Raw genomic sequence first — 61,117 nt, 5'->3', positions numbered from 1 at the left:
TTTCTGCCTTCAGGGACCCATCTCCTAAGGAGGGAAATGCTCCACAAGCAATGAATGGATAAACAAGACATTTCAGGCTGTGTGGTAAAGGCCCAGATCAGCAGGCCTGGGTTATTCAGACCCTACCCCACACCCAGAAAAGCCCTGTCTTCAGGGAGTCTGACCCTTGACCGGCTCCTGGGAGATAGTCCTTGGAATATCCTGCCTGATAACTGTTTTTATTTGGGCCATGCTGTGCCAATTTGATCTCTGTGGGGCTGGAAGAGTGAGTAATAAGGTCAGTCACATGGCTACTACAAACCCACATCACTGATCTGTAGTAAAAACCCTGGACCCCAGGACTCAGGGCACTTCCCTGGTGGGCCATGCTCACATGCGTTGTCATACATGTTTGCCGGGAGAATTAAGGGCATCTCCATGTGTCTCCACTGGGAGGCGCACCTGCAAGCACGCACCTGGTTTCTCCTTGACTTTGCCCATCCACCTTCTCCCTTTGCTGATTTTGATGTGTATCCTTTCACTGTAATAAAAAAAACCTTGAATAAAACAATTCCCTGAGGCCCACGATTCCTTTTAGCAATCGTTGAGTTTGATGCTGCCCATATTAAATGAACTAAACAGGGTGATGTGTGAGACCAACAGACGGAAGGTGCCTAATTAAGATGGGGAATGAATTGGAGCCTGAGGGATGAGAGCATGCAAAGCAGGTGAAGAGCATAGGGAGGTGTGTTCCAGATGGAGGGAATAATACCTGTGAAGGCTTTGGGACAACAAAGTGGTCAGTGGGTTGGAGAGACAGGAGGCCAGGACAGAGCCTAGGAGGAGAAGCAATGTGGCGCCAGATGGGATTGGCAGGATTAACAAAGGCCAATCAGGAGAGACTTTCAGGACTCAGAGAAGAGTTTAGATTTTATTGTAAATAAAAGAGTCTTGTCTGATGAGGTCACAACCAGTTCTGTTTCTGTTACATTTTGCTACACATAAACTTAGGGCATGTGAAGTCATTTTACCAATGCGCTCCCAGTCGTGTTGCAGAGGCATGTAAATCTTAAAAGAAATAATCATCAAATAAAGTGAGTCCTTGGACACTGAATATGGATTCAGAGTAGCAGTTACCCTAAGTTCAGTGCTGGGAAGAATCTTAATTTTAAATTATTAAGAAATACAAATGCCCAATACCTACATTCCACCTTACTCAAAGTGAGCTGACAATCAAATCAAGGAGACGCCCTAATTTTTTACTTACCGGATTTGCAAAAATGATTAACATTTCTAAAATGCGGTGTTGGCAAGCACTTGTCAGAACTCTCATACACTTTCAGTGGAAATGAAAATGGGTGCCACCTTTTTGAAGGGCAATTTGTTAATATCAATCAGTTGGCATATCATCTTTAATCCATTATTCCCACTGCTAGAGATTCATCAAAGGGGATACTTGCAGAATTACACAAGATAAGGTTTGTTGTGGCATTGCCTATAATAAGCAAGAAGATGCTAACAACCTAAATATCCATCAATGGAAGAATGGTTGCCTTAATTATGGCTATTTTACATGATGGAATTCTGGTGCACGATGAAAAGAGGATTGCTCAGATATCAGTCTTTAAGATAGATGTGTCAGATCTGAGGTCCCTGCCCTGGCCTGGCTTTCAAGGGCCATACAATAGCCATCCCTTGACAATAGCCATCCCCTGACTTCCACTTGGGATAAAGAATCCACAAGGCCAAGGGCACATGACCACCATTGCCCTCATTGGCCCTCTAGACCACGTTCTGGTTACCCATGTCCCATAAATTCCCCGTTCAGCCTGAGCTTGAGTACATCCTCCCAAGGTCTCAATCTGTACCTTTAGGCCTATGTGGCAGCCAGGGGCAACTGTTTGCAGGGGCTTTGGCCAGAGCTTGGCATGTGAGGTGGGGTGTGCACACTGGGTTGCACAAAGTATTAGCAATACAGGAAGGAGTCAGAGGTGGGAAAAGAATGGGGGTGGGCTGGGAATCAACATTCCATGGTTTCTAAATTCAAACCTGTCTTTCCAGATTGTTAGGAAGGTATACTTATCAAGATAGGAGGATAAGAAAAATTTTATTGTACTTTATTGCCTTGATCTATAGATTTTACATATTTATAATGTGTTATTTGGCCTCCATTCCTAGTCTTTTCACAGGCTCCCCAAATATTCAGGTATAGATCCGTTGGGTGTCACATTTATTTTTTCCATCAACAAAAATTTTGCTGTATATTGACTGTATATAAACATGTAAGGTAAACTTACATAATTATCTAGAGGATTCTTGGATATAATCTCCAACATGTTTGCCCTAATTTTCTTGACATCTCAGGGGAAAACTATTTCAGTCTAAGATTATCTGAATAATTGATTTCAAACTTACATTCTGTTTTTATAACTCCATGTTAATAGACTATTTTAGAGATGAGGAAAATGAATTGGAGAGAGACTTAGTGTGTTTTCCAAAGACACAGAATTGGTTGCAAAATCAAGACTGAAATTCCAGCTACTTCCTAGCCAAGTCTCTCTCCATAATGTTGGCTCAGAGATCAATAGAGAAGGGTGAAATCCGTACTACTGCTCTGAGACTTTGGGACAGAGCTAAATATGGTGCAGAATCTGCATTTAAGGGGATGGTACCATCTGGGCCCTTAGAAGGGGACTTTTTAAAAAAGATTTATTTATTTGAGAGAGAGAAAGCACATGAGAGAGGCTTTGTGCTCACAGGCAGCAGTGGATAGGGCGCTGGAGGGTGGGAAGGGATCAGGGGGAGGAGCAGAAGGAGACGGAGAGAGAAACCCAAGTGGACCCCAAACTGAGTGTAGAGCCCAATACCGGGCTCAATCTCACCACGCTGAGCTGAAATCAAGAATTGGGCACTTAACCGAGCCCCACCCAAGTGCCCTAGAAAGGGACTTGTAATCCATCTGACCACTAATTACTAGGCACACTGAGAAAGCGTCTCCTGCCCACCTTCTCCTCTTGGTTTATCTTCAGTCTCTGATCTCTTCCCTTTGGAAGTGCAGGGCAGGTTTCTCAGAAGACTGCAAGCCTGGACCCATTCTAGTCTTCATCTCTAACATGGGATAGCTGCTCTTCAGGTCCCAGAACTTCCCAAATATTCGGGTCCAGAAAGCCGACAGCCAGCACACCAGAACCTCAACTGGGCTATATCCTAGATTACCTAAGTAGTCCAATGCTTTGGTCCTTGTGTTTGCAATACACAGTGATTGGCAAAGCCCCAGAATTTCTTTAGTGACATCTCCATGGCATTCTTGACAGTGGAACTGTCTTTTTCACCACATATTATTTATATTATGCTCTGATCAGTAAATTCATCTCTGACATTGCCATTAAGGCAACTAATAACACAGGTTATATGCTGTTTCATGAGATTTTAGATAGCTGAAAAATTAGAAATCATAAGCACATTTCATCCTTTTGAAAACATGATTTCAAGAGGAAGCAAGGCTTCAGTTAAAAGACCACAGGCTTTACTTAGACCTAGCAGAGTCCTGTCTACCAATTCTTCTCTGTGAGACCTTGTACATATTGCTTACCCTCTCTGACCCTCAGTGTCCTTATCTGCAATAGGAGAGTTCTGGTATCTGTGTGTCAGGGTTTGGAGAAGGAAGGAGTGCAGAGCACACATGGGAATTGCTTCTGCCTCCCTGTGGACACTCATTAAATGGTGCTTCTTATTAGGTCATCGCCTCCTTCCTTATACTTTGAGGTGCCCCAGGGAAAATTTGAAACATATGCTAAGTGTATTTGGCTAAACCTGTATTCCTTTGAAGCAAGAGAAGTTTCATTATTTGCCAGAAAAAGTTGCTGGGCCTTGACAGCTTAAGGACATTCTCCACAGGCAACTACCACAGCTGGGTTGGAAGCTTTTATTGGGACCTCCTCCATCCACTTCTGCAGACCTCCATCCTTGTCACGGAGGTTGGTCAAGGACCATTTCCCCCCTTGATACCAAACTCAGCCACATATGCTCCACACCAGATTGAACTAGACTCCCACACTCCCAGCTCACATCACTTTGTACCCAGGTACCTGTTTACCAGCCAGGAGGCTGGGATGGGATGTGAGTAGGGTGCCATCATCACATGTACCCTGACTCACTGTCCTCTCTCCGACCATGCAATTCAGCCCACTGGGCCATCTTTTTTGTCTTCACAGTGTTTTCAAATTCAAGGTTTTGCTGATTATCCCTGCCAGTGGACTGGGGTAGGGCCATCCAGCTTACCTGGGCAGCTTTTAACAGCTTTAGGTCTCTAGAAGAAAGGGTAGGTGTCTCTATTTCTTCCTTTCAAAAGCCACTGGGCTGCTTACATAAAATCCCCTGCCTTGTCCTAAAAGCCATCAAGTGTCTGTATCTACACCTTGTCTTACAAACATACCTAATGTGACTTTAAACTCTATCTCTTTCAAGGAATTATTTTTGGCCTCAAAACTGTGGACGCTGTCCCTGAACATGGCTCATGCAAATCTGTCTGTGGTTACTGTTCTGTCAAATTCATCAAACCAGGAAGCATGTCTCCTTTGTTCATCATTTTAATCCCGATAATCATATATCAATGTATTGCATAAATATCTATTGAATGAGTCAATAGTTCCTCCGTCTGGAATAAACCTTTTAGTACTCTTATTTAACTAGAAGCTATCTTTCCTTTAAGGTGCATTCTGGTCCCACCTTTCATGTGAACTATTCCTTAAATTTGAAGAGTGGGTCCCAATGACCCTCACCTTTGGATAATCCTCCTCTTGAAGTGTGGGTGGAACGTGGATGAAAAAGCAGAATTTTTTTCCAGCTGGCAGCAGAAGAGGAAGTCAGAGAGAGTCTGAGTGTGAGAACGTTTCAGTGCACTGTTGCTTTGAAGATGGCTTTGAAGATGGAGGGGCCCCAGGAATAGGAGGGCCTGACTGACAGCCAGCAAGAAAGTGGGGACCTCAGAAGTACAGTCACAAAGAACCAATTTTGCCAACAAGGTGAAGGAGCTTGGCAGCCCGCTCTTCCCCCAAGTTCCATGTCAAGCCTAGTCTGACCGGGGTGACTCCCTGGTTTCACCTTGGGAGACCCTAAGTAGAGAACAGTCTGAATAGTAGTGTGAGCCCTCCAGGACTTCAGAGCTACAGATCTGTGAGCTAACAACTGGGTGTTGTTTGAAGTCGTTAAGTTTGTGGTAATTTATTATATAGCAACAGAAAACCACCTGCCTCCTTATAACTCTCTTTCCAGCTCTCCGAATGCCTATTCAATAGATCTTCACTGAGCACTTAGTCATAAATGCCTTTTAATGCTACTTGTTTTCATGTATATTCCAGTATGAGCTGTCCTCCAAATTAAGTTGTAAACTCAAAGGAAACAGAGGTGAGGATTTATATTTCTTTCTAGTTGCCACAAATCCAACTGCTAAAGTACTTGATTAACTCATAGCTATTTTTAAAGAAACGTTGCAGTACATCTTTGGAAAAGTAAAAAAACAACCCTCTTGAGAGAAAATAAACATAATTAAACTGTAAATTGCTGCATCAATTGTACACTATTTTGTATCTCATAAAGTGGCTGGGAAACAGCCACTTTAAAAAAAATCTGTAAAACCCCATAATTAATGTTTACCATTAAAAATCTCAACGATTTTTGTTAAGCCTACTAGGATTCTCCACCCCTGTGGAGACAGGAGACAAGGCCAATGGGCTCGGAGAAGCCATCAGGGGCTGGGCTGAGGTGGCCTCACACAGTGAATCAGTCATAAACAAGAAAGAACTCTTAGCTCCAAATGAAACAAAATGTCTGTATGAGAAGCAGACTGAAAATATGTGAAGTTTAAATACAAAAAAATCTCCCAAATATTAATGACTTTTTTCAATTCATTAAGGAAACAGGTCTGTGTAATTTTTAATACAACTGTGTAGCCGGGGCTCAGGCTTTTCATCTCTTTGCCCATCTTGTGAGTATATTTTTAAAAAGTGTATTTTAAGAGCATGTGTGACACACTGAGGTCTTAGCTAAATATTTATTGGAAATTTTCCAGGCTGAAATAACCCTAGAATATACAACGTGCATTTTAGGGATCGTGCCAGGGGCACAACAATCATCTTTGTACTTGAGCGTGGGTGGGCAGAGGGAGAGACCGAGCCCACTCTGGAATTGGTTTGGAAAGATAAGTAGTCTTCAAATACACACCAATGACTGACTGGATATGCTCTACAAATTTCAAATGTACCCCAATAGATTGAAGAATTTGCATATGAAAATTGAGTATTAGGGATCCCTGGGTGGTGCAGCGGTTTAGCGCCTGCCTTTGGCCCAGGGCGCGATCCTGGAGACCCGGGATCGAATCCCACGTCGGGCTCCCGGTGCATGGAGCCTGCTTCTCCCTCTGCCTATGTCTCTGCCTCTCTCTCTCTCTCTCTCTCTGTGTGACTATCATAAATAAAAATTAAAAAAAAAAAAAGAAAATTGAGTGTTAGGTGTTAACTGGGCAGACTGCAGCCCAATGTCTGGGTTCGAAGGACAGCCCTGCTACTCCCCAGCTGAGTTATCCAGGAAAAGTCACTTAGCTTCTCTCTGCCTCAGTTTCCTCATCTGTGGTATAGCAGCAATAATTGTACATTGCTTGTGATACTGTGAAAGTAAGAGAGATTCCTGTGCGCCTGAAGCAGGCGCTGGCACATAGTAAGTGACAGATAAGGGTTAATTGCTATTATTATTATTAACATGGTGGTCAGGCGCCTGAGACTTTAAGTCAAGAAGGTTGACCTGGGCTTTCATCCTAGCTAACCCCAACTTTCTGGCTGATCTTAAACAAGTAGTTCAAGCTGTTTCAGTATCTGTATCTGCCACATAGATGTAATCATTATACCTACCTCATAGGATTTTCCGAGGATAAAGTAATTAATACACAGCATGTCCAAAGAATAGTGTCACCTATCTTGAAGCACTCAATAAATGTTAACATTTATTATCTCTGATTAAATTTTGGGTCCCAGATGACATGATTTGAGCTCAGTATTTTATTTTTTATTTATTCAGTGATGTTCCAAACTTGGAAATGATGTTGAAATGTAACTACTTTTTCTGCAGAGTATACATCTATGCTAACCCTTCATTAACTCTATTTACTTGTTTGTTCCAAAAGCTGTCTTACCTACAAAATTGCTTATGCTGGAAGGAACATATAGCATGGACATGGTGCAAGTAGATTGGGGCTTAAATCCCCTTATTTACTAAAGAAGTCTGGACCAGAAATAAATCTGGAAGTTTCTATGGCATAGTATCTAAGCCATCAGAATTGTGGCTAAAATGGTTTAACCTAATAGCTCAATTTCAGGGTTTTTTTTTTTTTTTCCCTATCTCTGTAATGGGCATAACAGCATTTAACTTGCAGATAGTCGGGCAGCCCCCGTGGCACAGCGGTTTAGCGCCGCCTGCAGCCTAGGGCGTGATCCTGGAGACACGGGATCCCGCGTCGGGCTCTCTGCATGGTGCCTGCTTCTCCCTCGGCCTCTCTCTCTCTCTCTGCGTCTCTATGAATAAATAAAAAATCTTAAAAAAAAAAAAACTTGCAGTCATGAGAATTCAAAGAGATATTGCTTGTAACTTAGCAAAGTCCTCAGAACATAGCAATTTAAAACAGAAATTGCAATTTTAAACAAATGTTGGTTATCAGTGAGTCCCCGGTGGAGTTGGGATAGAATTAGGTAATAGAGTACATCTGGGCCTGAAACCAGCCCTGTCTCCCACTCTTCATAGATGTGCCATTTGCTCCAGGGCCAGGAGTGCCTCCACCTCCTCTCTGTTGCCACAGCCCCACAGCCCTAACATTAGCACAGCAGCCTGCAACTGGCATCACTTGGTGGCAGCATCTTCCCTGAGCCCTGAGCCCTGCTATGGGACCTGTCCTCTGTCCTCCTACACTATTTCCCAGCATAGCACTATGTGCATGAGAGGGTCTCAATAAATGCATCCTGGGGAAAGGAATGTTATACCCAGTATAACGCAGGAATATAAAGATCTGAACAGGAGAAATAATCAAAGGTCACAAAGGTAGGGCAGGTTATGTATTAAGTGCTTGTGGGTGACAAGTGTAAATAGTAGTGCGTATTAACAAAATACTCATATTTTACCTGTCAAGTGAAAAAAAAACCAGGATACAGAAATATAGAGTGGAATCCTAATCTTCTAAAAATGAAATGTGGAAATAAAGAGTAGAAGAAATGTATAAAATTATTACCTGTTTCTCTCTGAGTAGGTGACAGTGCTATGAGGACTTAACATTTTCTTTCTTATGTTTCAATAATTAAAAATTGTGTCAGAGTTCTCTAGGAGACAAAGGCATGCCAATTCTTTGAACAGGGGTGAGCAGGGGCTGGCCGGCGGCTGAAGGGCTCAGCCAGCAGGGCAAGTTTCAGGGCAGGAGCCATGGACATTGCTGTTTTGTCAAACCTTACATAGGCAAGTCATCTGTATCTTTTCAACATCTCTCTGGCTGCTCTGAGAGGATAAGAATGGATATTTGAAAATCAATCTGGAAGCTATTACAATGATCCAGGTGAGAAAGGATGGTGGCTTGGAGTAGGGCAGTGATAAAACTTGCAAAAGCCACATAGATTTGAGAGATATTTCTGCAGGTAGCCCCTAAAGATTTTCTGATGGGTTGGATGTGGAGCAAGTGGGTTGAGGATGGCTTCTAAGAAGATAGAAGATGCTGGTATCACCTATGAATATGGAAAAAACAAAGAAGGATATAGAAGACACTTCGGGGATGAAAGACAGTTTGGGCTGTTTTATGTTTAATATTACCTGTGAGACATTTAACTTGAAGCTTAGAAGAGAAGTCTGGCCCAGAAATAAACTTGGAAGTTTCCAGGATATTATCTAAGCCACAGGAATAGTTGAAGTCGTCTAAGAAGAGAATGCAGAGGTAGGAGATGGTGCCAGGACCAAACCCTGATGAACCCCAGTGGTTTCGACTACAGGTGCTAGGAAAGAAGACTGCAAAGGAGGGGAAGAAACCAGAAGAATGTGTGCCACTAAGAGCCAAGGGAGTGCTCAACTATTAGAGCACACAGGGAAAAAGCCTTAAAAAAAAGGTCAAAATCAGCAGCAATTGACTGATTGAAAAGAAAGGAGCAATTTTCTATGAATGATGTATTCTTTATACTTTCTGTCTTCTTCAGATTTTCAAAATAATATATTTATAATCACAACAGAATAAAATTTTAAATAAATAAATGGCCTTTATTTCTGAAATCAAAAACTTATTTTTAACTTGGAAGATTAATGATTAACTAGGGGATTTTGTATTTAATTTTATATAAGGAAATGACTGATATTGGGGTTTTTATATTTATTTTTATAGGAGAAAAATGATCTACTAAGCAATATAGAAGTATTTAAAAATTAATTTTTAGAATAGTTTCAGACTTACAGAAACTTGTGATAGTAAGGAGTTCCCCCTAAACCCCTGTACCTGGTGTTCCTTATTATTAACATCTTACACTAGTATAGTATATTTGCTGTAGTTAAGAAACCAATATGAGCACATCGTTATTAACTAAAGTATAAAGACATTAAAAATTCATACTATATGGCTACTAGTTTATCTATGGAGATTTGATCAATTTGAAGGCTTGCAAATGCTATGCTGAAAAACAGTATTCTACTGCCATCTACTGTTCCAAATAAATATATATATTTTTCAACTTGGAGTCTCAGAATGTTTTTATCTATCTATACTTTCAAAGCATTTTAGAGCTAAGGTTTCCTTGCAGTTTGTTTCTTAGCCACTTCAACAAATAAATGAATGTACTGAAGTTCAGAGAAGCCAAGTCTCATAGCTACTGACAAAACCATCCATTCATCCATCCATCCATCCATCCATCCATCCATTTGTTCATGCATGTACTTGTCATTTACCTTACACTTGCATTAGAACAGATGCTGGGGATACAAAGACAAATAAGACAGGCTCACTTTCTTCAAGGATCTCACAATCTAATGGAAACAAACACAAAAAGATTACTAAAAAACAAAGATATTACTACCTATGGTTCACGTGTTCTGGGAGCACAGAGAAAGAGCATATAGTTACCTTAGATTGGAGGTGGGGATAGAGGGGATATACCAAGATTCAGGAAGTTTTCTGGAGACCATGAGGCATGAGGGAGATCTTTAAAAATCAGTAGGAAGTAACTAAGGGGATGGATAGGGGACTGGGAAGAAAGGTATTCCAGAAATAATATCAGGAATAAAGGCAAATATAGTTATCATGAACATGAGGAAGAAAAAGACTGGACTAAATCATCCAGGGAGAGTGTGAAAAGCACTATGGAATGAGAAGGACAGTACAAAAAAGTAAAAGAAGGGGTGCCTGAGTGGCTCCGTGGTTGAGCATCTGCCTTTGGCTTAGATCATGATGCCAGGGTCCTGGGATCAAGTCCCACATCAGGCTCATTGCAGGGAGCCTGCTTCTCTCTCTGCCTATGTCTCTGTGTCACTACATTAAAACAGCTCTTAATAAGAATATCAAGCTCTTAATCACGAGAGCATGAATAAATAAACAAAATATTTAAGAAAAAAAGAAAGAAAGGTAAGAGAAGTGAGAGTGCCATGACAGAGAGAGGTGTGGGTTTCCAGGAGGAAGCCATCAGTAAAGTTGAATACTCTTGATATTCTTACTAAGAGCTGTTTTAATGTAGTGGCACAAGCAGAATCAGATTGTGATAGGTTGGGGGGAACCTGAAAGATGAGAAGGCAGGCAGAGGGGACAGATGAGGCTGGAGAGGCAAATGGACCAGACGACAGAAGAATTTGTGTCACTTTTAAGAATTTCATTCTTGATAGCAGAGGTGATGAAAAATAAGTGAGGGGTACATCATGGAGAGTGTCGGAGTCAGATCTGCATTTAGCTGGATCACTTCCCTGGTCTTGTGGAAGACGGATGAGGGAGGAAGGAGTGTTTAGAACTAGAGGTGGGGATAGCTGTGAGGGCAGTTGTGGCAGCGAAGGCCAATGACTCAGGGCAGGTGGAGTAGGGACAGAACAGAGTCTGCCCTTCAGAAATACCTGGGAGCCATGGTAGCTGGCAAAACTTTAAATTGTTGGATGTTAATTGGATAAAAAAGTAAGACTCAAGGATGGTCTTGGAGTTTTAACTGTGGTGACCAAGATGATGGAAGCAGTACAAGGACTATAAGACGAAGATGATGGTTTAGTAGAGAGAGCAGTTTGAACTCTGTACAGATTGATGTTAAAGTGGTTGGGGAGGAATTCAGGTGGTGCCACTTGCTGGAAGTTGGATATAAAATTCTGAATGAAGCACAGAGGAAGAGTGTATATATTTGCAAGCCGTGAATATATAGATAGGGGTTGAAATCATTAAAATGCATGATGTAATATGAAAAAAAATGAATAGAAAAGTGATCCAGGAAAGAACCCCAGAGAATCCAGCACTGGTGAGGGTGGGGGTCAGAGCAGGACTGGCACATCAAGGGGAGAGAGAAGGGATGGATAGAGAGGTTCGTGGAGACATGAAGGAGAAAGAGCCAGTTCCTGGCACTTGGTTATTGTTCTGGCAATCCAATAGCTGGGCCAGGATGATCCAATGCTGGGCGAAAGTAGCTACACAGAATATTCACATCAGACAAGGTCAGGCTATCATTGCGATAGAACAAAACAAAAGCAAGACTCCATAATCATATCTGAACACAGAAAGAAAAAAACCAGTATGCAACTACAAAATAAAATATCACTCTCCTCGACATAGAACAAAACACTCATATCCTGGAATCCTTTCCAAAATCACCTGACATAAGCCTAAATCTTTTGACTAGGCTTTCCTAACATCCTCATGCTGGGACATTCCCAGAATTCCCCTTAGTGTGCAGTGTCCTTTGCTGCAGAGTAAATAAATCTAACTTTATTTGACTACAGGTGTGTTTTCAGATGATCCTTGGGCACTGGGCTTTAACGTTTTTTACAGAAAGTAGAAAGTTTTTATTTTATTTATTCATTCATGAGAGACATACAAAGAGACATAGGCAGAGGGAGAAGCAGGTTCCCTTTGGGGAGCCTGATGTGGGACTCGATCCCAGGACCCCGGGATCATGACCTGAGCCAAAGGCAGACACTCAACCACTGAGCCTCCCAGGCACCCCAAGAAAGTAGAAAGTTTTATGGAGGAAGACATCACAGTAGCTCGTGGAATGAAGAGATCAATGACATCTATTGAATTTGGCAAATATGAGCTTACTGGTGACCTTTGTGAGAACAGTTTTAGTAGGATATTGGGCACAGACCCAAGGGTGTGCTTTTAGTAGCTTGAGAGAGATAATTGTGTATGTTTCTTTCCAATTCTGTGTTCAGTGACATCAGATGGTATCTGGAAATCAGTCTTGGGAGAGTTTTACATGATAGAAATTGGCAAATGCTACAAATCAAGGACTTCGGGGGAGGGTCAGAGAGTTGGTTGTTAATCATTTACCATCACACCACTGGGTAGAATAGACAGGAAGGAATAGAAGGGGAGAGAGTGGAGACAATGAAAAGTTTGCAGGAACAGGGGAGGAGTGAGATGGGATAAAATTAGAGGTTAAACACAGGGTCAGTGAGAATTAGACTTCAGACTGCCTGATTTTCCTGTCCCGTGTTCATTCTACTACCACCTGCACAGCTCTTGCTTTGGTTTACTGGTGAGGACATGGCAGCTTAAATGGGACCATTTCATTACAGCTCAGGGGACAACTGGTAGTGGGTTGGATGTTTACAGAGGCAGAGAGCAGGGAAAGAAAGAAGGAAACTTTAGGAGAAATATTTTCCAAACTCTTCTAAACGGTTATGGTGGCAGATAGCACTGGCTTTGGTGACAAATGGCCTGGGGTGATGTGTGGGTTTGCCACTCAGGGACTGTGTGGTCTTGAACAAGTTGCTTAACTTCTTTGTGACCCAGTCTTCTCATCTATAGGAAGCTGATAGTAGTATACACCTGGAGGATCTGAGGGACTTGGAGCACTTACTAGCACATGGAAAACTCCCAACAAATGTTAGCTACTATGACCGTTAGACAAGGCAGTAAAACTACATACTGTTATTTTTTAAATTTACATATTTATATATTTTTTGTTTGTGATATTTATTGCCTTTATAACCATAAAAATCCAAATGTATAAAAGTAAAACCCTGTTTCAGATACACTTTACGTTGGCAGGTGCTCTGTGATCCCTGGACTATCCAGCAGAGGGAACTACTTAATGGTCTGTTCTCCAGAATCCACCATTTCACCAGGATGGCTGGGATGAATGGTGGCGTTGTCCGAGAAAAGTTAATAATTTACAGTTGGTATTCTCATAAGGAATGTGTTCCTTGTGAACATGCAAGGGCCCCTTTCCAATCTTAGTAAAGTGCGAAACCAATGTGAAAATCATCACCATCACCATTTTATTGTGGCTTACTATGTGCATACGCTATTCTGCATGCTTTAGGGTATTAACTCTTAAAACTCATTGCAACACTATGTGGTGAGCATGATCCATTTTATAGATGAGGAAACTGAGGCGCAGCGAAGCTAAGTGTTCCAGTGTCACACAGCTAGCATGAGGATCTGAACCTGAGCTGTCTGGTTCCACCACAGTCTGTGAGACATACATTAGGCTCCTTCTGGTTTGAACCCAGCCAGGGTGGGTTTAGTCTCTTCCAGAAATTCAGAAGAGCTACTTTCCTTGCTTTCACCTCGACACTAATGAGTTCTTTTCCTCAAATCTCTTGGAAGAAGAAAAAGAAGGCATTTCTAGTCCAAGATTATTTAGAGATATTAAGACCCATGAAACTCAGATTTTGTCTGAAACCACTTTGCTTATGATCAGTACTCTATTTATCTATAAGAATGTGACTTTTTCCCCTCACTAATATATTATAGGCACAGCTAATTAAACAAATATTTACATTACTTTTGAAAACCCTGAAAGCTTATTTTCTTTACACAATCTACACCATATGCAGTTAACTCTTGGCAGAAGCCCCCCTTATGCTATTCTTTCAAAGTGAAAATATTTGCCTTTAAGGAAAATATGTGAACTTGGCTTATGTAAAATTAAGGCTGGAGAAATTTTTTCATGTGGTTTCAAACACTTTCGCGCTTTTATTTTATTAGTCCTCAAAAATGGCGAGAGAACGCCTAAGACAAAATAGTATTCTTTTTCTTTTGAAAGTACCAAGCTGAAATACAGAGAACTAAAATTTTAAAGTTCTAAAAGTTGAAAGGGGGCTAAATACTCCCCCCCTTCTTTTATGTTAAATTGGTAGGAAAAGCAAGCGACTCAGAAGAAATCTGTGAAGGTACAAGGTAAGATATAACTCTCATTAAAAAAAAAAAAATGTGATGCTCATTAAAAACAAAAAACAAAACAGATGTGACCCTCGTTGGATGTTTTTCATGATTTGCCCAAGGCCACCATGGAGCGAGACACTGAGAATTGGTTTCTCTTCAATGGCACACCCAGTGGCACCCCCTCAGCCCTCCATCCTACCTCACCCCCTGCCCCACTCGAGTCAGGGTGGTGAGAGAAGGAGGGCCAGGCCCTGGAGGTGGCATTTAGGTGACATATTTTTTTTATTTGGAGAAACCTCAACAGAGTAAATAAGCGGAGTTTAAAGTGGGGTTTAAATATGGACAGATCTGCGGTTGGGGGTGGACAGCCGCAGAGGGGACCTGACGGTTCCTGGGAGGCCAGAGGAGGCGCTGCCAAGGCCGGAGGGAGTGTGTTCGCGCGTCAAGTGCCCGGTGAGCGCCTCCAAAGCCGCAGACCCCGGGCTCGACGCCGGGACACACGGGTACAGGAAACACGGCCCGGGCTGGCCCAGCGCGGCCGACCCGGCAGCCCAGATAAGGTACGAAGGGAGCCAGGGTGCAAGGTACAAAGGTGGCCCAGGAGGAAGCGGCCGCCCCGCCGCGGGGGGTCGGGGGCGGGCTCGGGGCGCAGCGCTGACCCACAGCCCCGCCGCGCGCACGCATCCCAGGCCGCTCGGAACCTGAGGCCGCGGCCGCGGAAGGTCAGCGCATTATCCGCCGTCGGGGACGGAATACTTAGCGGGCCCGCCTGGGTCGAGACGCGCTCCCGGCGAGGCACTGGGCCGCAGGCTCGCTTGGCGCGGGCGGCCGCGGGCGGCGGGGAGCGGGGAGCCGGGCGGTGGGGCGCGGAGGCGCGCGCCGCGGCAGCGAGGCCGGGCCCCGGGGCGGGCGGGTGGGGCTCCGCGGCGCCCGGGTCACCCGAGCCGGCCCCGCCTCCGCCCGCGCGCACCCGGCCGGCCGGGCAGGTCGGGGCGGCGCGCCGTGAGTCACCGGAATCTAGGTGGGGCCCGGGCGCCCCGAGCCGCGTCCTCCCGGGAGCCGCCTCCCCGCGGCCCCTTCCCTTTTGTCGCGCTGCCCGCGCTGGCGGGCCACTCTCCGCCGGCGTCCCAGCCCCGCGCGCTCCTCCGCCCCGCGCCCCGCGCCCCGCGCCCCGCCGTCGAGATGCTGCGCTGCGGCCTGGCCTGCGAGCGCTGCAGGTGGATCCTGCCCCTGCTGCTGCTCAGCGCCATCGCCTTCGACATCATCGCGCTGGCCGGCCGCGGCTGGCTGCAGTCGAGCGACCACGTCCAGACCTCCTCGCTGTGGTGGCGATGTTCCCAGGAGGGCGGCGGCAGCGGGTCCTACGAGGAAGGCTGCCAGAGCCTCATGGACTATGGTGAGTGCCGGCGCCTCCGGGAAGCCCTCCGGGCTGCGGCTGGGCGGGCGCAGCCTTCCGAAGCCGCCGTTCGCGAACGGTCTGAACTGGGGCAGAGGTAGTGAGTGACTGGGAGAAAAAAGAAAAAAAAAAAAAAAAAAAAGTTTAGAGCTTAGGTTTCGGCATCCGATCTGAACAAAACGGAGTAACAGCTTTGGGTGGCCCAAACCAGGCTCACCGCTGGACGGAAATGGCCCTAGTGTAAGCTCTGTTTTTTGTAGAGTTTGTCAGTTACATGCAAAAGGTGATTTTTTTCAGGCATTGAAAAGTTTTAGAAGAAGAAATGTAATGGACAACCTGTATTTTCTTGGAGACCTGCCAAAATCTCTTACCATTATACCTCCTCCTGTGTTTCTTTGTAAGATTAAAATGTAAATATTAAAATACGCGCCTTCCCGAGGTCGGTGTTTTCGTTTACTTGAACTAAGCGAAAGCAACTCTTCTTCCATTAAAAAAAAGGCTTTTCCATCAAAGTTTTTAGCAGTTATGATCTCAGCAGGTACTACAGTATTTTTAAGCGTCAGTCTAGTCCTGGTTAGCTTTTGTTTTAGGGAGTGTCTTTATGACTTAAGTAGGGCACTGTTTAAAAACCTCACTTATCTTAATCTGATTTGTAATCTGTGCAGCAAACACATCTTCTACACCAGCAGAATGAAACAGAGTTGACAAGTTTAATATATCTCAGAGGGAGTGTTTTATTTTTCCAGCATGAAGGCAGCCTGGGTGTTTCACTTAATAGGCCCCGACTGGAGAGGAGCACTTTCCTGTCTGCTGCCACCCTCTGCTTAGGGCTGTCCTGAGAACAGCTGGGATCTGTTGTGATTAGCAATGTGGGCCTGGGGTGCAGGAGACAAGAGTTTAAGTATGAGCATAGTCGGAAACTTAAAGCTAAATGCTACTGAATGAGGCCTTAGCAACTGAGTTTAATAGTTTTAAACTCAGAAAGAAGGCTACCCTGCCTTTTTTTCATTCCCTGCTAGGACCACTGACTTGATTCTTTACTCCAAAGTTGTCCACGGCTTCCAAGCACACGGTTTATTTGTGGTTCTGGTGCCCCGTATCCAGAGCTTGGTGCTGTATCTTATCTACTGTGGAATTGTGTGGAGGTTCCCACTTTGTGCTTTCCCGCAAAGGGAGTGCATGGTCCTCATTAGCAGGTAATAAAATGTAAAGACTGCATGGAATTCCTGCTTTCCTTAAAGTCTGTGTTTTTCCTCTCTTAAAACAAACAGACCGCCTGCCAGGGTTTCTATTATCTCAGATCTTTTGAAAGGAAATTAATTTCTTTGAAGTAAAGTATCTGTATCTTTTAGTTAAAATGCATTGGAGCCCAGGGTCTTGTAGGGGACTTAATAGGACTGCTTTAGACGAGTGTGTTTTTAAACAGCCTGGATAATCGTGCTTGAGAACAAAAACTAATACAGATCCAAAGAGCATGCCGCAACCCCCTCCTCCACCCCTTGCTTATGAAGTAAGAAGTTTAGCACACCACTGGAAGGGAGGTGCAGTAGAGCCACCAGCAGCACTATTGCTGGGACATGATCCAGCTTGCAAGGTTTTGGCTGTGACTGCAGTCCTCTTGTGAAACTCACACAATGAGGTTTTTATTTTTCTTGACTTGCAAGATGAGCTCACCTTCGGAGGGTGTGGCGCCTCCAGCTTCAGAATGATATGGTGCTTTGTATATGGAAGAGAATGAGCAGGTTTTGTTGGTTTGATATTTTTTAATTAGGAGTTTAAAGCATTCACTCTTCTAATTGTAAAGACAACACTGATCCAGTGATAAACTATATTTCAATTTGATATAGAAATTGGCCTTTGGTAAAGTTCAATTTTCCAAGTAGGTCTTGAAAAATCTATTACTACCTTTATGATGCAGCAAGACCGATTTTCATAAGTGGGTGGTGGCTTTAACCTCCCAGTTAAGTTATTCCTATGACCTTTGCAAAGATAAGTAAGTGCTAATAATGTGTTAGACGCAGCTTTTGCTCATGACCTAGAATCAAATCATGAATCCGGGATCCACTGTCATCAGGTGTCCATGGGAAGAACCATATAGATGTGAACTCCCCAAAGAGAGTTCCATCTCAGGCTACTGTGGTCAGAGATGAGTTGGGAGTGTTTACTATACTTTCACTTCATTTTCTGTCGTGGCAAATTTTGCTTCACAAGTATACAAATTGTGTATTTCTACACTGTAGGGAGATTTTCTGGACATCTTTAACTCTGGAGATTTTCAGATAACTTCAGTAAGGCTTTGTGGAAAACAATATGTTTACAGGAGGTTTATCTAAAATGTAGTAAAAGATTTATACACACTCCCACATAAGTATAAGCACAAGGAGTAAGGTAAATGGCTCTAGTTAATATGGTATTTCAGTGCAGAGAATTGTGTTTATCTACTCTTTAAAAACTTCTTGATTATGTACTAGAAAGTATACATTGTGATTTACCATTGTAACTATTAAGAAAATATATTTAATATTTAAATATATAATATATTTAAGAAAATATATCTTCTTATTACAAAGTGTTTGACCATTTCTTTCTATTAATTGATATTAATAACATTAATATGTTCATTTTATTATTAAAAACACAGATCATTCCTGGCAAATCTTTTATTTTTATTTTTATTTATTTATGATAGTCACACAGAGAGAGAGAGAGAGAGAGAGAGAGGCAGAGACACAGGCAGAGGGAGAAGCAGGCTCCATGCACCCGGAGCCCGACATTGGGTTGGAATTCAATCCCGGGTCTCCAGGATCGCGCCCTGGGCCAAAGGCAGGTGCCAAACTGCTGCGCCACCCAGGGATCCCATTCCTGGCAAATCTTGGCAATAATCCTAATAATATAGCTGTTTCTATAAAGGGAAATAGTTCCTAAGAACTATGTAAAATGCAGAATATTATATTCCCCATGGTTATTGACAGTTTTTTTAAGGAATTTCAGATTGCTACATCACCTCATTTTGCCTCATAAGTGAGCCACATTATACATGGAATATTTGCCTTTACATGATATTAACAACTGAGTAAATACCCAGCTTAACCAATACTTGCTTAATTTTTTTTTTTTAAAATTATGAGCATGTAGAGCATTGAAAGAATCTCACATTTATATTTGTCCAAATGGGGAAAGAACATCCAAATGATCATTCAAATTTCACATATAAATAAAATGCAAAATTGCATTTGAATGCATATTCATGCATACTGTTTTTGTTCTGCTGGCACCCATCCCTCCCCTACCCAGTTTTAAGAAAACAACACGTCAGGAGCATATTTTAAATATCAATGATACAGATTTCAAATCTCAAGCAGGCTCCTACTTGTCAGGGTGGAGACAAATGGTGATGAGTTTACCAAGAATGGCAGTGGGGAGTCAGTGCAGCTAAGTCAAAGGGTGCTTGCCTCAGCTCTGCACTCAGAAGTTCAGAGCTTCATCTTTACCAGATGCCTTTGAATACCACACAGTGCATTGCATGTGGCTTTGTTTTGTTTTGTTTTTAACATGAAATTGGTCTTGGATAAGTCCAGGAATCAGAGTATTATAAGAAGTATTTTTTTAGATCATTTCACCCTATGGTTCTTAAATATGTAGGAAATGAGAAAGATAAGTACCAACTTAATAGGTTTACATTAGGCTAAATTTGACTTAAAGAACCATGTTGAGATGATGCTCTTTTGCTGGGAGGCAGGGTGAGGTATTGAAATGTTATTATTTTATGAAATTAGGCATTAGTGGATAGATTATTCTGGGTGTGTGTGTGTGTTCATGGTTTTACCTAACAAAATAAAAAGTTGGCTAGTACTCAGTTGATTTTCATAATTAAAATATATATGTCTATTGACTTATAAAATCCAGACGTGTAGGAACCAGTGATCTAGTCCACTTGCTGCACTTAGCAGTAAATCAACAGAGAGCCCCATTCCCTTTTAAGTGACCTAACTTGTTTTCTTCCGTCTAGCGGGCACAGACTCCTAGGCTATAAAGAAGGGTGTAAGAGTGCACCTGTTCAAGCTTTCACCAAAGCCTGTGCTCATCAACACCACCCGTGACAAGCTAAGCCTCTCCCCTTTCTTCCACAACATAACTCAGTTCTCTGGACACTGCTGTTTGTCTAAAAGTACTTGTCTTACACTGATGGAGTTCCAATACGCTTCCATGCAAATTCTACTTCCCAGCTGCCTTCATCTAACAAACTTTCAAATCTGTGAGGATAGATCCCCAATTCCCTGCTAGTTATCTTTACTCAGTTCAGGGTAGAAATCCCTGTTTTCACATCTTCCTGTGTAGGGTGGTTTCCCCACTGAGACTTTCAAAGAAAACCATAAAGGGGGAAAGGACCACAGTTCTATAAAAACACAGTGGTAAGTAGTTATCTTCAGGTTCAGTTTCAGGAGAAAATGTGGGGCATGCAAAGAATCTCACACCAACTAGATGCCATCCCATGTGACCCTGACCTTGCTTTACTGCCTTCTAAAGCTTCTACAAAATCACTTCTTCTGATGTAGATTTTTTTGGAGTCCTGTTACGAGTTGTCCTCTAGATTTTTGCTACTCAAAGTATCCAGACCAGAAGCATCCACATTATCTGGTGGTTATAGGACACTCAGTGTCTCAGGCCCCACCTCCTGAATCATAATCTGCATTTTAACAAGATCCTTGGGTGATCTGTAAGCACTTTTCTGGTTTCAGAAGCACTGGCCTCTGTTCCTGCAGATTATCTCCTCATTGGACATGCACCAGTCTTTTTGAATATATGTTCCACCCATGTGTATATTCATTATATATTGTATATATCTTGTTTGTGTAGGTAGGATCTTTTTAATTTTTTTGTCATGAATCCAGTTTTCATTTCTGATATAAAGAATCTGTTTGACATAAAGAACCCTATACAAGCAGTATGAGATCTGACAAAAGCTCAGATTTACTAGGTAGGGCCTTTGTACTATTACTAGATGAATCGATTGTTCTAGAAAGGGACCCTACTGTAATTGGATGACAGGTTGGTATCTGCAGGGCACTGAGTAAGGGGCTAGGCCAGACTGTCTTGGTCAGTGTTGGGTGCCTACATGAGAAATTACTGAAGAATACAGCAAATCCCTTAAAAGAAACACTAACTTTGGAGGAAAAATTGGTGACAGCCTGCAGAGTATTACCCACAATACTAAAAATATTAGTAATGTTTTCATCTTACAAAGTTTTTTTTTCCCTTTTACAAGTTTCAGTTTATGGTTTCTAGATTGGCATTCAAGGTATTTATTTTATCTATCTATCTATCTATCTATCTATATTTATCTATCTATCCTACTTTCTTAGTAGTTGACGTTACTGGTCTTTTCCTAGCTGTATTTACCTTGTAATGTTGTATTTTTTTCTTTCTTTTTTTGGGTAACATTGTATTTTCATATGTCGTCACTGGAAAAAAGATACAGCATTTTTCTTATGCAAAAAACTTAAAAATGTTTCCTAGGAAAAACTTAGGATTTCATTAGTGACTGTTAGTTTTGATTTAGTGTTGAATCTTTGCAAGTGATAGCAAAATTAAGTAAGCTGTTCTTCATCCAAATGGATCTTTTTTTTTTTTTTAAGATTTTATTTATTTACTTATAGAGATGCAGAGAGAGAGAGGGGCAGAGACACAGGCAGAGGGAGAAGCAGGCTCCATGCAGAGAGCCTGACGCAGGACTCCATCCAGGGTCTCCAGGATCACGGCCCTTGGCTGCAGGTGGCGCAAAACCGCTGCGCCACCAGGGCTGCCCATCCAAATGGATCTTTAATGAATCTTATAAAGTGGATTTATAAGGCTGCTGGTTTCTTTGATAATAGGAACTTCTCCAAGTGATACTTAGAAAATAAATTTAGGACATAACAGATTATATGTAACACCAGATTGATTTTCCCTTAAGGAGAAAGAACAAACAAGAAACATTCCTGCACAGAAATACAGCATCTGTTTACCTGGAGTACTTGAGCACGACTTGTGGTCTCAATTCAAAGAGTGCCAATTGATGATGAGAATCTTCCCTGCTCTCTATCACAAACCGCAATTAGGAAAGGCAATAAAATTTTGCACATAAAGGGCAGACTTCTTCAGAATAAAGATGGACATACTGCCTTCCAAGAGCCAAGGACCATCTATCTGTTCAATCATGGAAGAAGTAGTAGGATAAGTTTTAAAAGCTGATATTTTTATATTGGGGTTGGTAAATATGGTATAATTTAGACCATGATATAATATAAAAATATAAATAGTTCCCAAAAGGGTTGGGTAAATTTGTAGGTATTAAGCTCATTCTGGGTATTTGAGACCAAAGGTATTTGGAGCACAGACTTAACTGTTTTTTGTTTTGTTTTGTTTCTATATTTTATTTATTTATTTGAGAGAAAGAGATAGTGAGATAGCAAGAGAGAGCACAAGGAGGGAGGAGGAGGCTCCCTACTGAGCAGGGAGCCAGCCCAAAGTAGGGCTTCAGCCCAGGATGCTGGGATCATGACCTGAGCCAAAGGCAGACACTTAACCAACTGAGCCACCCAGACACCCCTTAACTTTTCAAAATGTCTGTCATGGAGATATGCCATGTCATAAGTCTACATGGCTGTCGGCCTTCTTGGACAGAATATTGGGCTGGAATGACCCTGCTTAGACCAAGGTCCATCTCATCATTTTATAGCAAAATAGTCATTGATATGAGAAGGCAGGTTGTCTTACTTGTCTTCATCAGCCAGATCTTCAAAACCTTGCCTAGATTTTAGTCTTAAGTGGTAGTTAAATGATTCAGTGTGGGTGTTTCCATGCTGCAAGAGCAGGTTATACGTGTTCTACTTCTAGGGAAGCCTTTCTCAATACAAAATGCTACTTAATTTGCTGTTTTGATTTTCTGTAGACTCAGCATTTTGAGTAAACAAGTTACTACTGAATTATTTAACCTAGCATAGACCAAGTTCTTAAAATGGGCTGTGTTTCTGTTTGTGTTCACCTGTTGGCTTCAGGTTAGTGAGGTGAACTGGCTTTCTATTTTCTTAGTTCAAGTATTTGAAACTAAGTGTAAATCACACCTCAGCTATTATGTTAGAGGAAGTAGTAATAGCAAAATCTGTATTATCTTCCCCAAATAAATAGGAATAATTATTGATATTACTATTCATAGCTATATTTTTAAAACTCTAGTCTGTGACTATAAAGTTATCAATATATATTCCTTGTTAGGAAGTTTTATTGTTATTTTTGAAAATTCACATTCTGATATGCAATTTTTCATTACGTTTGCATTCCTGTGCATGTTTATACAGATATATAGCCTTTTATTGCACAGTTTCTAACCTGTGAACTCAACTTAAAAGGAAAAATCAGTATCTGCTTACTTGACTTTAATCATTGGATTTAATTGAATGTAGTGATTAGTAGTAGCCATAAAAATCCATAGAAATGTGACTGTTATTAACAGTGGGTCACATACTGAAAATAAAATGCTCTCCTTTTTGGCAGTACTGCATCTGTTTTTATGAGATTAATCATCTCTCTTAGTTCTTCTTAAACTTTAGTATGGCTATAAGAAATGTCAGTCAGGTGCAGATTCCTGGGTACTATCTCTTGAGTTCTAATTCAGTGGGTCAGAGGAAACTGCAGAAATTTATATTTTTAATAAGCACCACTGATGATTTTGACACAGTGGTCTATGGACTAGACTTTGAGATGGTCTGATGGTCCCCTTCTCTTGCATTTTCCCTTACTTGAAGGACAAGGCAAAAGTGAGATTGTTTCACATTCTGGCTTTGTTCATTTCTGTTTTAAAATAACACATTTCTATTTTACCTTGCCCCTAAGATCTCTTCTTGATCTCCAGAAAGAGAAAAAAGGTCTGGAGGAAAGTAAGGAAAATTATAAATATAAATTAGGCCCACTCATGCACTGTCTCAGCCTCATCCTGCAGCGATATTAAGGGATAATTTGTGGGGAAATGTGGTATTTCTGAGGCATATAAAAATGTTTCTTCTCCTTAATAACCTACTATGTCTCAGTCATTCATAAACCTAGAGGAAGATCTGGAAGGAGCGTGGGGATTAGAGAATCAACAGGGAAACTTTGTTCAGGCTTGTCTATAACAGATGGAGATGTAAATATGTGGTGGGTAACTGAGGAATAAGAATGTGATGATGCAGAACTTTCCAATATAGGGGAAAAAATGAAAAAACCTGAGATCCTGGAGAGAAGTCATAGGCATACTTGAGAAACTTCTTGAACGGTAAGGGGCAGAGAATTCCTAACTCCCTGACCTTTCACACAAGAGCTGTCATCCTCACAATAATCTTGAAAGAAGGCATTTTTCATCCTGGTTAGCAGATGTGCAGGCTGATGGTGGCTAATTGGTGGTGGAGGCAGGGTATAAATGAGGTCCAACTGGCTTCCAAGCCCCGGCTCCTTTCGGCTCTCTGACATCCTTTTCCTTTGGCCAGTCAAATGATCTATCATTAAGGGAGGAGACATTTGTCAGCCAAGCTGTGTTCCAGTAGGAGCAAAACCAGGGCAGATGTGCACATGACTGTCTTTTTCGAGTGCAATACAGAGTGATAGGTTAAGAGCACATGTTCTTCCATCAGCAAAAGGATAAATAAAATGTGGGCTCTACATACAACAGAATATTTTTTGACCATAAGAAGGAATGAAATGTTGGTACAGCCCTGAAGACCTTTCGGCTAGGTGAAAGGAGACAGTCACAAAAGGCCATGCAGTATGGACCCCATTTTTAGGAAATGTCCAGAATAGACAAGTTTGTAAAGCCAGAAACTAGATTAATGGTTGCCTGAAGCTGGAGAGACGAATGGCAAGTGACTGCCAATGGATATGTGGCTTCTTTTGGGGGTGATGAAAATTTTGGAATTGTAAGTGATGATTGGTTGCACCACCCTGTGAATATAGTAGAGACCACTGAATTGTTTGAAAGAGTGAATTTTCCAGGATGTAAATTATATATCTGAAAAGAATCATGTGTTGTATTTAGACCAAGCTTGAAATCAAACTCTGATTGAATCACTTAACAGCTCTGTGGCTGTGGGCAGGTCATTTGAACTTTCAAAGCCTTACTAGATCCTCATTTCTAAAGAAATGATGATAAAGATTTTTTTATCTTTAAGTAATCTCTATCCCCAACATGGGGCTTGAACTTAACAACCCTGAAATCAAGAGTCGCATGCACCACTGACTGAGCCAGCCAGACACTCCACTAAAGAAATAATGATAATATGAACCTTTAAAAGGTATTGTGGGAGTGTCTTGGTGATTCATTTGGCTAAGCGTGCGACCTTTGATTTAGGCTCAAGTCACAATCAAGACCTGTGTCAGGCTCTGCAGTGGGCATGGAACCTGCTTAACCTTTCTCTCCTTCTCCATCTGCTCCTCCCCTGCCTCCCTCTCTTAAGCAAAACAAAATAAAATAAAATAAATCAAAAGTTATTGTGAAGATTTAGTGAATGCATGCCAAGTTCTTAGCTCAGTGCCTGGCACAGAGCAATTATGTCATCAATGTTAGTTATGCCCTCCAGAAAGCAGGTTGTATTGGAAGAGATTTTTGAAATCAGTGCAGGTTGCACAATGGGAATTATTGACTGGAATTGTTAGCCTGGGTATCATGGCTCTCCCTGTTTCTACAGGTTCAAGTTAAAACAAGGAGGTACTCGTGAGGATTTTCAAACCCAGAACTCAATTTTCACTTCATCTTGGTTGCTTATAAGGCTCATATCCATAATTAAGAATCCTTGCACTATAAATTGCAAAGTTAAAATTTAGACAATTGGATATATGTGCACCTAAACTTGTTATAAAAATCACAGCTTCTTTATAATTAAATTGTTTTAGCTCACCTCTCTGCCTGGCCATAAGTAGATTTTCAATGATTATTTTGGCACAGAACCAGACATTAATATGAAACAAAGGTCTTTTTAAAGGTATTTGAACCATTTGCTAAAGGGATTCTAATTTAATTGTTCAACACTAAAAATGTTGTTTATTATGGTTGTGTTATGTTAGAACTTGTGTGAACTTTTTATTTTATTTATTTTTTAAAGGACTTTATTTATTTATTTGAGAAAGCACGAGAGAACAAAGTGGGGGGAGGAGCAGAGGGAGAGGGAGAAAACCTTTTAAATATACCTGTTTATATGGCTTCTTTATTACATGAGAAATAGTTGAATGAATTTTAACTTTCGTTTCAAAGATAGAAACATTTGCCCCAAATCTGGGGGTAGAAGACGTTACTGGAAGCAATTTATTAGTGCCCTCCATATGAATTGCTTACTTCTCCCTTTGAGATATGGAGATGTGTAAGTACTGTCAAAAAGACTCCTTTCACCCAACTATAGGTAGTAGAAAATAAAAAAAAAACGAAAATATTGATACTTTGATAAGGGATTTTTAAATTTGGCATGTGTATCTTATTAATCACGGTTTCTTTTCTCCCACAGCATGGGGAAGGGCAGCGGCCGCCATGCTCTTCTGTGGCTTTATCATCCTGGTGATCTGCTTCATCCTGTCTTTCTTTGCCCTCTGCGGACCCCAGATGCTCGTCTTCCTGAGAGTGATTGGAGGCCTCCTGGCCCTGGCAGGTAAGACTAAGTCAGCGGTTCTTCATTCATACCTTCCATAGACATCATCATAGTACTGCCCAACCCACCATTCTTGACAATTACACTTCCAGGTCTATTGTCAGAAAATGTGTCACCAGGGGCAGAAGTAACAGAGATGTGTTCTTTAGGGTCCAGGTGCCTTTCTTCCTGGAGGAGGTCTCAGATGATATCTTGTGTTCTCCATCCACGCTGCATGCTGCTGTCTCTTGTAGGTGACCCCACGTCCAGCAACACCCCTACTTGGAGGGACCAGGGCTGACACAGTGTGCTGTTTCCATGGGGTGTCCCAGTGCTGGCTTCCTGTGAGCCCCTTGCTATGGGGACTGGGATGTCCCTGAGCCATCTTACTTATTGAAGGTGTATTACAGTCTTATGTCCCAGGTCATGGAAAGGTTTTCTGCAGGGGGACGGGAGACCCTAGGAAAGACCAGATCTGGAACTGCCTTTTTGTATCATAGAGCTGATTCTGAGGGGTGGGAAATGGAGTGAGGCAGGTGGCTGTGGTCAGAGTGAACACTGATTAATGGACTACAAGAACTAGGAATCTAGGACCAAGAATTATTTGAAATTTCCGTTGGTCCCTGGCACTAGGGACCTCAGTCACAGAACTGAATTTAGATGGATCACTGGATTTTTCTGACAAAGAGAAAAGAGAAGGTGCTGATAAGGTTAAGGCCACAGGTCTGTTTGACATAGCAACTTAGGCCCTTGGGATCAAAGCAAAAATCCAGCCACAGACCTGGGGTGCAGGTATAGAGTGAGCACATGGTCAGAAGCCTTGGATTTAGGAGAGGTACATAAGGTAAAGCAGGAGCCCAGAGAGAGACCACCTTGTGCTGGATTCTCTGAGCTTAGGGAACGTGTTCCCAGAGCCCAGGGCAGGATGAGTTGGGAGTGCGGGGGGAGGGTGGAGAGTAGGGGAGAGGGAGGAGGACCCTGGCTCAGAGAAAGGGGGTGGCTCAGAGAACCAACCTGTGCAGGCCCAACCTTCACCTGTATATTTGAGCATTTCTCTTGATTGAACATAAGGTTTACTCTGGTTTTCTTTCTGTCTCAGAGTTTCCTTTTAGAATAATATTTTAAAATTAGGAGCAGTTTGGAACCACAAAACATGAAGAATCTTATTGAATCCCATCTCTACTTCTATTTGGCTTTCATAGTTAAATTTATAAGGCCTTATCAAGGAAACACACTTGATATCTTTTCTTCCACACATCTTAGAAGACTAGCTAGATGCCTGTTCCAATCACCATTAGAAACACACTAGGACATTAATGTTCATTACCATATGACCCAGGAATTCCACTTTTAGGTATATATCCCAAAGAACTGGAAGCAGGGATTTGAACAAATACTTGTACACACATGTTCATAGTGGTATTTGCCATAGCCAAAGGTGGAAACAACTCAAGTGTTCATCAGGACAAAATGGTTAAATATTTATGTACACACAGTGGAATATTATTCAGCCATTAAAAGGAATAAAGTTTTGATACATGGTACAGTGTGGAAGGATCTGAAAATATTATGCCAAGAAAAACAAGGTATACACACAGAAGGACAAGTATTTTATGATTCACTTATATAAAGTACCTGGAATAGGCAAATTTATAGAGATCCAAACTTACCAGGGGCTGAGGGCGGGGTGGGTAATGGGGTAAGCAGAGTTTAGGTTGGGAATATTGAAAAAGTTTTAGATACAGATAGTGATGATGGTTGCACAACACTGTGTATTTAATACTACTGAGTTGTACACTTAACAAATGATTAAAATGATAAGTATTATGTTGTATATATTTTGCCACCATTTAAAAAAAATCCCAGTAAAACTCTTTTATCCATCTTAGCATTAAAAAATGAAGATATAAAACAAACAAACAAATAAATAAATAATTTAAAAAAAGATCTGACATCATGAGTCTATAAGACTCATGAATCACTGACCTCTATCTCTGACACCAATAATACATTATATGTTAATTAGTTGAATTTAAATAAAAGTTTTAAAAAGATTATGTGAGGTAATATGTGAAAAGTACTGTGTCTGGCCCTCTATAAATGTTAAGTAAAACTTTATTGATTTTTTGCTGGAGATAAAATACCATCTTAACAGGTACTGAAATTTCAAGGAAATAAAAACACATTACTAATAAAAAAATAAATAAAAATTAAGATCTAGGAATGACCAGCTTGAGCTGACAGGCTTGCAAGAATTACTATTTTCAGGAAGACTGGTTCTATGAACTCTCACAGATTCACAGCATACTGCCTTGTGTAATTCTGTGTCCTTATTTTACATTATGACTAAATACTCCTCTTTTCCTTGAGAGCTTGACAAGTAGAATGAGAAGTTTTTACAGGAGTGAAAAGCCTAGAAATCTCAATGTACTTTTAGTGGTAATAATGTTGAATTAGGGCCTACTCAACTTTTAAGAATTACTTCACAAAAACAGTTATTTTTAATTTTATATTTATTTTGGGGTTAACATCAGAAAAATTGAGCACTGATACAATTTAGATTTTACAGAAGTGGATCCAAATTGCTATACAAACTCTACATCTGATGGACCAAAATGGGTGATGAACAATATTTAACATTTACGACCAGAGGAATTAGAGAATAATGTAGTGTCTTACACAATATTTGCAGTAGATAACAAACTTCCCAAGTAAGAGTTTGCCACTTAAAGTGTGTAAGAAACAGAAATATTTAAGATCTGCACCGAGATCACCCTTCTTAAATTGCCAGAGAAGAGGAATATTTTGAGTTGAGAAATAGAAGGAATGAATCAAGATGTAGAAACACCTATGGCCTTTCTAGCAATAAAAAAAAAAAAAAAAAGGAAAAGAAAACAACTTTAGTTTACATCTGTGAAGATAGGGAAAAAAGTAGGTAAAAGGAAAGTAGGGGTGAGGACTCTACACTCCCTGGAGCGCGGCCACCTGGCACCTCTTGGTGTAGACTTGTGTCTTAATGTTACAGAGTGAAAATGTGTTCATACCTTATGATGTGGCAGTGGACATGGGAAATAGTATGTGAAAAGAATGCAGAACACAGCATAGCATGTGGATGTTCATTATAGCTTCATAGAGTTATGCATGCTCATTGAAAAATAATACAAAAGTAGATTTAATTGAGTTCTTATTTTTTTAAGTTGCTTAAAATATTAATATGACTAATACTAATTGTGATAAGGTGACTGTTATACCAAAGAGTTTAGAAATCTTCTTGACCTGTATTTTCTTTCTTATATCCTCCTTACACTCCCCCAAGTCAGGATGATTACTCTCCTATTTTATTTCTCTTCCCCCAGCCTGGAATGCTGTTCCTCCAACCTCCATTTCTCCATTTCTATTTATTCTTCAGATTCCTGCCTCCTCTGCAGACTTTTCTGGTGCTTCTCTACATTGATCATTCACATCATTGGCTTGTTTCATTTAGTCACTCATTTATTAAATAAATATTCCAATGGTGTGCTATTAAATATCAATATCATCAAATATATGTGTATATATTATTTTTGTTAACACTGAAAATATTCACTGTGTTTGGCACAGTAAATACCAAGTGAAAAAGTACTCTTCTGAGCCACCCTGCTTTCTACTATACACCATAGTTTTGCATTTTCTACTTGAGTGAATGTAATGCTTGCACAGGCACAAAGAGAGATTCTCTAATTGCTTTCTGTCTTTCGTATATTCAGTATTCTGGTCAGTGCCAGATCTGACATACAATAGTCAATAACTTGTTTGAGCTCATGATTGATAGGTTCCCTCAACCCCTTTCATTAGCATGAAGTGGATTTAACACTTATTTAAAGGCAAAAAACAATGGTGGAAGAGGGAGTTAATCTGTTATTACCATGCATTCATTCATGGATCCGTATTCACTTTGGGATGTTTTTCTTTCCTTTAGCTGTATTCCAGATCATCTCCCTGGTAATTTATCCTGTGAAGTACACCCAGACCTTCAACCTTCATGACAACCCTGCTGTCACTTACATCTATAACTGGGCCTATGGTTTTGGGTGGGCGGCCACGATTATCCTGATCGGCTGTGCCTTCTTCTTCTGTTGTCTTCCCAACTATGAAGATGATCTTCTGGGCAATGCTAAGCCCAGGTACTTCTACACATCTGCCTAAGGTGGGGAGTGAGCAGAAGACAACGCTGCTGCCAAGATGGATCCCAGAGCAAGAAACTGTCTTTCCCAGAATCCTTTGAAACCATTTTGTAGGCAATGTTCATATCATTAGACTAGTCAATGCTAAAATAAATTTTGGGGAAAATTTCTTAAATGGTGTTAAAGTTTCATATTCATCTTTTATATATGTTTTGTAAACAAAACTTATTTCTTTTAAATAATGACCTGTAATATGCTAATATCCCCTTATATCTATGCATACCATTTATACATTCGTAAAAGAATAGGAATATGAAACTTAACCATGTATAAGGCAAAAAAAAGAAGGCTTCAAAGATTGGCTGGACCTGATCAAGTTTCTGTTTTTCCCAGATAGAATGGACTGAATCTATTAAGAGCCAATAAAAAGAGGGAGATACTAATAAAAAATGTCAGTGACCAAATATTCTAAAAGAAATGCAAAAAGTAAATATTTTCCAAGCCTTCACTTATTTAAAGAAGTGAAAGTTTCCTAAATGCATATCGTTTGTGAGAATTTCTAACTAATATCCTAAGTAATTTTTTTTTTTTTTTTTTTTGCGAAGCTTCACATTAACTTGATATGGCATCTAGGAAAGTATTCTTTCATAGTCAAAGCCTGCTGCAATAGTAAGGCCTTCATATGTAGTGAAATGTTAAGATGAAATTTTCTCTTTGAAAGTGGTTTATAGGGTTGGGGTGTGGGAAAATGCTACATTAATAAATCTGTACTCTTTTGTGTCTATATGTTCAGGAACACAGTAGACCGATTAAAAGATGGGCTAGGTCTAATTCATCACGACTATAGGCATGCTTTGGTTGCTTAGTAAAGCATTAGGAATGCCATTCTTCTCACAAAGTAACATTAAAACAGCCCAAGGAGACGAAGTGACTTGAATTATTCATCTCAGGTTGACTGGGCTCTCATCATATAGACACAGCTTCTGGTAGATAGCAATTGTAAACAACAACTTAAATGTAGTTACAAACCTGGTCGTCTTTGGAAAAAGAGATATAAACTATCTGGTATAAGACACAACAGGAGAATTCAGGGATGTGAGATTTCCCGTGAATGGCAAATAGATGATATATCACATTGACTATGATTTTTTTTTTTTTTACCATTTGTACTTACATAATGAAAACCAATTCATTTTATATATCAAATTATTATTTTGTAAGTTGCAGAATAAGCAACTGCAGTTTTCATTATGAATTTTCCCCCAATAAACCAGGTGTTCTAATCTTGTTTCTAGTTTGTAGTTTTTGGTCTTGCTTTTTTTCTTTTTTCACGTCTGGGGAAGGGACTTTTAAAAAGATTCTTTGAGTGGGGCAAAATAAGAACATCGGATAAAATGAAAAATAGCTTTTCCTTAACGTTTTAAGAGTCTTGCTTATTTTAGGTATCCAGTAACAATTTTTGAATGGACTTTAAGGGATTCTAGTGGTCTGCTTCCTGGACTTCTTCCTCAATGACCAATCCCTGTCGGTACACAGATACCATACAACATCTATCTGGTGCTGCCAGCAGAGGGAAAAGGACTAACAGATCTCTTGTAGGTGCAGATGCCAGGGAGCATTTGTGTGGTTTAGCTGAAGATTCATCTTTCTCCATCTTCCTGCTTGAGATGGGATCTTCTTCCATTCAGGTAGTGGGACAGCAAGCAGTTGCTTCTTTTCCCCTTGTCCACCTTCCCAGCTGACAATGGTGTTCCAGCATGGGTTATAGGTTAAATCTCTTATGGCGTGGGTAAATGTGAAGACAGGTTGCAGGTGGTAGATTGGAGATACTTCTTACAGTGTTCTGGTTGGTTCTTGGAAGTCCATTTTTTCCCATGTTTTTCAAAATATGAGGTGAATGTTCCTCATCATAAATTTAGAAGAGTGTCACCTGGGTGATTATTTACACCAAAATTTTTTTTCTAATTCTCTGACAAGTAGAGGACTTGAAGTGACATTCAACAATGCTAAAGATGTCATCTTCTAAAATAATAGCACAGGTAACTCAAGAAGATAATGGGTAGCTAGAGATTAAAGCAACTGGAATTCCCATTATACCTGAAAATGATTCTCAGAGGACAAGGTTCTTTAAAGCAGGCACTCCTATCTCTGGATTTTTCCCTGCCCAACTGTCTTCTTCCTCTCCTTAATAAATTATACACTATATTCTAATGATGCACATTTAGGAAAAATGGCTCCTTGGGAGAATAATGAAGAATTTGACCAAGAAACCATCTGAAGACTAAGAATACATTGCATGATATTTCCCCTAGTAAAGCTGAGTGGCTTTTGGCTCTGTAATTATATTAAGAGTCCCCACCCTTTAAATAAGCAGTTGTAGGTTCCCAAACAATTATCTCACACTCACACTATAAGTAGTCAGATATGCTATTTGCCATTTACTGTTGAATATAACAAAGAAGTAATATGTCAAGGTCTTTCAGTTGGCACACAAGCTAACTATGGAATATAATTACTTTTAGCTTCAAAACAATATACTACAGGACTGACAGTAAAGTTTGATAGGCTTTCCTTTTCTAAGAAAATAAAAACAATGGAAGGATGTAGTCATAATATCTTCATTATGTTAATTTTTGCTACAAACTCCTGCTTAAAGTCCAATTAATATAATAAACATGAATGCTGAATCAACCTGTTTTGTTTTTCTAGGCATAACCAAAAAGGCCATATTTGAATCGTATCCAATTTTGGCTCTTGCTAGCTGTCCATGCTTCGGGCAGTTTACCTTCCCCTGCCTGGCCTTATAACCTCATTCACAAAATTATTGTAAATGGTCCTTTTTCCCTTCAAAGCTCTTTTTTTTTTTTTTTTTAAATTTATTTATTTATTTATTTTTTAATTATGATAGTCACACAGAGATAGAGAGAGAGGCAGAGACATAGGCAGAGGGAGAAGCAGGCTCCATGCACTGGGAGCCCGACGTGGGATTCGATCCCAGGTCTCCAGGTTCGTGCCCTGGGCCAAAGGCAGGCGCTAAACCACTGCGCCACCCAGGGATCCCCCCTTCAAAGCTCTTTGATTCAGTGTGCTTGTATGTGTATCTGCTCATTTGTTATTTACTTAAACATTCTTGAGAAAAAGGAAATAGGGTAAAGTGATGTTTTTTTTTAATGTGATTTTTTTTCAAAGTGACTTTCCCAGCTAGAGACAATGACTACAATCTTAATACTATGATGGAATTTTTTCTTTAATTGAAAACAAAAGAAAATTCCTTTAACTGGAAGACCACTAAATAAGTGAATTTGAACTCTATCATGAGTTTAAGTAACCCTAAAGCTTAGAAGAAAAGCTTTATTTGTATTTCAGGGAGCTTCTGATTCAAGATTGTGGAGTGGACTCCATTAAATCCATCATTTCTCACCAATATGAAAAAAAATGTGGAATAATAAACAAATACCAGAGGGATTAAATCCATAACAAGGGAAGGATTCATTTGCTGACTAGAGGCTTTGTCAAATTTGAGAAGATGAGAAATGAGTGATATTGTCAACAGTGGAGTGAAGCCACCACCCAGAATAAACTCAAGTTGCATGTCAGGGAATTAACACCTATGCTGCCTGATAAGTGGCAAAGAGGTGCCAATCTTGGAATTGGCAGAGAAAAGGGTAGCACTGGGAAATGTGGAGGGTATAAATCAGCGGACTTGGTTTCCAGTCAAGAAACACTTCCAGCGGAAGAGTTTCCCAGTTGGCCTGACCCCTGCCTTCCTCCCACCAGATTCCTACCCCTTACAGAAGGGAACAATTGATCTGTAGGCAAACCCCAGAGATGATGATCATGATTATTAAATAGTATGCTCTGTTCTAAGTGCTTCCCATGTACTAGCCCATACAAACCTCACCTATACCCTCTGATATAGGTTTAGTTTATTCTTACTTGTTCAAAGGAGGAATGAAAACAGGAACATGAAGTAACTCTCTAAGGTCAGACAGCTAGTAAATAACAGTAATAATAAGTGCAAAATACAATGTTATGTTATTTGGTACAGTTGGGAATAGTACAGTAGGTAATGTTACCACACGAGTATTCATGGGCTCCCCCCACCCCATTGTGTTGGTGTGGAGCCCTCAACCTCTTCCACTTCTCCATGCTCCAGGGATGGGTGTGCCTTGTTGGGAGGTGAAGTGACAGGGGACTATAAAATGGGGAGGTGTGGAGCAAAGGAGAAGGTGGAGGGCCAAAAATATAAAGAGCTAGGCGGGGAGGGGGCGGGGGGCAGCAAAAGGAGATAAATGGGAGAGAGGAGAAAAAGAGGTTTACGAATGGATTTCTAGGGTCTATGTAGCTCACTGCAGAGCTACATAGGGAAATGTAGAGCTAGGGAAATGCAGTTCACACTGTTCTGAGTCTTCATGATCATGCCGTCTAACTTTGGATTACTTCTCTGTGATTGGACCATGTGAGTCATCACTTTGTAAATGTTGCAGGTATGAGCCATTTTCTAGACTATCCCAGGGGTGTGGATGAAATGAAAGGGCCCAGTCCTGATTTGGTAGCTTGATGGAGAGGGCCTCATAAATTAAAACCCAGTGCCATCTTCCTGAAGCACTTATTTTTTAGTCTTCTTAAAATGTACTGCTTTTGATATTACAGGTTACCGGTCTAAACTTTTTTTTTTAGACGTTAGAATCATCCATAGGCTACAGAATGTTTTGAGTCTTAATTATTATTTATAAGCTGCTTTGAAATATGTATTACAAAAACAACCCAGATGGTGAACCTCTAGTTCTTATAAAATATAGAGTACCTAGATATAGATAGACTGCATCTCATCCTTTTGGCTTTTGTTATGCTAGAGAATATTCTTCATAAGAAATAGAAACAGGGCTCCCTTTCACTTTCCTACATCGCTGTGTGTAAATCTTTTTCTGTCACGTGCTCTCCGCAGAGGAAGGTGAATGCATGCATAGCTCCGGGTTTTACCTTACCTTCTACACAACTGTTTAATCGGAAAGACAGCCATGCTTGTTCTGATATAAAAATATTTTAAATCCAATTACTTAACTCTCCACCTTCCATCCCCAAATCTTCAAATAAGATGGAGCAGATATGAATGAAGCTTGTCATCTTTGGGGATGCTGTCGTCTCCTTAGAAGCGATCATCTGACTCCCAATGCCTTGACTTTGACTTAAGTGGGTGATACAAAGAAATGTTTTAAGAGTCCTCTAGTACTTAATTCCCATCTGTAGAAAGGAACTCAAAGTATTACCAGGAAAACTGTAACAGAAATTCCAACAATTCTTAAATCTAAACTGCTGTGAAAGGGGGATGACTTTGAACAAGACTATTTCATAGGCTTATGCAGTAAGGATGCCAACACCTCTGCCAGAGGCAAGAGAACACTGCTCAGAGGAGAGCTTGGGATGAAGACACAGGATTCCAGCTCCTTCCTTTGGATTCCCCCTCTTTTCCTCACTCCTTCCACAACTGTTTTTTGTTTTATTTTGTTTTGTTTTTATTTTGCAACGTAGTGTTAACAACAATTCTACTGAGGTCAAAAGATTGCTTTATCTCACCTCTGTGAATATGGTTTCAGGTGTTTTTTTTTTTTAAGATTTTATTTATTTATACATGAGAGACACAGGGAAAGAGACAGACAGAGACAGAGGGAGAGGGTCCCCACAGGGAGCCTGATGCAGGACTCAATCCCAGGACCCTGGGATCACGCTCTGAGCCGAATGCAGACGCTCAACTGCTGAGCCACCCAGGCATGCTGGTTTTAGGTCTTAAAATTCCTGAAAACAGACCGAGATTGGGACCCATCAATGTCCAGAGTCTTGTGCTCTTCGAGATTTCTTCAAGGAGCTGGGCTCACCTGGTCACACATACAGCTCATTGTTCTTGGATTTCACAATTCTGCTAAGTATCTGGGTGTATTTTTTGGGTGTGGCAGAGGGGAGGATAATACACCTTGGGTGTGGGAAAAGACAGCCAAAAAGGAAAATTGAAAGGGGTTCAGCAACTGGCAGGATAAAGATGTTCCACTTATATTATTCTGTGCTTCATTGTTGACCTAGGAACTTTCTCTCTAGCTGTGGAAATAAAGGAAAACTCAGTTGTGTGTGTGTGTGTGTGTGTGTGTGGTGTAAAGATAGTTCTCTGGTGAAGAAATGGAACCCTGTTGATTTAACTGGAGTCAGGTTGTGTTAGTGATAATGAGTCACTGAATAATCATAATAGACAGTTGGATAATGATTTGCTCAGCCAGTTTTTCCAGTACAAAAATTCAAGGTAATTAGCCTGCTATTATCAGCTGTTTTTGAATTAGTTACTTTTAAGTAGGAACACATAGATTTGAAATAGAAACTGAACTAAATCACTGAAAGTCAATTTAGTGACACTTTGAAAGCAAGTTCCATGTGTGAATCCTCTGTTTCTCTGGTCTATGCTTTCTGTTTTGGTGACTCAGTGGATATTCTTCACTTGAAATGCTTCAGTGACCATGCGTATTTCCAAATGCCATCCCACCCAGTTTCTAGTCAAGTGACACTACAGTGCCTAAACATTTTTTTTAAGGAAACACACACACACACACACACACACACACACCACATACATCCCCAAAAAGAAAAACTGATTTCAGTCAAGACAGAGAAGATTGAAAAGTTAAAGTCCATACAGGAGGCTGGCATTGGCCACGATTACTTTCCTGTGGAGAGAATTTACCATTGGAATAATCGCCTCTTCTGAAGATGTCTAGGTGGTCAGAAGTTGGCTACATCAAGACTAGAAACACCACCATGAGAAAAATGAATTCTTGGCAGGCCCCAAATACAAATACCTCTGTCTCAGAGCAGTACACTGGTCACGCAATGACACCTCCCAGCTCACCCTCTGGGCCAGTTCTCTTATCTTAGTTATCTTATCTTAGAAGGAGAACTGATGCAGCCTTCTGCCAAGAGGCCCTGGGCTGGGTGCCCCCGTGCAGGGTGCAGCTGCAGAGCCCCCCGAGCAGCCCTGGCTGTGGGATAGGGCACCTAGCCACCACAGTGGAACAGTCCTCACTCTAAGGAGGAGCCCTGGGAGGAATGAACATTGCTACCAGGATTGTCTGGAGAAGTTAGTCAAGCCCTCTTGCCTTCTCTCCCTGAACACCCCACTCCCACATACCTCCCTAAAGTTTCTTCTGTGAGGCTCAGAAACAGAGGCAGCTTTCAGCATCAGCATCAAGGACTTACTACCAGGGATGCCTGGGTGGCTCAGCGGTTGAGTGTCTGCCTTTAGCTCAGGGCGTGATCCCGGGGTCCTGGGATCGAGTTCCGCATCGGACTCCCTGCAGGAGCCTGCTTCTCCCTCTGCCTGTGTCTCTGCCTCTCTCTCTCTCTCTCTCTTGTGTGTGTGTGTCTCATGAATAAATAAAGAAAATCTTTAAAAAAGAAAGAAGAGGACTTACTACCAGTGTGAACACACTTCCCTTTCTCCAAGTTGTGTCCTTAAAGGGTAAATGCAACATTCAGAAACACCACCAATTAAAGTCAAAGCTGAGTCAAGCGATGTTGGTCATTTTCTATTCACATGTGCTGCAGATACACAGACCTTAAGGAAACTCCACATTTAACTATGTATGAAAAAGTAAGAAATACCCGCATTGAAGTTCCTCAGCTCAGAACGTTAACCAGAAGCTTCCAGCGACAGCTGGCTGAGTTTTAACCTAACTGTCCCAGTGGGGCTCTCTGGGAATCATGGGATGAGCTGTCTGTTGTGCGCGCACGAAGGGCCGCTGTCCTGGGACCCTGGAACCCGGACTTGTTGAAGGAAAAGCCATTTCAAGCAGAGTCTGCTGCTAACTTGCCACCCAAGTCACCTCAGCTTAGCTGGTCCGGTACTGAGGGGCTTCTGCATAAAACACGCCTAGTTGTTCACATTCTTTTACACAACATATTTTTGTTCTAAGAAAAGGTAAGAAAAGTTGCCAGAACTGATGGCTGTGTGATCCTCAGGCCGCCTTGGGAAATACAGGAAGAGTGGCAGAAACAGGAGCCAGCCTGTGTCTGTGGCCTTTCTCTTAGCACGTCCTCAATGAGAAAAGCCTGTCTGGGGATCTATGTTTGGTAACAGAGCAGCCCAATCTGTCCTTCAGCCTGTCCCTCGAGTCATCACAGCATGAGTTGGGATGACAGGAAAGTGTAGACAACTTCCCAGTCTAAAATGTAACTTTCTTTTGAAACACCTTTTCCACTGAAAAAGAGGTTTGGAAAAAACAGGCAACATGAGAATCCTCAAAGAGGCATCATAAAGCTTATATTCTATGCCAAGCTAGCATGGTAAACACAGGTTTCTCATTTGCAGGAATTAATGGATAAGAATTTTTTTTTCAGGGGTGCCTAGGTGGCTCAGCGGTTTAGCATCTGCCTTCGGCTCAAGGCCTGATCCCAGGATTGGGCTCCCTGCATGGAGCCTGCTTCTCCCTCTGCCTGTGTCTCTCTCTGCCTCTCTCTCAGTGTCTCTCATGAATAAATAAATAAAATCTTTTAAAAAAATGAATGCCTTTTTCCTTTTGAGTTTTACAAATGCATTTAAGACTTCTCTGAAAGAGAAGTCACCAAAAGAATTAACCTAATATTCTCTGCACGAGATGAGATAGGTGAGATTTTCACAAGAGAAATGCATACAGAAAGTTCCAAAAAATATTCCTGTTCCGGATATTAGCAGATGTTACAAAAAGATTCTATAGTCAAATAATTGCAATAATATCTACTATGTATCGCTTCCTCACTGTGTGCCAGGCTCTTATTTAACCATAGCAACAATCTCATTAGGTAGACACATTATCACATCCATGTCAGAGTTTGGGATGCTGAGGTTTAGGGAGGTTAGTGACTTCCAAAGGGAGTAATGGAGCCATCATTCAAGCCAGGTGCATTTGATTCCAAGAGCCCATTCTCTTAACCATACACAAATGTATTTGGGGCATACAGACATAAATATGGCTTAAATAATTTTTTTTAAAGATTTTATTTGTTTATTCATTAAAGACACAGAGGAGAGAGAGGCAGAGACAGAAGCAGGCTCCATGCAGGGAGCTTGATGTGGGACTCGATCCAGGGTCTCCAGGATCACACCCCAGGCTGCAGGCGATATTAAACCGCTGCGCCACTGGGGCTGCCCGGCTTAAAGAATTTTGTATTCTTTGTTTTTGCTTTGTGTTTTTTATTACTATACAAATTTCACAACTATTAAAGTGCTAAAATGAATTAGAAGTCATCAAGGGGTTTTGAAATCAGAACATTTCCTTTTTTTTTTTTTCATGGCGCACTGCCTCAATTTGGATTCCTGACACAAGGACTTGAGGATATGTAGTTTATTTGGGAAATGATCCCAGGAAGCATATGAAGGGATGAAGAGGAACAGTTTAGGAAAAAAGATGTGTGTGTGTGTGTGTGTGTGTGTGTGTGTGTGTGTAGTCAGATCACTGCAACTGGGGCTCATTATTGCTGAGGAGTCATGTGGAATATGCCTCAAAATAGTTGTACTGAAGACCAAGCAGCCTGGGCTATTTATCTCATGACTCTGTCTTTCATTGTTGAGATTTGCTTCTGGGATTTGCATCCTGGCATGTCTGGGCTGACCCACCTGTAGGCTGAACAAGCTCTCAAGGTGCCAGGTAAAGCGCTCAGGCCAACAGACAGAAAGATCAATGTGGGAGTGGGTGGGAAGCTGTGGTCAGTGTGTAGGGCAATTGCCCACTGTGGCCACAGGCTAAATTGGACAGGAGTCAAGAGGACATAGGTGGACACCTATATTGTCTGCTATAGTCCCTCATTCCTGCTTTACTTAGATCATTCCTGCCCAGTGTTGAGTAAACTCTGGTATTAATGCATCAAGGTAGCTGTAGGGTGTAAGCTCTAAGAAGAATTTAAAAATGGGAGGATTAGTGAAATCAGTTATAGTCCCTATAATAGCAGCTGTGGCTGAGGCTTTCACAGATATTTCATAACAGCAACTATATCCCCTTGTGGTGATCAAGGCCAATTAACACCAGTATATTAACTCTGATTATTGGTCTGTTGGTCTCCCTGCATGAGGAGCCCCAAATGACCAGTGCCAGCAGCTTTAGCTTCAATGGAACCCTGATTATGTGCCCTGGTTGAAACTCACACCCTCCTGGAGACCTAGACCTCTAATTCTGCAAAGCCAAAATTTTCTATTAGAGGAGGCACAAATTCCCTAGAATAAGACACTGGGAATAAAGGTCCAAGGGGCTGGTCCCAGCCCTAAAAGATCTGTGAGCTGGTATCTTGGCTGAGACTGTAAAAGGTTTTAATATTTTATCAGTCTGGCAGCTTCTAGGAGAGAGAGCGGAGAGAGAGAGAAAAAGACCAGTGGACTTCATGGTCACGTGCCCATTGTCACACCTCAGCTCCCTTAATTGAAGAAAATGTTATACAGGATCTCATGTCAATAACTCATCAACTCCATAAGTCCTTGGATAATAGGGCTGTGGGGGCACTGAAGGCAGGGAAGGGAAACAGAAGTAAACAACTCTGATAGGATGAATTACTGCCCATTCCAGGCTGGAAATGTCTGAAGTTTCCAAGTGCGTAGCTTATTTTTTTTGAGAGGCAGTTCATTTGACCAACCTGTCTCTCCATCTAACATCCTCAAGATGCATTCCATCTGTGTTCCCTCTGTGCCTGTGGGATAGATCAACCAGGTCCAGCAGTTCTTTCTGTGGATGGATCATCTCTTTCTGTGCGTGAACTTTACTCTCCCACTAAGGATATCCCAAGGTCTCAGCCTAGGTATGGGTCTAGAAGCAATGAGGGAAGGAGCAATGATAAGGACACTATCACCTTGTGAGGCATCTGTGTCAAGTAAAGAACTTCCTGTGGTTCCAGGCAATGGGAGGTAAAAGTAATTTTTCTCTGCTAAGGGGTAGGGAACCATTCTGCTAGGATGGAGCTTTCCACCCAATGCCCCCATCCCAGGTCTTAGAGTCTCATTCCCTATCAGAGCCTGATTTTTAACATGAAGCCCTAGGACTGTGTTTTCAGTTTCATTAGTATGTCTATCATCCTTATACCGAATCCTAGGCTGGATTTGCAACACAGCTTGCTCTGCAGATATAGGAGATAAGGACCTCTTTAATGCTTTCCAGGAGGATTCCTGGCTTTCACATTGTGCCATAGTGAATTGATGCTCAGTTGACGCCAACCTTTTATTCCTTCACTCCAGTTAACAATCCCACCATCCTTATCATTACTGCCCCCATATCTTTCAAGTGCTTCAGAGAGCCCAGAAGCCCGTGCTTCCTTTTCCATCCAACTATCACAGAGAGTGCTTTAGTAACTGTGATGATGCTCCAGGCTGTTAGGAGTCACTGCAGAGGCACAGACCACCAGCAGGGCCATTCAGCCTGCCATCTGACTGGAGTGAGCTACTGGCAGGCTCCATCTTGAGGCCCCTCCCAGAACCACTTGCCTTAGATTGTTTTTTTTTTTCCCAAAGTAGAACATAAAACAAGGATTTAAGTAGAGGTAATATTTGGGAGGTGAGCTCAGGAATCCCAAGTGAGGAAAGTAATATAGAGAAGGAGAAAAAGCCAATAAAATGTATGTTACTGTTACTGCTTCTGGCTATTGTGTAGGCACCTGGGGCTAGGCCTGCTACAGACCCTCTGAGCAACCATGCAGAACTGTCCCATAGCAGACATAGAAACTGGAGTATTTATCAACTCACCTCCATCCCTGAATGATTGGGGATTAGATCCTCAGCACTTCAGAGGAGTCTTGTGCTGGGGCTAACAAGTTGGTCAAATCCCTCAGGCAAAGAGGCAGAGACACAGCTGCTTGGGGTTGCATGGGAACCATCCATCACAGCTGTGGGGTGAACTCAGCAGTGGGCCAATGGGCTTTCAAGGTAGGCTCAACAGCATCTACTACACAACCCTATCATCATTTAGCAGAAGTCTGGCTGGGAAATACATCCCTGGATTATTTACCCCATTCACTTCCATTGGTTTTCATAGCCCATAGGATTACATTGCAACTCGGTAGTATGGCTTACAAAACCCTCCATAATCTGGCTCTGTCTGCTTTTCTATCTTGAAAGAAATTCCTCTCTAAACCACTGTTCTTATCTTTCCTCATCCTCTCCCTTTTGCATTCTCCCCAAAAATCTGAATTCTTCTTTCATATTATCTAGAATTGTTTCTCCCTTTCTCTGAAGCCCTGACACTAGCTAACCACCAAGCTCTGGCCCCTCTTGGCTCACCAAATCATTCTTATGCCACATCATTGCGTATTTATGAAGTAAAATAGCACAGTGATTATGAGTAGACTTTGGCGTCAGGTATCTTTGCTTATTACTAGCTGTGTGACATTCAGCAAATATTTAATATCTTCAAGATTCAGTTTATCTATCGGTTAAAAGGTGGGTAATTATAGTTGCTGTGAGAATTAATTGAAAGACTATACGAAAACAGCACAGCACAATGCTTGACATATACCAAGTATTTAAGAAATTGGAGCTACTGTTATTTGTATATATATTGGGGATGATTTTTTGGGGACTTTCTAACATTGCTTCCCCCCGAGCCCCGCCATCAACCTTGTTTTACTGAGGCTCTTCCTTGGGTTAACAATAGGAATCAAGGAGGGGTAGAAATCAAAGAAAGATTGGAAAGCTAATACTGTGTCCCTGTGGGTGTGGCATTCGCCCCTTCAGAGAAAGAATAAGAAACGCTAAAATCAGGAAGTAGTTGGCCAGCTTTGAATCTCCAGGCTGATTTTCTTGAGTCTTCCCTAGTTGTGAAATCAACCTAATTGAAAGATAAAAGGAGTTTCTATATTCTAAAAGTTCCCTTACATAGGAAGAGCAAAGTGGGGAGGTCTGATTACAAGGTCTTACTCTAAGCCTTAGGTAGAGAGAACTCAGGATGTGATTTATATCAAGTTTCTACTAAACAGAACAAGAAAGCTTCCTGCTCCAAAAGAGGAATGGGTGGGGGGGGGGGGGTAGAAGAAGAGTGTAGCTGAAACATCCTACTTCTCCTCTTGGGATAAAACTTGGGGTTGAAAAGAGGAATCAAAGAACAGTAGAAGTCACAGAGAAGTAGAGAGGAAAGCTAATATGCATGGGGGTGTGAGTGGTATTGTGTACCCAAGGAAAACTTTAAAAAGCCTTCTCTCTCAGCGTGGGAGGTGTAGAAGTACTCCAAATCCTCCCCACCCTCCACCCCACCATATAGGAGGCAGTGCCAAGGGTGGATGAAGGGGCTATCTGATAATCTGATGAGGTTAGAGGTTAGAAAAATGGCTCACATTTATTGAGCTTTTTTTTTTTTCCAAACAAAGTGCTTTGCCTTTTATTATCCTTGTATCCCTGTGAGAGAGAACAGACATTGTGACATAAAGTAGGCATGTGACTTGGACAGAATTTACTAGAAACCAGAGAGTGAAAGCCAGGTTTAACTTCTACATTTTGACCAATAATTAACATTTGACCATCTGGTCTTCATTAATGAGGTGTCTTAGAGATATCAGACACACCCTTCAACACATGTAATTACTAGAGAATGAGCTCAGCATGTTCAGAAAAGGAAGTGACAACATGAGGATCTGGCTATTCTGGCACCATTACATTCAACTGTCAGTTTTGGATTGGAGTCTTTCACATCCTTTCACAGCTTCTGGATTTCCACACTAGATTCATCTGTCTTCAATCCGAATGTCTTCAAGGGGCCATTATTTTGTTTTAAAGCCTCAAAGAGCATCCTTATTTCACTTTGCCCCTAGATATTCTGGCCTAGATCCAGAGTTTCCAGCCTCTGACTGCTAATGAGAGCTGACGCACAACCCTTTCAACAGAAAGCAATACTGGAACAGTTCTAGAATCCCAGATACCATGCTACGTGCCTCTCTATGCATTACTTCATTTCATCTTCCTGACCACCCGATAAGGTAGATAATGTTTTTTTTCTTAGCCCCATATTACAGATGAAGGACAAAGGCATAGTAACGTTAAGTAACTTACCTAAAATCACAAAGCTAGTAATTGGCCGGACCAGGACTCAATCTCAGGCCATCTGGCAAGACAGCCAATGCTTTTGCATTGCCACTTAAGGGCTCCAGGTATTCACAGCACCTGCTGAAGCCAACGAGGGGCCATGTCAGCAGTAGTTGATGGCTGGAGTCCCTGAGAAGTTGCCTCTGTGCCTTGCTAGAACCAAGGAAACAGACTGTTCATCACTCCAGGGATGAGCCTTTGCCAGTGGAGATGTAGGCAATTTGGACTCAGTAGAGAAGATTAGGATTAATTCATTATAAAGTCTGTACCTCTCCACGAAGTGATAAATGTTTCTTGTTGTCTTTCTGTGAAAGTGGAGATGGATGGATGAAAGATTGCTCGAGGATGGGCTAAACAAAGAAGTGTGAACTTTGGATGACTCAGCATTTACTCTAGAGGAATAAAGGTCACCTAAGACAGACTTTAAACCAGAACAAACTGTGACCTTTCACTGGCAACTTTAAGTCCACTTCTCCCTTTTCCCATCCCCTGCCATCACCAAGGGGCAAAATGAGGACAGTTATGGAAAGCACAAGAGCTATGTCTTATTTGTGTGGCACACTTGTAACGCTTGCAGTGTGCAAATGTTGGCTCTTCCGCCTCTATGCTTCCATTTCATCGTTGCTAAACTGCCAGCCCCCTACAGGCAGAAAACATGCCTTGATTGTCATTGCCAACATAGAACATAAGGTCTGGTGCACAGAGAGATTCACTCATGCCTCCTGAGCAAATGAATGAATGAACAGATGAATTAACAAACAAATCCCTTACAGCATTTCTCTCTTAAGTATCTCCCTTCCCCCACCCCTGCTTGTGCTCGCTCTTAAATAAATAAATAAATAATAAATAAATAAATAAATAAATAAATAAATAAATATATTTTTAAAAAGGAAGGAAAATTCAGTTGCAGACTAATTCATGCAATATGAATATATTTACAGAAGATTAAAAACCCATCAGGCAGGTACTTCATTGTGTATGGATATTATTGTAACAAAAGCATAAAACATGGACTGGAAAAATGTACACCAAATTTGTGGTAAGATTATTTTTAGGAAAGGAGAAAAGGAGTGAGACTTGAGATGAAAATAAAAATGACAAAATGTCACTTTTTTTAACCTGTGTTTAAAAACATAGAAATAAATAAATACTGTATTCCTTATACTTCTCTAAATATTTAAAATGTTTCCAAATCAAAAATGGGTTTCTATAATAGACAAAACTGAAATTTTGTTACAGTTTGCAAGGATTCTCACTTTTCAAAAATTGTGAATTTCCATGACAGCTTTGTAAATGCAGACACATTAGTATTATTTATTTTTCAAACTTAATGCTTTATAAGAAATACTCATCCTATCCAGAAACACTGCAAATATTTTCCCAAGTTCTTGTGTTCTTTAAAAAAACAAGTCAAAGTGATGCATATGCTGAACTTAAAAATCACACGGTTCAAAAAGCTTGCCATGAAAACAGTGGGTGTTACCCATTCTCTCCTTGCTCTTCGTGTCCAGACTGCTAAAGCAATAACCACAGAAAACTGTTTTAGCTGTTTCTTTTGATATTTACCTCTATCCTTCAAATCATATGCCTTTATCCTTGAGTTTTTTATTTTAAATTGACCTCTTACCATGAAAGATAAGGACATATCCATCCATATTTTATATCCTTCCCACTCACCCCAACAGATCTGTGTGCACAAACACATACACAAACACACAGAGGCATGCATGCATACAGACCCTCCTCTTACCAAGTTTCCACTATTTTTGGTTGTATCAGTTTTCATATTTTGTATTATTATGGTCATGTAAGCATAGTTCTTGTGAAATTTATAATGAGTCTTAGTATTGGTTTTAAACCACATGCAGCACTTCACATCTCTGCTCTGCTTTTCTGTAACTCCTATTAGTCATTTGTTGGACCTCTTTGTTACATCTTCTAAATTTTCTGTCAGTTTCTTTTCATTGTTTCTTCTCTTCTTTTTGTTTTACTTTCTCTTCCAGTTCTCATTTCTTTGTCTTTTTATGCTTCCTTTGCAGGGATTTTCTCAATATTAATCTTTCAATCTTCCTGGAATCTAAAAAAATTTTTTTTCCAACATCTATTTAACTTCCAAGAGCCTTTTATTATTCCCTAATTATTTCTCTTTTTTAAAAAGTAATTATTCTGACTTATTTTGTGGAAGCAAAATCTCTCATTTCCCACATTAATAATAAGTTTTTTTCTGGTCCAATCCATGTCCCTTTTTCCTTTGAGCTCCATTTTTAAAAATTACTTATGCATATATTTTGGTCTCTATTTTTCAATTTTTAGGTTTTCCTTGGATATTTGATGATCCTCAGTTGTTTGCTTATATTTCAGACTAGGACACAAAAAAATTTAGTTTGGAAATTCCTTGTATATTGATTGGGCTCATCTTAGTGAGAATCACAATTGGTTAAGGGGGTGGATATGGTTTGAAGGACTCCAAATTGCCAATATATGTAAGTCTTGTTTCTTGGGCAGATCAGTTTTCCTAGAGCAGAATTTTCCAATAAGAGAGAGCCTGGTTGTTATTATTCTAGTCAATGGGAGAATGAGCTGGAACTTTCATCAGTGAATATGTAGACTTTAACCCACTTGTTTTCAACATGTGCCTTATTTTGCCCTTAGCTGTGATTTGTCCTCAATACACTCTGGGCATATTTATAGTCTCCTGCTAAAGCTGAGGATGTTAACTGTGTAGTAGAGAAGGGAAACTGGGCTTTGATATGCTTCTTGTAAAAACTTTGGATCTATCCTCCTAAACTTCATGTTGAGTCTTTGCGTTCAGAGATAGGATTTGTCTTTAATTCCTGAACCTCTCTGAAGCAGGAATCAGCTTGCCTCTTGTTGGCTTACCTCTCCCCCCACCCTGCAGCCATTTTAAAGATTAAAAAACCCTTAAAAATTTTAACATGTGCTGACAGGGGAAGATCTTAATACACTTTGAAATGCAAAAAGTAAATTTGATCTCTGTGATCTAGTGCTCGCTTCAGCAGCACATACTAAAATTGATCTCTGTGATCTTATTTCTCCATATATAAATATATATATACATACAAAGTTGCACATGGATATATATATGTATACATATGTTACATAACATGTGTGATGTATGTATTTGTGTGTATGTTTAATAGACAAAGAAAGAACCATGAACAATACATATCAATCTTAACAGTTGTTAATTCTGGAAACTAGATTGAGTAGGGTATGACTTTCATTATTTATTTTTTAATCTTTTATTTTTTAAACAAGCATGCTTAAACTTTATAATAATTATTATTGTTAGGGGTATAGGTTTAATAGCTATTTCCAGGTGATAAAGGAGGCTTTAAAATACTATGTACAATATATATATATATATATATATACACACCTACAACTAGGAAAGGAGAGAGGAGAGGGGGAGAGAGAGAAAACAGAGAGAGTTGAAAAGAACAATACTGAAAATGTATAAAGAGTGGCTACCTTCAGATAATAAGGTTAAAAATCTTTTTAAATAACCTTTAATGTTTTATAAGTTTTCTATATTTGTTAATTTTGCTATTCATTCCCTCATTTATTCCACACATACTGTGTGGCAGATACTCTTCCAGGCTCTGGAGATTCAGAGGCAAACAAGATAAGCCAATTTCTTACCCTCATAAGGCTGTATTCTGGCCCCTAGGGGCATGTACACTGATTGACTTTCAGTAAAAAGCTGTGTCTTCCACCAAAAAAAAAAAAAAAAGAAAGAAAGAAAAGAAAAGACTGGCATCTGATGAGTAGAGACAGTCAGCAAACAAATCAAACATGATGATTTTGGGTAAAGGCAAGTGATATTTAAAAATAATTCTCCAAAGGTAAGGGAAACAAAAAGCAAAAATGAACTATTGGGACCTAATCAAGATACAAAGCTTTTGCACAGCAAAGGAAACAGTCAACAAAACTAAAAGCAACTTATGGTATGGAAGAAGATATTTGCAAATGACATATCCGATAAAGGGCTAGTAACCAAAATCTATAAAGAACTTATCAAACTCAACACCCAAAAACCAAGCAATCCAGTCATGAAATGGGCAGAAAACATGAACAGACATTTCTCCAAAGAAGACATACAAATGGCCAACAGACACATGAAAAAATGCTCCAGATCACTTGGCATCAGGGAAATGTGAATCAAAACCACAATGAGATACCACCTTATACCAGTCAGAATGGCTAAAATTAACAAGAGAGGGAACAAATGTTGGCAAGGATGTGGAGAAAGGGGAACCCTCACACTGTTGGTGGTAATGCAAGCTGGTGCAGCCACTCTGGAAACCAATATGAATGTTCCTCAAGAAGTTAAAAATAAAGCTACTCTATGATCCAGCAATATCACTGCTAGGTATTTACTCCAAAGATACAAATCCAGTGATCCAAAAGGGCACCTGCACCCCAATGTTCATAGCAGCAATGGCCACTACAGCCAATCTATGGAAAGAGCACAGAGGTCCATCAACAAATGGATAAAGAAAATATTATATAGATATAAACATACATACATACACACAATTGGATATTACTCAGCCATCAGAAAGGATGAACACTTAACCATTTGCATTGATGTGGATGGAACTGGAGGGTATTATGCTAGGTGAAATAAGTCATTCAGAGAAAGACAATTATACTGTTTCACTCATATGCAGAATATAGGAAACAGCACAGAGGATCATAGGGGAAGGGAAGGGAAATTGAATGGGAAGTCATCAGAGAGGGATAAAAATCATGAGAGACTCTTAACTATAGGAAAGAACTTAGGGTTACTGGAGGGGAGATGGGTAGGGGGATGGGATAATTGGGTGATGGGCATTAAGGAGGGCATGTGATGTGATGTTATACGCAATTGATAAATTGTTGAACACTACATTTGAGACTAATGTGTACTATATGTTGGCTAATTGAATTTAAATTAGGAAAATAATAAAAAATTTTGAATAATGGGAGAGAGGACGATGACATTGTGGTGACTTCTTATTGCTGACCAAAAAAGGCTTCTCAGATAAGGTGAGAAAAGAATGTTGAGGAGTGGAAAGCCAAGAAAAAATTTCAGGAAAAGGTGTTCCTGGCAGAGGGAATAGCAAGATGGGAATGAATTTGGCATGTATGAGGAATAGAAAGAATGCCAGTGTAGCTAGGACATAATGAATAAGGAGAAAATGGTAGGATATGAGTTTAGCAAGATAGTAAAAAAACAGATCATGTGGATTTTAGATTTTATTCTACTTGCAGTGGGGAGCACTGGAGGGGGCTAGGGAATGATATTATATAATTTATACTTTTACAATATCATCTGTCTACTAACTGGAGAATGGACTGTGACCATAGGGGTGTGCTTAGGATAAATTGGAAGCAGAGGGACCACCTAAGAGATTGCTTTAGTAGTACAGGACAGGACTACTGAAGGCGGAGGTGTGAACTGAGGCAGTAGTGGTGGAGGTGAAGAGGAGTGGCTGGAATCCATGTATATTTCAGAGGTGGAGTTGACAGTACTTGGCTGGATATGGTTATCATTGGTGGGGATGGTGGGTAATGAGGGAAACTGAATAATGAAAGATGATGCCTCCATTTTTGGTCTGAACAGCTGAACATCAGTGAGGTGGAAAGCCTAAGGCAGAAGCAGATTTGTGGGAGAAAACCAAAACTTCTCTTTGAACATATTCCATTCGAAGAGCCCATCAAATATCCAAGTAAAGAAGTTGAGTATGCAATTGGGTATATCTACCAGCAATTCAGAAGAGAAGTCAGATTTCATCAGCATGAAGATTTTATTTAAAGCCATGGGTTTAGATTCCATAGAAAAAGTAAGTACAAGGACAAGATGCTGGAGTCTACCAACATCTAGAGGGTAAAGGAGGTGGAGAAGGGGCAACTAGTGAGGAAGGAGGAAAATTATGTGAACAGCGTCATGATAGCTGATGAAAAAAATAAAAGGATATGTGAAAAATAGTACCTAAATCATGTTTGCACCTAGTATGTTTAAAGGCTATGTAGCTAATGTAGCTAATTTTGCTAATGCAAAATTTTTTGGTAACTCTTTAAAAATCAAGGAAACAACAAAGTAATGAAAGCAAGTTACTCATCTAGGAATCTGAATTTGAATGCTATGCTTCATCATTTATTCTGTGTCCTCTAGCCAAACATTTCATCTCTTGAACCTAAAATTTACTCCTCTGTAAAACTGAAGATAATATATGCTGAGGCTGTGTGGGGTGAGCTAATGATTGGCAGATAAATGGAGAGTTGCTATTATCCTTTGGGCTGCCTTTGAACAGGCACAAAAACAGCAGCAGGGTGTAGGGTACGGCACCCTCTTCACCTTTGTTGTGGGTATGGCACCCTCTTCACCTTTGTTGTAGAAGGCCCTATCCATCGTGGAGATATTGCTTCTCTTTTTATGCATAATACATCCTGGCCCAGAGCCTATGCCACCAAACTTCTTAATTCCCGATTACTCATAACACAATCAATACTCCTGAGGAGCACAGGACCCAAGATGAAGTGGCCTAGGCTTCAGCTACATCTATTAAGATACTCAGAGCAAAATTCTTCTTACTCATGCATAAATCAAATGTCAGTCATTGTTTGGTTTTATTTATGTACTTTGCTTTAAAATGGTAATGTCTTCCACAGAAATCAGAAAATTTATCTTTTTGATCAAACTGATATAATTATTCAGCTTAGTAAGGATGGAAAAATATTCTTAGGGTTCCAAGAAATGCCTTCATGAAAGACTGTACTATGGCATGGTGATGCTCACCTGGCGTGCTAAGGTACGCTGGTACATCATGATCTGGTTTTTGGCTTGCAACCAAATTTTGATCTGTACACAAATTGTTATTGTTTTTGCCATAATTAATGACATTGAAATGCACACTCATGAGGTAAAGGAATAACAAAATCTGGAATATTATCCAGCCTTGAAAAGAAAGGAAATTCTATTACATGCTACAACATGAATGAACCTTAGGGACATTATGCTAAGTGAAAAAGCTAGTTATATATTAGAGAAATATCTCATGTTTACTAAAACATGCATGAGCTTTAATCATGTATTAAAGCAGCCTAGTTGGGGCAGTGAGTACTTTCAACAAGTGTGGCAAGAACACTCATTAGGGAAAAGACAGTCTCTTCAACAAATGATACTGAAAAAAATAGATGTCCACATGCAAAAGAATGAAATGGGACCCTTGCCTTATACCATATACAGAAATTAATACAAAATGGATTAAAAACCTGAACGTAAAATCCAAAGCTATAAAATTCCTAATAGAAAGCATAGAGGGAAAGCTTCATGACCTTGAATTTGGCAATGATTTCTGGATATGACACTGAAAGCATGGGCAATGAAAATAAAACTAGAGAAATTGGACTACATCAAACTTAAAAACTTCTGTGCATCAAAGGACACAGTCAACAGAGTGAAAAGGAAGCCTACAAAATGATAGAAGATTTTTGCAAACCATATATATGATGAGGAGTTAATGTCCAGAATTTATAAAGAACTCCACAAGTCAATAACAAAAATAACCACAACAAATAAACTAATTAAAAAATGGACAAAGGACTTTATTTTTTATTTTTTTGACAAAGGACTTTATAGACATTTCTCCTAAGATGATGTATAAGTGACCGACAAGCATGTGAGAAGATGCTCAAGCATCACTCATCATCAAGAAAATGCAAATGAAAACCACAATGAAATATTACCTCATACTATTAGGATGGTTACTATTTAAAAAAAAAAACAGAAAATAAAAAGCATAGGCTAGGGTATGGAGAAACTAGACCCTTGTGCACTGTCAGTGGGAATGTAAAATAGTGCAGCCACTGTGGGAAACAGTATGGCAGTTCCTTAAAAAATTCAACATAAAATCACCATAGGACCCAGCAATTCCACTTCTGGACGTAAACCTAAAAGAACTGAAAGCAGGATCCTGAAGAGGTGTTTGCATTCTTTTTTTTTTTTTTTTTAAGATTTTATTTATTTGTTCATAAGACACACACACACACACACACACACACAGAGTCAGAGACACAGACGGAGGGAGAAGCAGGCTCCATGCAGGGAGCCCGGCGTGGGACTCAGTCCTGGGACTCCGGGATCACGCCCTGAGCCAAAGACAGATGCTGAACCGCTGAGCCACCCAGGCGACCCGAGGTGTTCGCATTCTTATCTTCAAAGCTGCATTATGGACAGCAGTCCAGCGGTGGAAGCAATGCTCCTGCCCACTGGTGGATGACTGGATAAACAAAATGTGAACCTATATACATACAATGGAATATTATTCTTTAAAAAGGAAGAAAATCCTGTCATATGCTACAACATGAATGAACCGGAAGGACATTATGCTAAGTGAAATACATATAAATTTTGAATTTGTATAATTCCACTTAATATGAGGTATCTAATGAAGGCAAATTTATAGAAACAGAAATGAAATGGTGGTTGCCAGGCGGTAAAGGGGATGGGGACATAGGGAGTTATTTCATGGGTATAGAGTTTTGCTTTTACAAGATGATAAAGTTCTGGAGGTCTCTTGCAAGACAGTGTGAATATGCTTAACGGTACACTAGACTGAATATATGCATGTATACTTAATGTATTTTTCTACAGTTCCAAAAAAAATTTATAGACATACGCTATAACTCCTGAAGTTTGAAGACTAATGAAGTAAAACACTAGGTGGTACAATTCTCACTTCCTATACCACCACTTGCAGCTGTGCTGTTTCGGCGAAAGAAACTTAACTGACCTTAGTTATTTCTTCTGTAAGATGGGGATATTATTTCCATGTTATACAACTTTACCTAATAAGGAAAAAAATGTCAAACCTCTACCTTGGTTGGTTTCCTTGAAAAGAAGAATTTCCTGATGGGGAAGTACAGTTAGGCCACTGCTCTGTTCTGTATCCTGAGATCCTATATCCTCTCCCTGCTCCCCCACCAAGTTTTGATTTACCACAGCCCTTGCTTTTAAAGCAATACTTGCTCTCCAACCCAGCAGGTCAATGTGGACATAGGAGTCTCCCCTAGAGTTCCTGAAGCATTGCTGAAACAGGCAGAACTTACTGACACTAGGCGGGGGGACACATGGGAAATAAATGCAGATGAATCTATAGGCCAAAATAACCTGGTTTATAAAGTAAACCTATCTCTGGTTTGAAAATATGTCCTTTTTTTTTTTTTTTTTTTTTTTTTTGTGGAATGAGGAGGAAAGCCAGATCCTGGATTGGGGCTCTGCTTTCCAGCTCCCAATCTGAGCACACAGGGCAGATGCCATCCTGCTATCTATCCATAGTCTCTCAGAAATTCAGGCCTTGATATTTAGATCCAGTTAAGAGCTTGTCCATAAGAAAGGGGAACCCTCTTGCACTGCTGGTGGGAATGTGAACTGGTGCAGCCACTCTGGAAAACTGTGTGGAGGTTCCTCAAAGAGTTAAAAATAAATTTCCCCTAAGACCCAGCAATTGCCCTGCTGGGGATTTATCCCAAAGATACAGATGCAGTGAAACACAGGACACCTGCACCCCAATGTTTATAGCAGCAATGTCCATAATAGCCCAACTGTGGAAGGAGCCTCGGTGTCCATCTACAGATGAATGGATACAGAAGCTGTGGTCTATGTATACAATGGAATATTACTCAGCCGTTAGAAACCTCAAATGGTGGGTATTTGCTGAGTGAAATAAATCAATCGGAGAAGGACAAACATTATATGGTCTCATTCATTTGGGCAATACAAAAATTAGTGAAAGGAAATAAAGGGGAAAGGAGAGAAAAGGAGTGAAAATATCAGTGAGAGTGACAAGACATGAGAGACACCTAACTCTGGGAAATGAACAAGTGGTAGTGGAAAGGGAGGTGGGCGGGGGGTTGGGGTGACTGGGTGATGGGCCTGAGGGGGGCATTTGGCGGGATGAGCAATGGGTGTTATGCTATATGTTGGCAAATTGAACTCCAATTAAAAAAAAAAAGAGCTTGTCCACAATAGGATTGGCTTCATGGTGGGAGCTGGAGGGACGACACAGAAACATTGTTCTAGAAACCTCTTTTTCGTAATTAAAACAAACCAGAACCAAATTTTTAAGCTTACCAGTAACTGGACTGATGAAACTCAAACTATTACTAAAATTCAATAGTCAAACCAACTAATGAAATACATTTATTTATTTAATATCTCCCCATAGCATAAGGGAATTCACACTTCGCTCAAATGTTTTTTGGATATATTGGCCACTGTCTCATGTCTCCTGCATCTGATATGAAACCAGCGTGTTTGTAGTCACCACCACTGAGAAAATAATACATTAAAGAAAATAGAAAAATTGCCTCGACATTTGGTATTTGTTTGTAGTGTATTCTACTTTGCCATTCCCTGGATACCTTCTGGCTTTCCAAAGGAAAGCAGCTAATGACAGGAGCAGTGAGAACACTTAGGATATCTTCATCTTCCTTTTTTATTTATGGAACATTTTGAATTTATTAGTCCCGTTCTTGCTAGGGATAACCAGGAAGGTGATTGCTATGAAGGTATGGCCAATGTGTGCAATTTCTCCAAGGTGTACTCTTCTGTTTGATTTTGAAAGAGAACACAGATACCATATTAAAAAGCCAATTTTATAACTTCAAAGTCTCATACGTAGAAGCTAAGTAATAGTAGTTCATATTTTATAGAATTACATTTTTTATATTTTATAGAATTAAAAGAATTACATTTTGATGATAGGTCTAAAACTAATAGAAAGGAACTATAGTACAAAGTGCTTTCTGAAGCATACTATTTTTTCAGTAGAACTTTGGTCTCTTCTGATCATTATAATTACCTGTAAAACTTTTTAAAAAGTTCCCAGGTTATCTACGTCCCTGACTTAGATAATCAAACTTTAAGGTGGGGCTCAGATATAATAATAATCATCATTATTATTGTTATTATTATTATTCTTTAGTTCTTCTGGTAATTCTGAAGTTTGGTAATTAGCTATTGGTCTAAATCAAAAGACTGACCATTCTTCCTCAGCTGCTGAGTATGACATTTCAGCTTCCCATCTGGGGCTCTCTTCCTGAAGACTGATCCCAAATGAACTATTTAGAGCAAAGGCAGTTTGAGTTATATTATTTAAGGAGTTTCTAAAATAAGAGGCAAAGATAATGAATAATATTATGCTCAGAAAGAGAACCCAATATACTTTTGGCAAAATGCCTCATCAAATGACTCTAGGGACGTTGCTTAGTGGAAATAGCTTTCAATGTAGAAGAGCAAATAGTATTGGGTATTTGTGGGCAGATGTTTTGTTGCATAGTTGAATGAAAATGCTAATAGGCTCTGTATGAAGCAGATCTTATTAATGAGTGATTTATGTATGATGGAGAAATGCTCAATGGAGTTTTGACCACTGTATGAGTGTAGACGTGTGTTGATTTTAGTTAGTTGCTATTATTTTGTGAGCTGTATATTAGCGCCCAATGGGCCAAATGACCTGTGTAGGAGGAGGGTCCTTGCTAGCCTGACAGAAAGAAGGTATGGCTCTGAATGCCAACCTGGCACACAGTTGGTATTTCTCATGATGCCTCTTGACTATGATTCAGTGGTGAGAGAAATGTTTCAGGAGTTGCTCAAAATAAGTCACATAAACTGAATGGAGTCAGATTTTTTAGGGAGTTGGGATCTAAACTCAATGTAAGGAAAAATACTGAATAATAAAATTATCCATGAAAATTCTTTACATTATCCCAAAAGCAAACTTTGGTTTTCTCTTGTATTTTAACTTGGCCTCCATGTCTCTATAGTAGCTCAGTCATACCGAAACGGACAGAAGTCCAGAGCTAATGAAAGGACAATTTTTCTTCTCCGCTTTTTTTTTTTGGTTCTGTCTTTCTGGTTCAGATGGTTTTATTCATGTTGATTCTATATTCCATTTACATACCATCCTTCCCCTTCCATTTCTTTGTTCTCTGATTTTGGAGTATCAAATCAATTAGGCTTATAGATCTGAGCCCGGCTTCCCAAGTTCAAATCCGGGTTCTATAATGTATCAACTATACTCTTGGACAAATTATTTAATTTGTACACTTCTCAGTTTCCTTGTTTGTCAACAGTTGTAAGTGTGCGTATATCATTAGGCTGTGAGGATTAACTGAGTCAATACCTAGGGGCCTCTAAAAGCAGCATGTACAAACAGTAAGTGCACAAAGGTCTAAGTTTAATAACTAGTGGTGGTAGGGGGTGCTGGGTAGCAAGGAGGTGTTTGGTCTTGAGAGACTACAGTGGAACTGTGAGAAACCTAAGTGCTTCATTAACACAGGTATTTTCCTCAGGCTATAGAGTATAAGTCTTCCTTATATGACTCCTGTTATTATTACTTGAATATTACCCACTGGAGCCTGAGCAGCCATGACGTCAGCCTCTGGCTAAAGGAAAACCCAAAGTCAGTGACTGTTTATTCTTTCTTGAAACTCAGTTGATTATGAAGAGGCGATGTGGCCAGAATCCTAGAGCCTCCTTCAGGGCATTTAGTCCAAGACCTCCTTTCATCCTTCTTGAGTGATATATAGGCTGGTATGTTTTCATTAGAGGGAGTAAGCAGCATTTATCATAATTGTTTCCAGGAAAATAATCTGTTCTAGTACCTAACACATATAAGTATTGCTTGAGTTTCTTACATGATGGTGACACAATCTAGAAAGTACATGAACACTCATTTGTGTGAACTGCACGTAGAGATCAGCTGATGAGAAATCAGATGAACTGACTCTTTAAATAGATGCTACCTCGTCTTTTTGGTTAGAACGCAGAATGAGTAACTAACAATAAATGGGTGGCTCATTCAATTATAAGACTGAGGTTTTCTCTCCGAGTCCCTGCTCTTAGGATTTCTGTGTGGATTTTATTACTTATGACCCACCCACATAACCTCCAGATTAGCAAGTGAGGTCAACTTCTGAAGGTCTCTCTTCAAAGGTGGGAAATCAGTTGGCTAAGTAAATTGGGCCATACTGAGGAAGGCCTCACACGCCAGGTAAAGGGATGAGATACAAAAGAGAGGGCCAAGTGCAAGTGTTTAGTTGGGTTGGGAATCCTGAAGCCCTCCAGCTCTTATGCCCCCCCACAGCATCCCCTCTGTTTCCCATACAGTACACAGCACCCACACCTGCCTGTAGTCTAGCGCCATACTTGTGAGAACTGAGTAAAGAGGCACAATACTGAAGCTACAAGTCTCCTCCCTGCCCTACCTCGCCCTTCCCCACCCAGGTTGACAGGATCCCCACCCTTCACCTGGGGCCCTCCACATGGGTCACACCCTAGGAGTGACTCAGAAAGGCTGACCTCAGCACTCTCTGGAGGCTTGGGAGGATGGGGACCCTCTGCCCAGGGCTGTGTGCCCTCTGCGCAAACAAGCAAGGCAGCAAAACATAGCTCATTGGCTTGGTAACTCTCTTGAGGTGGTTTCTCACAAGCAGTGATGGACATTATTCAGGTGGCAGTTTGCAGTCTCTTAGGGGTAAAAAAAAAATACAAGGGCATCTTGCACAGACTTTGCAGGGTGGACCTCCTCTCAGAACAGATGCAGAAATTTACCAATTCACAGCATATTTGCTGAGCACCTTCTGTGTGTGCAAGACCTGCACTGTGGTAAATAAAGGCTGAACAAAGATGAGTAGGATGTGATCTTTGCTGCCAGAGTTCTATGCTTCATAGAGGAGGCACATGCTACTCAGGTGTCAGCTGCCTATTTCCCACATATCTCTGACATCTGGTGGGAGTGCCCTGACCTCCAACTCATAGCTGGGAAACCTGAAGTCTCCCCAAGATATCTATCTATCTATCTATCTATCTATCTATCTATCTATCTATCCTGAGCTGAAACCAAGTCCCACGTTAAACTGACTGAACCACCAGGGTGCCCCCCTTTCCTTTCCAATACACCTAGATGCCAAATCCGAACTCATTACTGCTAACAACAATCTACTATTATGAAGTTGGTTGGCTTTTCCAAGGGAAAGGATCTCATCACAAAGTGTGTGGCCTTTTTTTTTTTTTTTTAAAGATTTTATGTATTTATTCATGAGAGACACAGAGAGAGAGAGAGAGAGAGAGAGGGAGGGAGAGGGAGAAGCAGGCTCCATGCGGGGAGCCCGATGTGGGACTCAATCCCAGGACTACAGGATCACGCCCTGGGCCCAAGGCAGTCATTAAATCACTGAGCCACCCAGGCTCAGTGTGTGGCCTTTTGTATCTTGTTGGCTGTACTCTTTTTCTCCCTGTCCATGTTTCTCCTTCGTTTATTCTTCCCATTTGCTCCAAGGTTCAAATGAATTCCTCTTCTTGATTGATGTAATCTTGACCTTCATCTGGGACCTTAACACCAGATGATATTTCTTGCCAGAAACTCACTAAATCCAAGTGATGTTAAGAAAATATTTCCCAAAAAAAGTGTATCTTGCCCCAAGAAAAATCTAATGTCTGCTACTAAGGGAGAGAAGATTCATCTACCCTTTTACATATATTAAAAATTAATGTCATTACAGTGATAGGTGTCCTTATAGAGACCTACCCAAGGAGCTTGTGTTTACCAAGGATGAATGGTCAACATGTCCTAGGGGATTTAGGAAAACTTTTGCAGCTATGAGGCAATCACACAGCTCTGTGTGGGGTGAGGAGGGCAGATGTGCAGTTTGCTCACTTAAGCTTTGGTCAAGCTTTCATTGAGCAGTGTCATAGCTAAAGTGTCAATTCTCTGGAGGCAGTTGCCCCAGACAAACCAGAAGACAGAATGTGGAAACGGGCACACCCATCCCTGTGGGGCAGGGCATATGCTCCGGGCAGACACAACTGTAAGCAATGGGACATCTGGGAAGGTGGAATGTGGTTTGTGAAAAGGATGGGAACTCCAGGCAGGTGACAGCATCAGGAAGGTCTAACCAGGCAAGTTAGAGTAGTAGTAGGGGACAGCATGTGGGCATAGAGCAGTGGAGCGAAGAGAATTTGTTTGAGATTTGATCAAGCAGATGATCTTGCAGAAGCTAATAGAATAGAACCAAAAATGGGGTTTCAAGAGTGAAGCTCCCATCTTGAGAGGGAGAGAAGGGGCTGGTGGAAGCTAAGAAGGTTATTGGCTCACAGGAACGTGGATGCAGGCTGAGGTTGTTTGGGCCATAATCTTAATGTCTAAGTGAAGTGGAATCACTTGAGCAGAGTCTCCAGTTCTGCCTGAAGAAGTTGAGGCACAGCTGAGATGGAGGGGTGGGCACCAAGGCGGGGGGGCGGATTCTGGCCCATGGTGAAGGATGACGATGCAGGACCCTGGGGAGAGGGCAGGCCAGTCACTGCAGTCTTCTCCTGCCACCCATCTGTCACTTCCCAACATCAAAGACTCCTTTGGTTCTTTCAGGATTTGGGGTATTTCAACTCTTTCCTTTTCTCAACTTATACCTTCATTCTCATTTTAGCAATTGATTCTAGGTTAAGAAGTACTTTCTTATTTTCTGCCTTTCGAGATATTTCTCACTGGTACTGAGCCAGGCACAGCAGAGTTCCACCCTTGCATCTGGTCTTCCCTGGGGAAGGTGGTGCTGCCTACATGTCAGTGCCCAGGCTCTGGAGTCAGACTGCTTAGCTTTGCACCTCTGCTCTTCCACTCACTGGTTGTGTGAGCTTGGACAAGTTACATGGCTTTTCTTTGCCTCATTGTCCTCATCTGTAAAATGGAGGTAATAATAGTGTCCACTTCATAAAGTGGTTGTAAGGGTTAATTTAATTAATTTAGATAAGATTAGCTTTAGCACAGTTCTTGGGACTTAATAATCAAGAAATATCTGCTATTATTTTTCCAGTGAGGGGAGGCCTGATAAGGATTCTGGGTGGCTCTGAGGCCTCAATGAATATATTTTGAGTGCCTACCATATACCAGGTATTGTGCTAGGAATTTGGGGTGTATCAGTTGACAAGACAGAAAAAAAAAAAAAAAACCCTGCTCTGTGGTAATATAATTTTCTGTTGATTCTGAAACAAAAAGTGGGATTTTTAGAACTGTTCTCTAAGGGAGCTGCAAGAATTCCATTTCCTGGTTTTTTTCCTGTATGACTGTTGACAAGGCCTGAAGCAGCAAACACTATATCTAATCCAAAGACTTCAACTGGGACAGACCTAATCACACTGTGACTAGTTCCTTCCTTCCAGGAAGTACTGATAGCCTTGACAGACTTCCTTAGAGCCAACTGCAAACCCAGGATAGCGCTCTGCTTATGTAAGAACCAGTGATAATTTTGTGAATCTTCTCTCCCTACTTTTTACTCAGGGTAAGGTTGGTGGCATGCTCCAGAGCAGATTTTCTCAACCTGAGCATTATCAACATTTCTTTGTTGAAGGGGGGCTTCCTTGTGTGTGCGGGATGTTTAACAGCATCCCTGGCCTCTACCCACCAGATGTCGGGATCGTTTTCCCAGTTGTCTCCAGACATTGCCAAATGTCTCCTG

General features: G+C 40.7%; 1 protein-coding gene across 1 annotated transcript; it reads left to right on the top strand.

The window, feature by feature from the left end:
* The first annotated feature begins 15,481 nt into the window (after positions 1-15,481).
* PERP (p53 apoptosis effector related to PMP22) lies at positions 15,482-31,816 on the top strand. Its single transcript, XM_077894374.1, has 3 exons — positions 15,482-15,740; positions 26,246-26,386; positions 30,324-31,816. The coding sequence occupies exons 1-3, from the start codon at positions 15,527-15,529 to the stop codon at positions 30,548-30,550; spliced, it is 582 nt and encodes a 193-aa protein (XP_077750500.1). The 5' UTR covers positions 15,482-15,526; the 3' UTR covers positions 30,551-31,816.
* Positions 31,817-61,117: the final 29,301 nt, after the last annotated feature.

The sequence above is a fragment of the Canis aureus genome, chromosome 1 (assembly GCF_053574225.1).
Source record: "Canis aureus isolate CA01 chromosome 1, VMU_Caureus_v.1.0, whole genome shotgun sequence".
NCBI classification, from domain to species: domain Eukaryota; kingdom Metazoa; phylum Chordata; class Mammalia; order Carnivora; family Canidae; genus Canis; species Canis aureus.
The sequence above is the reverse complement of the archived record's forward strand: the minus strand, read 5'-3'. Positions and strand labels throughout refer to the sequence as shown.

Coding starts and splice junctions, on each gene's coding strand:
- PERP (XM_077894374.1), top strand. CDS start 15,527: ATGCTGCGCTGCGGCCTGGCCTGCGAGCGCTGCAGGTGGATCCTGCCC. Junction 15,741..26,245: donor CCAGAGCCTCATGGACTATG/GTGAGTGCCGGC, acceptor TTTCTCCCACAG/CATGGGGAAGGGCAGCGGCC. Junction 26,387..30,323: donor AGGCCTCCTGGCCCTGGCAG/GTAAGACTAAGT, acceptor TCTTTCCTTTAG/CTGTATTCCAGATCATCTCC.